This window comes from Pelophylax lessonae, assembly GCF_965119305.1.
Source record: "Pelophylax lessonae genome assembly, chromosome: 5".
NCBI classification, from domain to species: domain Eukaryota; kingdom Metazoa; phylum Chordata; class Amphibia; order Anura; family Ranidae; genus Pelophylax; species Pelophylax lessonae.
In genome coordinates this window covers 45,742,762-45,814,850 of record NC_138772.1, presented here as the reverse complement: position 1 = coordinate 45,814,850, position 72,089 = coordinate 45,742,762, and positions in this window count along the sequence as shown.

Sequence of the window (72,089 nt, the reverse complement as noted above, 5' to 3'; positions counted from 1 at the left end):
ATTTATCTATTGTTTTTTTTTTTTTAAATATTTTTGCTTGTTGCTCTTTATTATACAGGACCTGTCAGTTTTGTAAAAAACAACATAGTGCACAAATGCAGGGAGGAAGGGTAAGAGGAGCTTTTCTTTTCTTTTTTTTTTTTTTGCCATTACCTAATTATATGTATTTTAAAAATGTTGCTGTATAAGCCCCACCCATTTTTACTTTTTCTACTCTTTTTTAACCGCTTGCCAACCGCCGCACGACTATTTACATCAGCAGTCAGCCCCTGACAGGCAAAGCGACGTAGGGCTACGTCGCTAGCCTGTGAGGCTCTAGGGAGCGAACGCGCGCCGCCGGAGGTGCACCCGCGCAGTCACAGACCCCCCCGCGCGTGTGCCCAGCGGACCCGATGTCTGCCGGGCACTCACGATCTTCCGTTACACCGGAAGAAAGGCAGGCGGCTAATGTAAACAAAGCCGCCTGTCATTCTCCCCTGTGTAAGAATAGTGATCATACGGTTCTGCTATGTAGGACTGTTGATCACCGTTCTTACAGCTCAAGCTACAGCCAATCACAGTTAGAAGCACGCCCCCAGGGACACACTTAACCCCTCCTTCTCCAATAAAGTTAACCCCTTCACTGCCAGTGTCATTTTTACAGTAACAGTGCATATTTTTAGCACTGTTTACTGTAGTAATGTCACTGGTCCCCCCAAAAGTGTCAAAAATGTCAGTTAGGGGTCCAATTTGTCCGCCACAATGTCGCAGTCCCGCAAAAAAAATCGCAGATCGCCGCCATTACGCGTTAAAAAAAAAACAACAAAAATGACAAAAATCTTTCCCTTTGTTAGTAAACACAATAACTTTTGCGCAAACCAATCAACTTTTTGCGATTTTTTTTACCAAACATATGGTAAAAAAAAATTGGCCCAAAATGTTAAAAAATTTTGATTTTTACATTTTTTTGGGGGAAATTTCATATAAAAAATGTGAAAAATATTGTTATTTTTGCAAAATTGTTGCTCTTTTTTTGTTTATAGCGCATGATCAAAAAATTGCACAGGTGATCAAATACCACCAAAAGAAAGCTCTGTTTGTGGGAAAAAAAAGGTCATCAAATTCGTTTAGGTACAGCGTCGCACGACCACGCAATTGTTTGTTAAAGTCACGCAGTGCCGAATCGCAAAATAGGCCCTGGTCAGGAAGGGGGTAAAATCTTCCGGGGCTTAAGTGATTAATTTCTTTTTGTTTATTTTTTAAATGTAAAGTGTTTGTTACCTCAGCATTTAATATTTCTGATATGTGCCTGCTGTACCATGTACTTGTATGAGAAAAGTCTCCTATTCTTTGTATTGCTTCCTTTATGTGAAGTCCCCGCCAGTCCCTCTGCTTTCCTATTAAAAACTAACCACGCTAAGCAGAAGAGCAGTTCTCTAGCTATGCTGGGAACTCAGTCTGCACTCCTCCAATGATCAGACTTGTCCTGATTCCCCCCTCCACACAGACATTCACTTGGAAGATTCACTGAGAAGATTTGTGTGCTGCTCTTTCTCCCCCCGGCAGTTCTTATGCAGCTGAGAACAGAGGGTATGTGATCATTTAGAAAAAAGAGCAAAAGGGTATTTATGAAATTTTTTTATATCTATATTCAATTTTAAACTGAAATATGTTGTTTTACAAGGTGATCATTTACAAACACTTTAATTTCCTATTACCTCTTTCTCCATTTCTAATGAAAAGCGCAGAAGATGTTTAGTGAACGTATGGCATTTTTACATTGCTTGCTTTCAAGTAATTTTTGATGTGTATACTTTTTTATGTATTATATTAAAGAGACCCTGTCCTTTGGATCAACTATAGGGTTTAGGATAGGAATGCACTGATATCGATACCAAGCATTTGTGCGAGTATCAATACTCACCCAAATGCTCCCAATTCAGAAACTGATACTTTGCATTGGGATTTGCATCAATACAAAATGAATTGGCGCAAAACACTCTGTAAAGAATTGCATGCGAATTGAACAGGAATGTGGTGCAAATCCTGTCCGAATCAAATGCAATTTCCCCCACTGCTCCTGTGTTTGTGTGTGTGTGTGTGTGTGTGTGTGTGTGTAGAGTATCTCACAAAAGTGAGTACACCCCTCACATTTTTGTAAATATTTTATTATATCTTTTCATGTGACAACACTGAAGAAATGACACTTTGCTACAATGTAAAGTAGTGAGTGTACAGCTTGTATAACAGTGTAAATTTGCTGTCCCCTCAAAATAACTCAACACGGCCATTAATGACTAAACCGCTGGCAACAAAAGTAAGTACACCCATGAGTGAAAATGTCCAAATTGGGTCCAAAGGGTCAATATTTTGAGTGGCCACCATTATTTTCCAGCACTGCCTTAACCCTCTTGGGCATGGAGTTCACCAGAGCTTCAGAGGTTGCCACTGGAGTCCTCTTTCGTTCCTTCATGACGAAATCAAGGAGCTGGTGGATGTTAGAGACCTTGCGCTCCTCCCCCTCCTGTTTTGAGAATGCCCCACAGATGCTCAATAGGGTTTAGGTCTGGGGACATGCTTGGCCAGTCCATCACCTTTACCCTCAGCTTCTTAAACAAGGCAGTGGTCGTCTTGGAGGTGTGTTTAGGGTCGTTATCATGTTGGAATACTGCCCTGCGGCCAAGGGCAGACTGGCAACTTTCGGCCCAGGGGGCAAGTACAAACCAGAGGCCCATGGTGCAGTGACTCGGCCCCCCTCCCACTCTCCCTCTTCCCGTCCTCCTCCTGACCCCCATTCCAAACTAAAGCCCTGCTCCAGATACACTCTACTTACCGACTGAATCAGTGTTCCTGACCTGGCCAGCAGGGGATGTTTGAGGGGAGCTGGGACAGCTCAGTCCAGGCTTGCCGGGGGTGAAGAGTCTCCAGTGGGGCATGGAATCGGCATCTGCTCAGACACAGTTTACACCATCCATGCTGGGGGGGAGAGGCCTGCGCTCTGTCCTTGTCTTCAACTCATACTCAGTAGGCCAGTGGCAGGAACTTTTTACTTCTTTTCACTAGGAATCCGTTAGGCATGTCTGTGGCAGAAGCAGTGCAGCCTTTTTACGGAGCATCAGAGTGGCCCAGGGGGCAATTACCCCCCTGCCCCCTGGCCCAGTCCTCCCCTGCCTGCGGCTCAGTCTCTGAAGGGAGGGGATCATGCTCTGCTTCAGTATGTCACAGTACATGTTGGCATCCATGGTTCCCTCAATGAACTGTAGCTCCCCAGTGCCAGCAGTACTCATGCAGCCCCAGACCATGACACTCCAACCACCATGCTTCACTGTAGGCAAGACACACTTGTCTTTGTACTCCTCACCCGGTTGCCGCCACACACGATTGACATCATCTGAACCAAATAAGTTTATCTTGGTCTCATCAGACCACAGGACATGGTTCCAGTAATCCATGTCCTTAGTCTGCTTGTCTTCAGCAAACTGTTTGCGGGCTTTCTTTTGCATCATTTTTAGAAGAGGCTTCCTTCTGGGACGACAGCCATGCAGACCAATTTGATGCAGTGTGCGGCGTATGGTCTGAGCACTGACAGGCTGACCCCCCACCCCTTCAACCTCTGCAGCAATGCTGGCAGCACTCATACATCTATTTCCCAAACATAACCTCTGGATTTGACGCTGAGCATGTGTACTCAATTACTTTGGTCGATCATGGCTAGGCCTGTTCTAAATGGAACCTGTTCTGTTAAACTGTTGTATGGTCTTAGCCACCGTGCTGCAGCTCAGTTTAAGGGTCTTGGCAATCTTCTTATAGCCTAGGCCATCTTTATGTAGAGCAACAATTCTTTTTTCCAATACTCAGAGAGTTCTTTGCCATAAGGTGCCATGTTGAACTTCCAGTGACCAGTATCAGAGAGTGAGAGCGATAACACCAAATTTAACACACCTGCTCCCCATTCACACCTGAGACCTTTTAACACTAACAAATCACATGACAGGGAGGGAAAATTGCTAATTGGGCCCAATTTGCACATTTTCACTTAGAGGTGTACTCACTTTTGTTGCCAGCAGTTTAGACATTAATGGCTGTGTGTTGAGTTATTTTGAGGGGACAGCAAATTTACACTGTTATACGATCATTTTCTCTCATGGCCGAGTGTTCCTTTTTTGAAAATGAGTTTGAACGATTTTTCGTATAGTTTATGACCAGCATTAGTCTGCAGGGTTCAATATTAAGTTGACACGCCCTTTGTAGCTATAACAGCTTCAACTCTTCTGGGAAGGCTGTCCACAAGGTTTAGGAGTCAGGACTCTGTGCAGGCCAGTCAAGTTAACTCACTCATCCATATCTTTATGGACCATGCTTTGAGCACCGGTCTTAACTATTTGGTGGAGGGGGATTATGGTGTGGGGTTGTTTTTCAGGGGTTGGGCTTGGCCCCTTAGTTCCAGTGAAGGGATCTCTTAAGGCATCAGCAACTCCCCTTTATTTACAAGCTTACATTTGATTTTGAACAATATATAATCATTCCCTTTCTTACACCTGTCAGCCCACTGTTTATCTGAGGTTTGGGGTCCTAATATGTTTATCTAGTACCTCAAGGCCTGGACAGGACAGTCACAGGATTCTGTGATATGAGGGACATACAGCTTAAAATCAGCAAACATCATACTATATATATATATATATATATATATATATATATATTTATCTATTTTTTTGGGGTCAGAATATTTTTTTTTCTTGTTTTTCTCCTGTAAAACCTAGGTGTGTCTTATGGAGAGAAAAATACAATACCTTTCTTCTAAAGGCCCGTACACACGTACCGATCGTCGGCATACAAACGTCGGTGGACGAAGGATCTGCCGATTGTACGCGTGTTAGTATGGTGCCTCCGACAGATGTCTGCGCACAATCCGCGGACAAAAGTCTTTCTTGCAAACATGAAAATATTTGTATGCCGACACCAGAACGGACGATTGTTCGCCTGTCAGTACACAATTCTGCCGACACACAGCTACAAATCCCAACACGCATGATCAAACCAAATGAGTTCCCGGAAGAATTTTCTCTAGTAAACTCAACATTTTATTCAGAAAGAACTTTCGGCTCGCGGAAGTCCAAGAAATAGGTGAAATGCGGAGCACATGCTCATCTTGATAAATGTGAGAAGAAGGAAGATGCTGCTCATAATGCCATACTTTTCTAATAAAAAGGCATGTGTTCTGTTATGATGAAGATAATGTTTGTCTATTCTATCTGTTCTATCAAATTTTAGAATTAAATAATTTGAACTCTTCACCATTATTTTTGTATTTTCACACCAAAGATCTAACTATTGATATGACCCTTTATTCTTTTATGAATTAATGTCTAAAACATATTTTTCAGGTTATGCACAATATTAAACATGTTAACAAATTCAGATAGGCCATTTTTTATTTTCAATTTTCTTTATTTTTTGGATCTCAGCAAAAAAAAAACAAAGCAAACATCAATACTTTCCGTATAATAAACTAAACATAAAAAAGGTCCATTTGGACAAAATTAAACTAGAAACTGGCAAACAGGGGTAAAATAAATAATAGGGGGTTACACAAATTAAAGTTGCTGGTAACTGTAATCAGGTTGCCATGAGGGCAGGTTTGGATCCTGCTGGCCATATTGCCACTGGCCATGTGGCATTTGGCGAGGTGGTGGGTGTTGTGGAGGTGGAGGTGGAGGTGGAGGTGGAGGGCACGGGTGCTCCTGGCATGCGTGGCTGTGCTCAGTAAGTATGCCGTTTTCTGCGTTTTGCAGCACATCCAGAATAATTTTTCTGGCATACTGACACTGCCTGAGGTCCACCTTATCCAGGATTTTGGCAGTCATATTCCCGAAGGACTCATTGGCCTCCGGTTTCCGACGTAGGGCTATGGTGGCCTCCTGGATAAACTCGTCGGTGATGTCATCCACGTGCTTCCTCTTTTGCCTCCGTTTGGCAGGAGGAGGTGGTGGTGGAAAGAGTTCCGCAGGCTCCTCAGGCTCCACAGGCTCCCCAGGCTCCTGGCTGCAACCTGGCTCCTCCTCAGTGACACTTCCCTGTTGATGAAATGAACAATTGATTAGAATGTTATAGTGTATATAAAAATGCATGTTTGTTATATTATTGTGAACAAATAGCAGACTTTACATACAGTGGCATATCTAGGGTCTCCAGTGCCCTTGTTGAGGAGCTGTATTTGGCAACAACCCCCCCCCCCCCAAGATCAATGTAAAACTGTAACCCACCCCCCCCCAAAAAAAATTAAAGGGCATTAAAAGTTTCTAATTTGCCCCTTGTTTGCCCAGTGTAGAGCTCTCTAGTGGGCAATCATTGTCTCAGGTGTGAAAAAGAAAGAGAGGGTTGAGAGCTAGAGAGAGGGAGAGAAAGAGGGGGTGTGAGAGAGAGAGGAGGGGGTTGCAGAGAGAGAGGGGCCTGAACTTGCAGAGGACTTGATGTAGGGCATTGAGGGTGAAGCAGTGCAGGGAAACATGAATAAGGAAGCCACCTGCCTTGCTGACCCAGAGTGAGAGACCAGAGACATGGAAGCAAGGATGGATGGATCATTTGCAGGAGCTGTTAGTTTTGTATTAAAAAAGGTTGAGCCAGAGGAATGCTGAGGCTACAGCAGTGTTTGTTAGGACCAGAGGTGTGCTGGGGATGCAGCAGTGTTTGTAAGACCAGAGGTGTGCTGGGGATGCAGTGAGAGGCAGTCTCAGTCTCCTGGTCTTTTGGCTCAGCTGCTCTCAATGTTTTACACCTGCATGAAGCAGCTCTCAATGTTTTACACCTGCATGAAGCTGCTCTCAATGTTTTACACCTGCATGAAGCAGCTCTCAATGTTTTACACCTGCATGAATCCGCCTGCAAACTGGGGGTTCTGGGGTGTGCAGGCTGAGTGGATTGTTAAAATAAACAATAAAACAATGCCAATGTTTTTGTGACCCACCCCCCTTGGCCTGCGCCCCTGGCGGTTGCCTGTCATGCCAACCCCTTGCTATGCCCGTTTACCTAAAGGGTCAATTATGGTTTAGCTTATAATTTTGTTACATGATTACATTTTAGCAGACAATATATTGTGAAATGCCATACCTGAGTAAAACTCTCCTCCAGGAAATCCTCATCCTTGCTTGGATCTACAGACACTGAGCCCTCTGCCGAAGTAGAAGGCAGTGTTGAAATTGACGGCCTGGATTCCATGGTGTCTGCCAGGAACCGCATGTTATCAAAGTACCACAGCCGTGGTACATATACATTCCGTGCCCCTGCTCCAGACTGGGTGGACTCCTCTATTTTTTTTAACTCCCGCCTGTAGGCAGTGCGAATACTGTTTATTTTTTTGCGGATATAAGTAAAATTTGCCCCAGGACAGACGGGCTTGTAGAAGGCCACCAAATGTTCCATGGCCTGTTTTCTGAGTTTTCGATTTTTATAATCTGCGGACTTGACTTGCCACAAACAGGGCAGTTGCCTGAACTCATCAATAAAACTTATTAAAAAGTTGTGGGTGGTGAAATTGTCCACCATATTGCAGGACAGTATATGCCTGCAAGACACAAAACAACACAAAACATATTAAAATAGCATGTATTTTGGCACATAATAAAGATATTCCTAATAAAAGCTGTATAGGGCCCAAAACACACACTTTCTATTAAAAGAGTCGTACCTTTGTTTGTGGGGAAAAGTCGTGATTCGCCGCTCGATCGTGCTCCAACTCTCGATATGTCCGCTAGCGAATCGTCGGCCGAACGATCTGGCGTCCTTTAAATACAGCGCAGGCGTCAACTCCTCCTCCAGTGGCGGGCTTGTGCAGGGGTGTGTACGTGCCGAAGATCAGGCCTACATGCGACACTCACACCTGAGGCAGTGGAATAATCATTGTTTAATTAGGAACCATGTCTCAACAATCTGGGAGCTCAATTAGTGGGGGCCGAAGTGATTGGGCCACCCGAAAATCAAGGGCTACACCCATGTCAAAGCCAGAAATGGTGGAGATGGTCTCCATTTTAGAAAAAATGGATTACGATGGAAAGTTGGCAAATTACGATCGGCCCAATGCCAGGAAAGATGGCATCATGGACAAGGTGGTGGCCTGTTTGGTCAAAAAATTCGGTGTCGAGCGATCGAAAGATCAGATTCGGAAACGGTGGTCTGACCTCAAACACCGTGAGCAGGATCAGCTTTCCCAAATCCATCGGATTTTGAAAAAAAGTAAGTTTTATTTTTTCTTTATTTTTTTAATCATGCAATATGTTTTTTATAATTTTGTGTATGTTGTATTAACATGTCTAGATTATAATGTCTATGTAAAAAGTTAGATTACTCATTTTAGTTGTCATGTCGTGATTTGATCGATCTATTGTTGATGTTTTAGTATATGACATTAAAAGTCAGGAAGCCATAGTTAAAAATATATGTATTGTGTTGCAACGAACGTTCTTTCCTGCACGAATCTTCTCAGCAAACATTCCTATTAATCACAGATTATTATTCAAACCTTTAAATAGGAGAAAAACGTAAACTCCGTGCCAAACAATGGGAAAGGAGGAGGAGAGGTTTGGCAGCTCCATCGGCAGTTGTGGAAGAAGAGGAGGACATGGGCCCAGATGGTGGCACAGATTCGACTAAAGGTAATTGGTTCCTATGCACTGTCAAACATTAATGTACCATATTTTTCGTAGATAACCATGTACATGTCTTCATATTTGTTACTAAAAGAGCTATCAAGCAGGGCACCATGTCCTAACAAATGTACCTCTTGTGACTTTTATGATATGGCCAATGTTTTGTATTATGTAGATGAAGACATTATGCCTGAGGTGATTCTGGTGGAGCCTACAAGTGACCAGACACCAGAACAACAAGAAGGTTGGTAGTCACAGATTTTTGTGTAGTGGGATCATAGAAATATGTGTATTTGCAATGATTGTTTAACCTTATATTCTTGTATTCCCTTACAAATTTACATTGCAGATGTTGCGTCATGCCAGGATGTGGCATCCCCAGCCAGGTCTGAACCAATATCTCCTGGCAACTTGCCAAGCAGCATGGAAGCCACTTCAGAAACTGTGGAGGAACCAGGACCAAGTGTCCAAGAGCCAATTGTGTGCCCACGTAGGTTTTTTCAGAATGATTTTTATCAGTGTTATTTTTAGCCTCCAATTTACAACACTAGTTCCCTATGGGAGCCTCTTTATTTGAATGGAAGTCGCACCGTAAGTCGGATCAGGATGCTCTGACTTGCGGGGCCACTTGCGTTGTGAAGATTTTTGAGGGGGAACTACACCCAAAAATTGAACAACCCACCGTGGGTGTCCCCCCAAGTTCACAACCAGGCCTTTTGTGTGTGGTATTGAGTTTGAGGGTATGCCCACAACAAAAAGACAGCGTGGGTTACCCCCAAAACCCCTACCAGACCCTTATACAAGCATGCAGCTTGTCAGGCCAGGAAAGAGAACGAGCAAGCGGACCAAACACCCCCTGGACCACAGCAGGACACATGCCCTCAACATGGGGGGGTTTTGTTGCTTTGGGCCAGGGGGCCTCTGCACCGCACACCCAAAAGCACCTTACTCCCATGTAGAGGAGGACAAGAGCCTCATCCCCACAACCCTGTCTGGTGGTTTTGGGGGGTCATGCGGCCAGGGGGTTCCTAGGACTTTGGAAGCAACCTTTAACAAAGGGTGGCCCCCAGATCCCAGACCCCAATCACTATGTGAATGGGTATGGGGTACATAGTACCCCTACACATTAACCACATAAATGGAAGTGTATGTGAATAACGACAGGAGACGTTTATGAAATGTTCTTAAAGATCTTCATCCGGTCTTCTCCACTCTGCTCTTTGGATCTTCTCCTCTCCACTCTTCTGCTGTCCAATCTTCTGCTCTTATGTTGTCTGCTCTTTTGCCCTAGGCTCTTCTTCTTCCTCCTGTCCTCCTCCAATGCTGTTGCCGTGCATTCTGCCCGTCTCTGGTCTCTGCATCTTAATATATATACATTACAACCATGCCCTCACAATGACGTCATCATGCGTTCACACCCCTAATGAATATATAGTAAGCTCAGGAGACCGGCAGAATCATCAGCAACAGCATCGGAGGAGGACAGGAGGAAGAAGAAGAGCCTAGGGCAAAAGAGCATAAGAACAGGGTAGGTATTAACTCGAGAGGAATTTAAGATTACCTGGACACCAAATGTTTCTCTATTATTATGACCTCATGTAGGTGATTCACATTGACTCATTTTTTTTTAATTTTTACAGACCATGTTTTACATAGTTGCACATTAGCCAAATTGACCCGTGAGGCTCTCCAATGCTGCGCAGACCTGGAACAAATAAAGGAGACTGCAACGGCATTACAAATCAAAATGCGCAATTTTGTGGACATGATTGGCAAATTTTAAGCCACAATTTTACTAGGTTTTTAATGTTTGTATTGGGATGTTCCTGATGTTACAATTTTTTTTAGAATGTTTTAGGGCATTTTAATTACACTCAGATGTTAAAGAGTGTACCCAAGTTTGGGAAAAGCACTTTACAACACCCTAACCCTAACCCTAACCCTAACCCTAACCCTAACCCTAACCCTGTGAATGTTTGATACTAAAACGTTTTTACATTCAACAATGTGTGTTCAATTCTTTATTAGACTTTAGTTGGGGGGTCGAGGTCTAAAGCTGTGTAAAGAAGCACTAAATGTATGATGGCTGTCCTATTCCCATATTTACATGTTAATGAAAGCATTTTGGTCACTGCCATATGCGAGTTGCTGGAGGTGTCAATGAAATGTTAAAGATACCCCCAGTTTTAACGCATATCACAGTGCGATCTGACATTTCACACAGGATCGGATCACACAAGTTTGAACGATTGTGCGATCCTATCCTGATGTGGCTGAATAAATGCATCATGTGCGACTTTTGTGCGAGTGCAGTGCGAATTGAGCCATACAAACTGTATAGCTGATTTTCGCATGAACATCTGATCGCATGTAATAAAGGAGCAGTGCGCTACGATATTACATGCCATCAGATGTGCAGTGTGAATTGAGACATACACTTTGTATGGCTACATTCGCACTGAACACGCATACAAGTCGCACATGACCCTTTATTTCTGATGTATCTGGATTGGATCGCACAGTGCTTAACACTTGTGGAATACAATCCTGTGCAAAAAGTAAGTGGCGGGTCACCCTTATGCAATGCTGGAAGGCTGCAAAGTCGCAGACTTCCCGCATCGCATAAGTGTGACTCAACACTCAAGGTACTAGCAGTCCTAGGATTCAATATGGCATTGATATTGCCAGTAGCAATCAGTGTAGGGAGATCAGTGTAATCTATAGTGTATTGCTTGTTCGTTGCTCTAGTTCACTTTCCATTACCTATATATATAACACTTTGAGATGAACAATGATCAAGTTTCACATAACACTGACATATCCTAACATTGGTGGGCAGTGAGAAGGATGTCATAAATGAACACAACATAACAGGTGTAGGTACTTTGTTAATACCCTAATGTATTATATGAAATATATAGTATGGGCAACTTCTGGACAATGAACACCAATGTAAGGTGACATTAGATGAACCTTGGGTGTGACCTAGTTCTCAATGTGACAGGGTTTGTGTACATTTTGTGGGGTGCAGAAGGCCCTTGTATTTACACCACTGGCTAAAAAATAACACATGGCCATCATCACTTTGGATCAGCTGGTGAGAGACTACAGTCAAGAAACACACTGATGAATGTATTAACCCTTCCAAAGTCACACATATATAACACATGATTAACCCAAATAATTGTGTTTGGCATATGTGCCCAAATGATTATAATCCACAATACAGAATCATTGCAATTTTTGTTTAATGTGTTGAAAAATAATATATCTCTGACATTTATCTTGTGTGTCCAATCTTTAACAAGATTAATGGGTGTGTGACAGTGATTGCTGCCAGGACACAGCTCCTCTCCCCACGAAATAGTCCAGATATTCCTGGCGGATCTGACGGGCCCTGTGTGATGCCAATGCTGACCGTCCAACTTCCATTGACGTCATGGACTCCACTTGGTTAGAAGGTTGGGCCTCTCCACTTGTACCTGGCATAGCAGGGTCAGTATCCAGTTGCTGCAAGACATAATTTTGTGCATTCCTGCGTAGGAAGTTGTGCAAAATGCAGCAACACAAGACCACATTATCCACTTTGTACAGTGCCAGGTTTATGGACGTCAGGAATATCCGGAACCGGTTGGCCATTATCCCGAAGGCATTCTCCACAACTCTGCGAGCTCTGGACAACCGGTAGTTGTAAATCCTTTGGTCTGGGGTGAGGTTCCTCTGAGGGTAGGGCTTCATGAGATGCTCCCCAAGCGCAAAAGCCTCATCTGCGATAAACACAAAGCTCATACCCTCAACAGTTTGCTCCCTGGATGGCAGGTTCAGAGTGCCGTTCTTTAGACGACGAGCGAACTCCGTCTGATCAATAACTCCCCCATCCGAATTGCGGCCATTTTTGCCAATATCCAAAAAAATAAACTCATAGTTTGCATTAACTATGGCTAGCATGACTATACTAAAAAAACCTTTATAATTATAATAAAATGTGCCGGAATTCGGAGGGGGGACAATGCGGACGTGCTTCCCATCAATAGCACCCCCACAATTGGGAAAATTCCACTTCTCCAGAAATTGATCAGAAATCTCCAGCCATTGCTCTGCGTTTGAAGGAAACTGTGGGGAAAAAATAAAAAAAAAAAAAAAAAATAAAATTAGTGCTTGAGCACATCACATTATTAATTACACACACAGTTGTCTGTTAAATGCTTATGCAACTTGCTAAAAAAATATACAACAGGAAGGCAAAGGTTTGGATATGGGGATGTAACATCTACATACATTTCTTTTCAACCTCCTATTGTTCTTATATTGTAAAGGGCCATACACACTAGAAGATTCTCTGAAGACTTTTTCGTGCAGATTTAACTTTTCTATGTAGTGCAAGGGCCTACCAGATTGCATAGGATTTGAAAGTGTTTGTTGGACCTCATATTATTTGGTTTTGGTAAATCGGAAGGATAAATTGTTCTGACAATCTTCTAGTGTGTATGGCCCATTATACTCACCAGCTAGAGCTGAGATTTACAAACTACGGCCCTCCAGCTGTTGCAGAACTACACATCCCATGAGGCCTTGTAATTCTCTGACATTCACAGACATGACTAGGCATGATGGAAATTGAAGTTCGTGAACAACTGGTGGGCCATAGTTTGAAGACCTCTGAACTTGAGCTTTGGTATATGCTGACTTTGAGATTTAGCATGTGGGTGGGGGGATGGGTAAGTAAAACTGGGCATTTATACATCAATTAGGGCTTGTGGTCAGTGAAGGTTTTAACATCATTACATAAACATACAGAATCATAGGTGGGAATGGATGGACTGATGTATTTTAGATAAATCATTAACTAGGTACTAAAACATTGGCCAAGGAATAATTGTTTGAGGGAAAGCAATAAAATGACCCAAATTCAAAATACTGTTAACAGGCAATGCGTTTAGGGACACATAGGAGAGAATGGTGGGGTGGTTAGTGGGTAATTTTACAAATGGTTAAAGATAATCTACATCTTTACTACTATGTGCATGCGGACAGAGGGTAGTTTACAAATAATGGCCTGTGTCAATTGCTGTACATCCAAAAACATCATAATTCGGGTGAAACTAGTAATACATGTAATGTAATGTAAAAAATCAAACATACCTTGATATAGTCCTTCTGCAAGACCTTGATGATGGCAGAGCAGGTCTCAGGGATGATGACTCCAAGAGCTTGGGGGGAGATGCCTGTGGTGAACTTCAGATCCTGCAGGCTTCTCCCTGTTGCAAGATACCTCAACGTCGCAATTAACCTTTGCTCAGGAGTAATTGCAAGCCGCATACAAGTATCCTGCTTCAGAATATAGGGGGACACCAGGGCAAGAAGACGGTAAAAGATGGGATCCGTCATCCTCAAATAATTCCTGAAGTCATCAGGATTATTTTCCTGGAGCTCCCTCAGCAAGGACATATGAGAAAATTGATCACGGTTAAGCAACCAATTTTTCGTCCAGGAGGTCCGCTTCTTCTTCCTATTGCTCGTACGTCGTCTCAGAGCCAAAACTCCAACACTAACGACAGCAACGGACGAATTCACGGTCGCCATAATAAATTCTCGAACGATGTCTCGGAAAATAGCGAAATGTCGTCAACCAAACAAATGCTACCGAAATCAGCGCAAGATGCCCAGAAGGGTCACGGCCAAACACTCACTTCCTCTTTTGTAGCGGCGAACGTGCGTGGAACGTAGTGACGTCATTTTCTGTCGGAAGACAAATGTCCTGGGCAAGTTTGGAGCACTTTTCAACAGACAAACAACAAACACACCAGCCGCGAACATTTGTAGGACGTTCCGTCGGCCGACGATCGGTACGTGTGTACGGGGCTTTAGACTCTTTTGGCAAGGCCAATGATATAATGGGTGACTCCTGTGGTGGTGGAGTGGATGGTTCTTACTGCTGCACCGAACAGTGCTCAGTAATGACTAAAGGGCCATACACACTATAAGATTTTCTGAAGACTTTTTCCTTCAGATTTACCTTTTCTATGTAGTGCAAGGGCCTGCCAGATTGCATACAAATTGAAAGTGTTTAGGTTTGACCTCATATTATATGGTTTTGGTAAATCTAAAGGAAAAAGTCTTCAGAAAATCTTATAGTGTGTATGACCCATTAGGGATGCCATTTACTGCAGTAATCAAGTGAGTCCAGGCTACCATGTTGATCCATCCCCAGGGGATCAGTTCATGACACCCTGGACTCAGATGAAGTGGGTTGAATGATGGAGGCCATCCTTCAATCTGGAAGACCGTGGATATCTAGTAAGGCCCCTTTCACACAGGGGGATCGTTCAGATAAGCATTTCAGTTTTTTTGGCGGATCTGAACGGTCACCCCATGCATCTCTATGGGACATCGGATGTCATCCGATCCCTCAAATCTAGACGGATGGAAACCCTATTTTCCATCCGTCTAACGGATCGGATCGGATGAGAATGGACAAATGGTCCGTTCCCATCCGATTCCCCCATAGAGATGCATTGGGCCCTGACAGCTGTGCCTCCGCACACAGCACGGAGAACAGATGTCATCCTCCTGCTCAGCAGGGGATCGGCGGATCGATCCCCCACTGAGAAAAAAGGAGTCCGTCCGACGGACACTATGTGTGAAAGAGCCCTAAAAGAAAGAACTTAATACCAGAGTTTTAATAAACGGATATCATTGTGTATGGAATTACGCTAAGTGGATTTTGTTTTTCCTTCCAACGCAAGATATATCCCTACGTTCTCCTATGAGGGTGTCTGCATAATGGGGATTATATAGAGAGAATTGTGGACTTGCATGCTGGATATAATATACTTATGATAAAAGGCACAGTAGCTGGTTTATAACTTTACCAGCAACTCCATCTGGGGAGTCAGTTTGGGGTGATTGGTGTTATCTTAAGGCCCGTACACACGTAGCGAATGTCGGCCGTAAATATTCAGCCAACGTCCGATTGGCCGATTGTGGGCTTGTTAGTAGGATGCTTCCGACAACCGACTGCGACTTTTCGGCCGAACAAAATCTGGTGTGCAGACTATAAAATTTTTGTTGGCCGTCACCAGAACGGCCGATTGTTCGTCAGTCAGTACAGAATTCGGCCGACAAACAGCAGATGAGCAAGACTGGGCATGCTCAGAGAAGAAAAAACACACGGAAAGTTAACCATCACATGACATCACTTCTGCAGTCGGCTGTTGTTGGCTGACAAAATTTGTGTGCAGTCTTTAGCACTTTTCAACCGACAGGACAGCACCGGACAAAAGACGGCCGATCGTTCGGCCGGCATTCGGTACGTGTGTACGGGGCTTTAGCACTCGCCTGTCACAGAAGAGTTCATGCACTTTCCTACACTTTATTGGATTTTCTTTTGGGGACGTTTAGGAATAATAATGAATGGACATTATATATGATGAATTTTTTGGACTATTTTTTATAATATTTATTTATTTCATTGATTTTTTGCACTGATATGAATGGTTTGGTTTTTCATATATTTTTTTTTTTACATTGATTATCTATATATGATATATATTTTTTACTTTGAGATAATATTTCTTGCACTGTTTTTTTAAAACATTTTTATATCTTTTAAACATTTTTTTTTGATAGCTACCAACAACCAATAGGAATTGCACTTGCACTTTTATGGGGGATTTTTAGAATACTATAGTACTTAAGAGTAGATTTTTGCTGATTTACACCCCCCCCCCCCCCCATCCATGCACCTGGCTCCCAAATCTACACACAGGGCGCCAATGGTTTTTTTTTTTTTTTTGAAGCATGTAATTAGAGCCAGAGGCTCTAATAGGCTTCAGAAAAGGGTGGGCTCAGGGCGCAGAGCACTGCGCCCCGAGCCCACCCAGTTGTGTGAGAATAGCAAATGAATATTTGCTTTTGTCACACAGATCCTCCTCCTGACCAATCAGGAAGCGGGTCTTGAGACCCGTTTCCTGTTTGGCCGAAAGGAGAAGCCATGCTTTTGGCCAAGAAGGAGGAGGGAGGAGACAGGAGGGGGAAGCCGCTGCTGCCTGCCCTCCACATTTCCAGGGTGAGTGAGCCAGCAACAGGGGGGTGGTTATGGTGTGCCCGCTGGTGTGGTCCCAGGGGGGTATGGTGTGGTCCGTCTGCCGCCCCCTCCGGCCCATGGAGCACCAGCCGCCACTGAATGCAACAAAAGCTACTTTTTTGTTTTGCAAAAAGAGGATACCAGGCATGAATATTAAGAACAAGAAAAAAGTACCTGCAACCCAAAATTGTATAGAAATCCATTGGAAACTAGTGGCAAACTGAAGGGGATTTTCGTGGTACTGTTCCAAGACAATCAGACCGTGAGGCATACATATAAAAATATATATCAAAATTTTATTACATACAAAAATAAAAATTATAAAATTTTTTGTAGAATTGTCTTTTTTATTTTTGTATGTAATAAAATTTTGATATATATTTTTATACGTATGCCCCACGGTCTGATTATCTGTCTGGGAACAGTACCATGAAAATCCCCTTCAGTTTGCCCCTAGTTTCCATTGGATTTCAATGCTTTTTTGCTTTAATAAACTATTCATTCTTTTTTATTTAAGTTGCTGGAACCCTGCTTTAAATAAATGTTATAAAATACCAGATGATACACTTCTGTAATCTTTCTTTCCTCTAGCTTTCACCATGACGCAGTGAATGCACAATGTTTACTTATATCAGGGTAATAAAAAATACCATATGAATTGTTGAAGAAGAAGATCAAGAACCTGATCCATACCTCTGTTATTTTTATGAGTGGATATTTCCACTTTATGCGAGTAATGCTTTTAAAATCCAGAGTCAATACCGAGATGGATTCAATCTCTGGAATATTATGAGTCTTATAAGTCTTGTAAAATGAAGAATTTACATAATTCCTCTTTCAGTAGCAGCTGTGCCGCAGCAGTAAAATGGCCTTAACTTGTCGGCGGGTGAATTAAGTGTCCAGCCATTGGATAAACGAATCCTTGCATAGAATTATTAGGCAGAACACAGATAGGCAAGCTGCTTTTTGTTTATTTTTTGCCCAGGAAACATGAATGAACTTGGTATTTGAGGTACATTAGATGCGATGTTCTAAAAGTTAACTGCTGAAAGGTAGAAAGGACCAATAACAATATACTCTGCTCAAAAAATATAAGGGAACACTTTGAAAACACATCAGATCTAAATGGGGAAAAAATATCATGCTGGACATCTATACTGGTATGGACTGGGTAACTTGTTAGGAAGGAAAGGATGCCACATCGTTTGATGGAAATGAAAATGATCAACCTACAGAGGGCTGAATTCAAAGACACCCTGAAATGATGCAGCAGGTTAGTCCATTTTGCTGAAATTTCATTGCAGCAACTCAAAATGGTACTCATTAGTTTGTGTGGCCCCCATGTGCTTGCATGCATGCCTGACAACATCGGGGCATGCTCCTAATGAGGCGACGGATGATGCAACCTGGCGGTGTCGGATGGACCAAAACATAATGAAGCAGAGGTGTTCTTTTGGATTTAGGTCAGGTGAGTGTGGGGGCCATTCAATGCTATCAATTCCTTCATCCTCCAGGAACTGTCTGCATATTCTTGTAGGTAGGGTCTGAAAATGGGTCCAAGGATTTCATCCCGATACCTAATGGCAGTCAGGGTGTCATTGTCTAGCATGTAGGGTCTGTGCGTCCCTCCATGGATATGCCTCCCCAGACCATCACTAACCCACGATCAAACCGGTCATGCTGAACAATGTTACAGGCAGCGTAACGTTCTCCACGGCTTCTCCAGACCCTTTCACATCTGTCACATGTGCTCAGGTTGATCCTGCTCTCATCTGTGAACAGGGCACCAGTAGAGGACCTGACAATTCTGGTCTTAAATTGCAAATGCCAATCGAGCTCCACAGTGACGGGCAGTGTGCACAGGGCCCATAAGAGGTCATTGGGCCCTCAGGCCATCCTCATGAAGTCTGTTTCTGATTGTTTGGTCAGAGACATTCACACCAGTGGCCTGCTGGAGGTCATATTGTAGGGCTCTGGCAGTGCTCATCCTGTTCCTCCTTGCACAATGGAGCAGATACCGGTCCTGCTGATGGGTTAAGGACCTTCTACAGCCCTGTCCATCTCTCCTAGAGTAACTGCCTGTCTCCTGGAGTCTCCTCCATGCTCTTGAGACTGAGCTGGGAGACACAGAAAAGCTTCTGGCAATGGCACGTATTAATGGGCCATCCTGCAGGAGTTGGAATGCTTGTGCAACATCTATAGGGTCCAGGTATTGCCTCATGCTACCAGAAGTGATGCTTACCCTAGCCAAATGCAAAACTAGTGTAAAATATTTAGAAAAGATGAGTAGGAAAAAAATGCAGTGGCCTCCACCTGTAAAGCCATTCCTGTTTTGGAGGTGGTCTGATTGTTGCCCATCTAGTGCACCTGTTGCTAATATCATTAACACCAAAGCAGCTGAAACTGATTAACAACCCCCTCTGCTACTTAACTAACTAGATCACTATCCCAGGAGTTTTTTTTTTTTTACTTGATGCTGTACTCTGATTAAAAAGTGTTCCTTTAATTTTTTTGAGCAGTGTACTGTGCCAATACTTTTAGCTTGATTTTTTAGCGTGGGGACTAGACTCACACTACAAAAACTGTTAAAATGTATGTAAACTCAAAACCTACACTGATCAGCCATACTATTGTGACCACCCACCATACCATTATGACCACCCACCCAATACTGAGTGGGTCAAAGCATGGGCTCCACCAAACAAAGCATCACACCGCCTCCGCCAGCTTGCCTTCTTCTCATAGTGTGCTCAATTGCTATCTCTTCCCCAGGTAAGCAATGAACACACACTCGGCCATCCACATGATGTAGAAGAGAAAATGTGATTCACCAGACTAGGCCACTTCCTTCCATTGTGAAACGACAAACAAACACAAGGGCACACCGGCCTAGTGCATTATCCTTTAAACAGGTTTATTAAAATGATGAATTAAAAATACTCACAAACAAGTTCTTGATAAAGAGGCTCTGAAGAAGAGGCGCAGCCTCGAAACGCGTAAGCCTGTACAGCTTTTGGGGATGGTTCAATCGCGATCTCGATGCTGAGGATTTTATATTTTGTGTGATGCGCCTTTTATCAAGAACTCGTTTGTGAGTATTTTTAATTCATCATTTTAATAAACCTGTTTAAAGGATAATGCACTAGGCCGGTACGCCCTTGTGTTTGTTTGTCGTTTCACAGTGTTCCCAGACCACCCTGGTCTAGTGAGGGGCTGCAAGGCTGAAGCATTATAAGGTTGCCGAGTTATCTGTTCTCATCTACAAGTCAAGCTGGATAGAGGATTGCACCACTTAGAGCGCAGGGAATAGGTGCTGAGCACCGACAGTGTACCTACTCACTTTCTTCCATTGCTCCGTCATCCAATTCCGATGCAAATGTGTCCTTTGTAGGCACTTTTGGCTGAGGACATGGGGCACCATGGGCACTTCATAGATAGCCAACTGAAGGAACACACATCGGCTTGGTGTTGTAAGAAAAAGCTGTTACTGGCAGGATGTCCAGGTAATAAACTTTGCAACAGAATTACAAAAAAAGTTTTTCTCATGAAAACTATATAGTGAGGCATGATGCCAAACAAACTAAAAACAGATTTTTGGTGTGGATATGCTTTAAGGGACCTGAGGAATTGCAGCATAATTAGCTATAGCCCCTTATTGGTGCTCACATACAAATTTTATATGGGCTCACAAAAAATCATCCCAGTGCCCCCCCGTTGAGATAGCTTTCACTATACCAGCCTCACAATGTGATGGATGTGGATTCTGTGAAGAATTTGTAAAAGGCGCTCCAATAAATAGCAATTTTTAATATATTCCCCTGAGGAAGCACATTCATTCTGCGAAACATGTTAAGAAAATATTTTTAACATAATCCCAGATGAACTACGGGAGACAAAATTAAATGTATGTTTTATTTATTTATTTATTTTTTTAAATGTAACTTAGAATTACCATATGCTATATGAGGTCTAACGTATATTGAAAAAAAAAAAAAAGTATATATGAAGCAGTACTACCAGTTTGTATTAGAAAATTGAAAATTTGTTTGTTTTATGTATTTATATCAGTCGACTTAAATCAAAATAAAGAATTTCTAACTGTTATACTAATATAGCGTTGAATGGCAAAAAGTGAAACCATTATGGTCCTAAATGAGGCTAAGGCTGGGTTCGCAATGCCGCATGGGGTGGGTGCAAAAATGGGGTGGGTGCAGCCGTACTGGGTGCGAGGATGGCCAAAAAGTTAGAGGGGCTTTTAAACTAGGGAATGGGGGGGGAGGGTACAGATGTAGAATTAGCCAGTGGAAAGCAAGTTTCAGAGGGCAGAAATGGGGGCATTAGCGGTAGGGTGTTCGGAGCTCCTATACCCAGGGTGGGTACGGGGAAAAATCAAGAGAGCAGCCTAAAAACATCAAAATTACGAGGCTTATATACCAATGCCAGAAGCCTGGCCAACAAGATGGGAGAGCTGGAGCTGCTGATGTTTGAGGAGGACTTAGATTTAGTGGGGATAACTGAGACTTGGTTTGACAGCTCTCATGACTAGATGGCGACCATTCAGGGGTATTCCCTTTATCGCAGAGATAGAGAGGGTAAAAAAGGGGGAGGGGTATGTTTGTATATTAAGAACAGTATACAGGTAAATATGAGGGATGATATTAATAATGGAGCTATGGACGAGGCAGAATCCCTATGGGTAGAGCTTCAAAGGGAAGGCACGGTGGGGAAGGTAATATTGGGCGTATGCTATAGGCCCCCAAACCAGAGGGAGGAGGGTGAGGTGGACCTCATGTTACAGATAGGATTGGCAGCAAGGGTGGGAAATGTCATTATAATGGGGGACTTTAATTATCCTGATATAGACTGGGCAGAAGGAACCGCGCATTCAGCCAAGGCTCGACAGTTCCTAAATGTTTTGCAGGACAATTTCATGGGTCAGATGGTGAATGCACCGACAAGAAACAATGCGGTACTTGACCTACTGATTACCAACAATACAGACCTGCTCACGGATATAGAAATACGGGACAACTTAGGGAACAGTGACCATAGGTCAATTGGTTTCAGTATTAATTACAGTAATAGGAAACACAAGGGTAATATAAGGACACTGAATTTCAAAAGAGCCAATTTCCCTAAACTGCGCTCGCTGCTAGAAAATATCAAATGGGATAGAACCCTGGGAACAAATAACACGGAGGAAAAATGGGAGTGCTTCAAGAGCATACTTAACAAGGGGGTGGGCCAGTGCATTCCACAGGGAAATAAATTTAAAAGAGCAAAACTAAACCCTGGGTGGCTAAACTCCAACATAAAAATGTATATTAGAGCTAAAGAAAAGGCCTTCAAAAAATACAAGACTGAGGGGTCATTGGCAGCATTTAAGCACTACAAAGAGTGTAATAAGAAATGTAAAGATGAAATCAGGGCGGCTAAAATAGAACACGAGAGACATATAGCGGAGGAGAGTAAAAAGAACCCCAAGAAGTTCTTTAAGTATATAAACAGTAAGAAAGCGAGGCCAGAACACATTGGCCCCATAAAAGATGATAAAGGAAAAATGGCCACTGAGGACAGAGAAAAGGCGGAAGTGTTAAATAATTTCTTTTCTTCAGTCTTCACAAAGGAATCGGGGGGCTACACGAACCCAGCTTGTAAGGCCGAATTAAATAATACACCTCAGGAAGTGCCGCCATGGCTAACAGAGGAAAGACTTAGAACTAAACTAGAGAAACTTAACATAAATAAATCCCCTGGACCGGATGGCTTGCACCCAAGGGTTCTTAATGAGCTCAGCCAGGTGATTGCCAGACCATTATTCTTGATCTTTAAGGATAGTTTACAGACAGGTATGGTGCCAGCTGATTGGAAAAAAGCCAACGTGGTACCAATATTTAAAAAGGGGCCGAGATATATCCCGGGTAACTATAGGCCGGTCAGCCTAACATCAGTAGTCTGCAAAATTTTGGAGGGGATGATAAGGGACCACATACAAGACTTTAGTAATGAAAACGGTATTATAAGTAGTAATCAGCATGGATTCATGAAAAATCGTTCATGCCAAACCAATCTATTAACCTTCTACGATGAAGTGAGCTGCCACTTAGATAAAGGTAAGCCTGTGGATGTGGTGTATCTGGACTTTGCAAAGGCCTTTGACACCGTTCCCCACAAACGCTTACTGTACAAACTAAGGAAGGTAGGTATGGATCATAAGGTGAGTACCTGGATAGAGAACTGGCTCCAGGGGAGAGTCCAGAGGGTGGTGATTAATGGAAAGTACTCTGATTGGGCGGGTGTGGAAAGTGGGGTCCCCCAGGGTTCTGTCCTGGGACCAATCCTGTTTAATTTATTCATAAATGATCTAGAGGAGGGGATATCTAGTACAATCTCAGTATTTGCAGATGATACTAAATTAGGCATGCCAATATCTTCTATGCAGGATGTGGAAATCTTGCAAGCAGACCTGAACAAAATAACGGGGTGGGCAACTACATGGCAGATGAGATTTAATGTAGAAAAATGTAAAGTAATGCACTTGGGGGCCAGTAACCAGAAAGCAAGCTACTCACTAGGGGGGGGACCTCTGGGTGAGTCTAGGATGGAAAGGGACCTGGGGGTACTGGTAGACAACAGGCTTGGAAGTGGCATGCAATGCCAAGCCGCTGCAAGCAAAGCCAACAGAATACTGGGATGTATAAAAAAGGGGATTCACTCCAGAAATAAAGAGATTATTCTTCCACTCTACAAAACTCTGGTCCGGCCACATCTGGAGTATGCTGTCCAGTTCTGGGCACCGGTACTCAGGAAGGATGTGCTGGAACTGGAGAAAGTCCAGAGAAGGGCAACAAAAATAATTAGGGGAATGGAGGACATCAGCTATGAGGAAAGACTACAAGCACTGAACTTATTCTCTCTGGAGAAGAGACGATTGAGGGGGGATATGATATCAATGTACAAATACTGTACTGGCGACCCTAGCATAAGGAACAAACTATTCAGAGTAAGGGAATACAATAAGACACGTGGCCACTCACTAAAACTTGAGGAAAGGCGGTTTAACCTTAAAGTGCGTAAGGGGTTCTTCACTGTAAGAGCGGTAAGGATGTGGAATTCTCTTCCGCAAGCAGTCGTATCAGCGGGGAGCCTTGATAGTTTCAAAAAACTATTGGATGGACACCTTAAAGACCACAACATACAGGGGTATACAATGTACGGTTAAAAGCAAACACACACACACATCATAGGTTGAACTGGATGGACTTGTGTCTTTTTTCAGCCTCACTAACTATGTAACTATGTAACTATGTAACTATGCATGGAGTGGCTCACAGCAGGAGTCGGGTGCGTCCCAGTTCTCTGTTTCAAGTCCAATTTCAATTAGAATATTTATATAGGCGTTTAAAGTATATCTAAAGCTAAAAACAAAAAAGTACATATGGCAACTTGCTAGTCCTTAGATGTGGTGACTGCTTTCATTTTTCATTTTTCAGGCATTTTCTTTTTTTTTCTTTAAATCAGAAGAAAGTTTAATTTGAACACATTCAAGCATACATGTTCAATAAACACTCACAAAAAGAATACAAAGAGGTAGTGTACAAAACAGCAGAAAACAAATAGGCAATTACAGTGCCTTGCGAAAGTATTCGGCCCCCTTGAACTTTGCGACCTTTTGCCACATTTCAGGCTTCAAACATAAAGATATAAAACTGTAATTTTTTGTGAAGAGTCAACAACAAGTGGGACACAATCATGAAGTGGAACAAAATTTATTGGATATTTCAAACTTTTTTAACAAATAAAAAACTGAAAAATTGGGCGTGCAAAATTATTCAGCCCCTTTACTTTTAGTGCAGCAAACTCTCTCCAGAAGTTCAGTGAGGATCTCTGAATGATCCAATATTGACCTAAATGACTAATGATGATAAATAGAATCCACCTGTGTGTAATCAAGGCTCCGTATAAATGCACCTGCACTGTGATAGTCTCAGAGATCCGTTTAAAGCGCAGAGAGCATCATGAAGAACAAGGAACACACCAGGTAGGTCCGAGATACTGTTGTGGAGAAGTTTAAAGCTGGATTTGGATACAAAAAGATTTCCCAAGCTTTAAACATCCCAAGGAAAAAATTTCCATGTTGTCAGGGATGGAGACGCTCGCTTTACAGGCTGGTGTTTCAAAGTCCCAATTTGCCTTTACCATCTATATTGGGATGGGGGGGTGTTTCCCAGCTGGTCATTTTTTAGTTTGCTCCCTATGGCTTTCACATAGCCATTCGTTTTTCAATACCAGTCATGGCTGGGAGCAAGTTGGGGGAGGATTGGGCCATCTCAAAGCTCACCTGTTTGCCATCCATCCATTAGCATTCATGTACTCCCATGTTGGAGACACTTGTTTTGAGTAGTGTTAGGTAGTGTTAGGACTGCAGGATACACAGGGTGCCTTGGAGTGGCCTGCAGCTTATACATGCGTTTGCAAATGTGTGTTAACTAAACCCCTGTTTTTAACCTATTATGCTAGACAGGTTTATTTGGTTTGTCAGCAGACCGGTGGGTAAGTATAGCAAGCTAAGGGCTGGTTGGTTTCCACACACACACGCACCTTCTTTAATCCCCTTTTTCTCTTCAGTTCTGTTATATACAGGGATGGAGACGCTGAGCAGTGCTCGCCGGTGTCTCATGTAAAGTTCCAAAACTGCCCAAAAGTTTCCAGGCCCACTATACATTTACCTAGCACCTACCTGTAGGGTGCTACATTTTATATATATATATATATATATATATATATATATATATATATATATTAACCACTTTAGCCCCGGAGGATTTTGCTGCTTAATGACCAGGCCCTATTTTGCGATTCGGCACTGCCTTACTTTAACGGACAATTGCGCGGACATGCGACACTGTACCCCAAAAAAATTGACGTCCTTTTTTTACCCACAAATAGAGCTTTCTTTTGGTGGTATTTGATCACCTGTGCAATTTTTATTTTTTGCTCTATAAACAAAAAAAGAGCAACAATTATGAAAAAAAACAATATTTTTCACATTCTGTTTTATAACATTCCCAAAAGAAAAATTAAAAATCTAAATTCTTTAACATTTTAGGCCAATTTGTTTTCTGCTACATATTTTTGGTAAAAAAAAATAGCAATAAGCCTATTTTGATTGGTTTGCGCAAAAGTATTGCGTCTACTAACTACGGGAAAGATTTATGTCATTATTTTTTTTTTTTTACTAGTAATGGCGGCGATCTGCGATTTTTTTTGTGGGACTGCGACATTGCGGTGGACAGATCGGACCCCTAACTGACATTTTTGACACTTTTGGGGGTACCAGTGACATTACTACAGTAATCAGTGCTAAAAATATGCACTGTTACTGTAAGGGGGTTAATACTATTAGTGATCAAGGGGTTAAATGTAAGCCTAGGGGAGTAATTCTAACTGTCAGGGGGTGTGGCTTGTGAGATCATCACAGAGACATGTGATCCTATATAGCAGGATCACGTAGTCTCTGTGATCACTTCAGGGAGAAGGATGGGCGGCTGTGTTTATATCAGCCGTCCGTTCTTCTCTGTCAGCGGGGGGGGGAGATCGCGAGTGTCCGGTGTCCATCGGAACCGCCTGTCACACGTACTGGCTCCCCCGCTAGCGCTCTCGCCCCCTAGAGTCTCCTGAGAGGGCGACGTAGTAATAGGAGCGGTCGCCTGCTGCAGTAAATCTGCGGTGGGCAGTTGTCAAATGGTTAAATAGAATATTTCGCTGAATTCGAACCTAAAATGGGTCAGAAGATGCACAGGACCTCTGTACAATTCGCATCGGAGCTGCTCAGGAGATATGTGAACCGGCTCCATATAGAGTCTCCTGACATGCAAATTGGATGCGGCGAAACCCGAATCCAATTCACAATAGTGTGAACCCAGCCTAAAGGAAAAAAATTACTTTGTGCCTAATTTAAAGGAGATGTACAGCCAAAGCTCGTTTGGCTGTACATCTATAGAGCACAGGAGTGCTGTTTGTTCTGCACTCCTGTGACCCGTTTTCAGCAGAGGGCGGGCTGAAGTCTGCTCTCAGCTCACGTCACAGAAGTCGGTCCAAGCAACGCGTCCTCACGACCACAGAGTCGGAATCCGTCAGGTGCCTGGACTGACACCCAGCTCAGCTTGTCTGCGAGCCACCCCCTCCACAGCCCAGCGCTTCAGTGAACTAGGAGGGGGCAGAGCAGAGAGCTGCTGACTGACAGTCAGCAGCTCTCTGAGCTCATGGAGCTCTCAGAACTGAGCGATCGGCGGAGTTAAATCGCTCGGTTCTCAGTGAAGAGGCACCAGGGGACAGATGCAGCATCCACCTAGGTAAGTATAAAAGGGGAAAATAAAATAATCCCATACATCTCTTTTAATGAAGGTGAATGAAGAACGGGATACGTTAGCATTGTTGGATCTCTTTAGCATGCAATGTAAGCGCAATCCATTCACCTATGTAGTAAAGGGTACACTTACACTATATTGTCATAAGTATTGGGACGCCTGCCTTAACACGTACATGAACTTTAATGGCATCCCAGTCTTAGTCCATACAAAGTAAAGTCCATAGACATGAATGAGCGAGTTTGGGGTAAAGGAACTTGACTGGCCTACACAGAGTCCTGACCTCAACCTAATGGAACACCTTTGGGATAAATTAAAGTGGAGACTGCAAGCCAGACCTTCTTGTCCAACATCAGCGCCTGACCTCACAAATGTGCCTATGGAAGAATGGTTAAACATTCCCATAGATACACTCCTAAAACTTGTGGACAGCCTTGCCAGAAGAGTTGAAGCTGTTATATCTGCAAAGGGTGGGCCAACTCAATATTGAACCCTACAGATTAAGACTGGGATGCCATTAAAGTTCATTAGCGTGTAAAGGCAGGCGTCCCAATACTTTTGATAATTTAGTGTATATGTACAGTACATGATCCAGCGCAGCCAGACTGCCCTGTAGCTGGTCTGAAAGCAGTTAAATCAACTGATTATATCCCAGGTACACCAAAGGTGTGTAAATTCTTACAGTTTGCTTTCTTAAAGCAACAACAGCCTGAGTAGAAAAGCTTATCCCCTGCCAGCATACTCAGGCAGTGATCTCTCTGCAGAGGTCTGACATGTCCCCTGCTTAGCCAGACCTTTATCTCTTACATAGTTACATAATAGTTGAGGTTGAATAAAGACATCAGTCCATCCAGTTCAACCTGTACAGGTGTGTGTGTGTGTCGGTGACGTGATCATTTCCCATAACCCTGAATGTTGTGATCTGTGAGATGCTCGTACAAGAGTCTTTTAAATGTAACCATAGTCCCCGCAGCTACCACCAAATGTGGAAGAGAATTCCACATTCTGACCACTCTTACAGCGAAGAATCCCTTAAGCAGCTTAAGGTTAAACCACCTCACCTCTAATCTCATTGTATGGCCTCGTATCCTCTTACACTCCTTGAGACATAATAGTTTATTTCCTATGCTGGGATCACCATTGAGGTATTTGTAAATCGCTATCATGTCCCCTCTCAGGCGTCTCTTCTCCAGGGAGAATAAATTAAGCGCTTGTAATGGCTCCTCATAATTAAGGTCCTTCAATCCCCTAATTAGTTTAGTTTCCCTTTGGACTCTCTCCAGTTCCAGCACATCCTTTCTGAGGATTGGCGACCAGAACTGGACAGAACACTCCAGAGATGTATAAAGTGGCAGGATTATAGTTTTATCTCTGGAATATATCCCCTTCTTTATGCATGCTAATATCCTGCCGGCTTTGGCAGCTGCCATTGCATGCTATTGCTTAGTCTATCTTCTACTAGAACCCCTAGATCCTTCTACATCTGGGATTCCCCCGAGGTTCCCCCCTTAGAGCATAATTTACGTTTATGTTTTTAGCCCCCAAGTGCAATACCTTACATTTCTCCACATTAAACCTCATTTGCCATGTAGTTGCCCACTCTGTTATTTTGTTCAGGTCATTCTGTAAGATTTCTATATCTTGATGAGAAGTTATTGCCCTACATGTTTTTGTGTCATCTGTAAATACCGAGATTGAGCTAATGGTCCCATCCTCGATGTTATTAATGAATAAATTGAACAAGATTGGTCCCAGGACTGAGCCTTGGAGGACCCCACTTACCACTCCAGGCCAGTCTGAATATGCGTTATTTATCACCTCCCTTTGGACATACCCATGTAACCAGTTTTCTATCCTAGAGCAAACTATGAGGTCGATGCCTGCAGACCTTAGTTTGTATATTAAGCGTTTATGGGGAACAGTGTCAAATGCCTTAGCAAAATCCAGATACACCACATCCACAGGTCTCCCTCTATCTAGCTTACAGCTCACCTCCTTGTAAAATGTTAACAGATTGGTTTGGCAAGAACGTCCTTTTGTAAACCCTGATTACTGCTGATGATACTGTTGTCCTTAGCAAATTCTTGGATATAGTCCCTTATCATCCCTTCCAATAATTTACATACAATTGATGTCAGGCTGATCGGCCTCTTATTTCCTGGGATATGCCTTTGCCCTTTTTTGAATATTGGTATCACATTAGCTTTCCTCCAATCACCTGGTACAGTTCCTGTCAATATACTGTCTGCAAAGATTAGGAACAGTGGTCTAGATATACCCTTACTGAATTCCTTGAGTACTCTCGGGTGCAAGCCATCCGGTCCTGGTGATTTATTTGTGTTAATGTTATCAAATCTTTACTTGATTTCACCCTCTGTTAGCCACTGCAGCAAGTCCTGTGAGCCTGTCCAAGTCCTGTCCTCTGAAGACATCAACGTAGTGACGAAACGCGTAAGTTGGAATGCACGTCATGACGTCATGGGAGCCGGGTGTAACGCAAACCAGTAGTCACCGCTCTCCACTCCACAGCTCCGTCTGTGACTGCGTTTTTTTACAGTGGAATACTGTGCATTGGCATTGTTTTTATATGCAAAAATAAAACTTTTTTTAAATGATATTGCACTATTTGGATCTCTATTTTCTCACTATACCTGGCTGGACATGGGTAAAAGGAGGAGCGCAAACTGCCATTATAGCGAGTGGAGGTACTACACCTGGAGGGGGGCCCATCCTGGCCCTGGTGGCCAAACAAGCTTTACCTAGTCTTAATGCCATAAGGCATATAAGACCCACTTTTTCCGGTGAGTGAGCCATTCTTACTTACTACCCTACACGCTGATTTGAGAGCTCTAGCTCTGGCTCAGGCTCAGCAGAAGGTATGGCAGACCTCTGCAGACAGATCGCTGCTTCTACACAGAGAGTAGGTCATTTCCTGCAGCATGCTGGCAGGTGACAGGCTTTTCCAATTAGCATGTGGCTGCTTTGTTGATAAGACAAACTTTAAGGCTTTGCACACCTTTTATTTTGATGCATTTAGCCAATTTAAACAGTTGTCCATAGTGTCCATTTAGACTTTGAAGGGGACAGTACAGAGATAACAGACTGTAAAATGTGTGCCCAGTTTTAATGAGATACTTTGGAAGCTGTGTATATAATAACAATGATACTCCTTTTGATCACAATGTTTTTTTTTTTTTTTCGGTGGAAGGATTTTTGGGTGTAAATTAGGGATCGACCAAATATCGGCAAGGCTGATATATTGAGGGCCGATATGCACTTTCCAAGATATATCGGTATTGGCCCCAGAACTGGCCGATATTGCCGATATTTTTGTGACGTCAGTCTGCCTTCTTAGGCCGCCTCCCTCACCTTGGACAGCCTCCTCTGGAGTCGGGACTAGTCTTGCGGGAGTGTATCACAGCCATACACCCACCCACAGCAGCCTGGTGTCGGCCAGCCACCCATATCCACTGGCCCTGTACCAGCCAGCCAGCCACAGGCACTGTACCAGACAGCCAACCACAGGCCCTGTACCAGCCAGCCAGCCACAGGCCCTGTACCAGCCACCCACCCACAGGCCCTGTACCAGCCAGCCACCCACAGCCCCTGTGCCAGCCAGCCACCCACCACAGGGTGACAGACAGCCAGCCACCCACAGACAGGGTGCCAGACAGCCAGCCACCCACAGGCCCTATACCAGCCAGCCACAGGCACTGTACCAGCCAGCCACCCACTGGCCCTGTACCAGCCAACCACCCACAGCCCCTGTGCCAGTCACCCACCTACCACAGGGTGCCAGCCAGCCAAAACAGGGTGCCAGACAGCCAGCCACCCACCACAGGATGCCAGACAGCCAGCCATCCACCACAGGGTGCCAGCCAGGCAGCCACCCACCCACCACAGGGTGCCAGACAGCCACCCACCCACCCACCACAGGGTGCCAGCAAGCCAGCCATTAAGCATTAAACAAAAATTAACATGTTCAGTACCAGATTTGTGTCAAAAATTGTCTTTATTTATCAAAACTTTAAATGTACAAAATATCGTCCCATATTGGCCAATACCGATACATTGTGACCAAAATATCGGTATCGGCCCTGAAAAAACATATCGGTCTATCCCTAGTGTAAATTACTTTTTATTAATTTCTTGGCAAATCTTTCTGAAGTGTAGTTTTTTTTTTTTTTAATGGAATTATCTGATTAACTAAACAAGCATTTCATCTTCCTCTGTCAGGGACATTTCAGTAATAAAAGTTCTAGAAGTAAATGGTTATTCCATTTTCACAATCTATTTCATGCCAACAGCAATTATATAACAGCAGATAAATCAGTAAAATGTAATTGAGGACTGGAAATGTGAGGTTCAATAAGCAATAGCTGGGTAAACATTTTCCTGGTATTTTCCCTTTGTGTAACCCTTACACCAACACTAACTTTCTCTATAATCCTAACACTAATCCTTCATGTAACCCTTACACTAACCCACCATGTAACCCTTACACCAACACTTCCCCGCCATATAATTTTAACACTTATCCTTCCTGTAACCCTAACACTAACCCACTATGTAACCCTTACACCAACACTTCCCCACCCTATAATCCTAACACCAATCCTTCCTGTAACCCTAACACTAACCCACTATGTAACCCTTACATCAACACTAGGCCACCCTATAATCCTAACACTAATCCTTCCTGTAACCCTAACACTAACCCACCATGTAACCCTTACACCAACACTAGGCTGCCCTATAATCCTAACACTAATCCTTCCTGTAACCCAACACTAACCCACTATGTAACCCTTACACCAACACTAGGCCACCCTATAATCCTTACACTAATCCTTCCTGTAAACCTAACACTAACCCACCATGTAACCCTTATACCAACACTTCCCCGCCCTATAATCCTAACGCTAATCCTTCCTGTAACCCTAACACTAACCCACCATGTAACCCTTACACCAACACTAGGCCGCCCTATAATCCTAACACCAATCCTTCCTGTAACCCAGCACTAACCCACTATGTAACCCTTACACCAACACTAGGCTGCCTTATAATCCTAACACTAATCCCTCATGTAATCCTAACACTAACCCACCATTTGACCCTTACAGGAACACTAAGCCACCCTATAAACCTAACATTAATCCCTCCTGTAATTCTAACACTAACCCACCATGTAACCTTTACACCAACACTAGGCCGCCCTATAATCCTAACACTAATCCTTCCTGTAACCCAGCACTAACCCACTATGTAACCCTTACATCAACACTAGGCCACCCTATAATCCTAACACCAATCCTCCCTGTAAACCTAACATTAACCCACCATGTAACCCTTACACCAACACTAGGCTGCCTTATAATCCTAACACTAATCCCTCCTGTAATCCTAACACTAACCCACCCCACGTGACCCTTACAGGAACACTAAGCCACCCTATAATCCTAACACTAATCCCTCCTGTAATCCTAACACTAACCCACCATGTGACCCTTACAGGAACACTAAGCCAGCCTATAATCCTAACACTAATCCCTCCTGTAATTCTAACACTAACCCACCATGTAACCTTTACACCAACACTAGGCCACCCTATAATCCTAACACTAACCCACCATGTATACCTTACAACAACACTAAGCCGCCCTATAATCCTAACACTAATCCTTCCTGTAATTCTAACATTAACCCACCATGTAACCCTTACACCAACACTAGGCTGGCCTATAATCCTAACACTAATCCTTCCTGTAACCCTAATACTAACCCACCACCATGTAAGCTTTACACCAACACTAACTTTCCCTATAATCCTAACACTTATGTTTCCCATAACCCTAATGATAGTCCTCCATGTAACTCCCGCCCTCCTCCAGTGATACTGTGAGTTTGGTCATAGTGCATCATGATTAAAACCCAACTCTGGGCCATGAACCCTGCGCCCCAATGGCCCCTTCCTCCTTCCTCCCCACATGTATATTGTGCTTTTTTCATGCTTTCCACCAAAAGTCTTCAGGCCCGTCATTTGAAGTGCAAGGTTTTCTTAGATTTATTCCCAGTGGTGGGAGATCCTCAGGGATGCAGAGAGCATTGTTACACTGTGGGTACAAGGTGCTGTGTGGATGCCTCCTCAGGGGTGAGTCCATAATACCCTGCACTTACAATGTGTCCTCAGTCTTCTGGGTTGAAAAGTTCTCGGTGTCATTTAAACTGATAGACTGAGCACCCCTAGTGGTGGAATAGGGAACACAATGGGAACAGAAAAAAGGTGAGTATTGCAGCCTGAGAGGAGACATTTTATAATTTTAAAGCTCCAGTGGGGACCAATACTCCAGACTTGGGTTTTAACTAAAATTAGAAAACAGCACCTGCTTTGGGAAATGGGAAATTTACACCAACTTAAAGTGGTTGTAAAACTCAGACATGAAAAATTAGCAAAGCATATCTGTCACGTACCTGGTCGGTGAGCCTGACGTGTAGAGGAGGGCCTCTCATACAACTCCGGCTCGTGGAGTTGTATGAGAGGCAGCAGCCACAGGAGCATGGTGATGTAGGAGTGCCTGTAATCAGTCCAGTTGTTTGCCTGGCCGCAGTGAACAGGCTGGTAGAAGGCAGCTGGAAGCAAGACTTGCTGGGCTGACAGTTGTAGTAGGCCAGATGAGCAGGGTGCAGGGTCAGACAAGCCGGCTTCGATTATGGTCGGGCAGGATGAACATAGACGATGGATAGCAGAAAGGTCGGGTCACAAGCCAAGTCGGCATCAGGAGAGCAGCAGGGCAGGATCAGTACGCTGAAGCGAAATCCAGAAGACAAGCCAGGGTCAGGGTATGAAGCAGACAAGCACAGGTTAAGGATAAGCGGGATCGAGATAAGAGGTCCCACGGAGTCAGGAACTATACACAGAAGCTGCAGACCAAACAGCAATGAGTCCATGCAGGGAGTCAGTTTAAATAGCCAATATTAGTGACGGGCGCGTGCATTGATGCGCGAACGCGCGTTCGCCAATGCGCATGTGCGCATGCGCGAACGCCTATTCGCGCTCCCTAAACGATAAACAAGAACATCTGCTTGACCAGTTGCTGGTCTACGCATGCGCGTATGCACACGCCAAGGAACTCCATCTATCCTATGGACCAGACTAGACAAGACAAGATCCCTATAAAGTGTCTACTTGTCTCAATTCAAAGAATTAGGTGTCAATTCTGTCTGCTGCCTCGTTCCTCTGCTATCTGAACGAGTCACTTCTGGAAGGTTTTCCTGACACTGAGAGGTAAAAAGTGACAGGGGAGGGAGCTCCAGCACACACCCTATGATTGGGAGCCTCAGCTCTGTTACTTTGTGAGTGTGTGTGTGTGTGTGTGTGGGGGGGGGGGGGGGTTGACTCTTCCCTCCAATCAGCTCTCAACTCTCCTCAGTGTGTGCAACTTCAGCCCCCCCCCCCCCACACACACACTTTCTGAAAGCTTATAAAAACTGTGTAATTCTGCACTTTTGAATGGCTGTAGAGAAGAAAAAAAAGACAGCAGATAAACAGGTACAACTTATGTAGGAGAATTTGTTTCATCTCTGTGTATCACCTGAGCTCAATCACTTCACTGGGTATATGTAAAGCTCCATTCACACCAATTTCGGCAGAATACAAACCCCGAATTGCCACACAACGCAGGACGTGCTTTTTCGATCCCCGTTACTTTCAATGGCACCCCAACCACGGCGCGAATTTGCCGCCATTGTCGCCTGATGAATTAGGGTCCTTTCACACGATCCGCCTTCCGATGAGCTCTGTTCTCTGCTCAGCGGGGATCGATCCGCCGATCCCCGCTGAGCAGGCGGGTGACAGCTCCGTCTCCCCTCTGTATGCAGAGAGGGAGGTGTCAGATCCCCGCTGCTCTCTATGGGGAAGCGGATGAGAGCGGACTGCCTGTCCGCTCTCATCCGATCCCATCCGATCCCCTGGACGGATGGAAAATAGGGTTTTCATCCGTCCGGATTTCACGGACAGGATCGAATCGGATGCGGATAGCAGCGGGTGTCAGCAGACATGTCTCCGCTGACACCCGCTGCCCCATAGGGATGCATGGAGGATCCGATCAGATCCGACTAAAAAAAACTGACAGGCGGATCTGATCGGATTGTTCGTGTGAAAGGAGCCTTACAGTAAAATCGCGCAAACGGAATAATCCTGCGTTTTGCAGCGATTTGGGATCGATGGCAGAATTGCCGCGATTCCACCCGCGTTCCGGAACACCATGGTGCGAACAGAGCCTAAGGGTTTATAACCACGTTAACTCAATACAATACTCATATGTTATCCAGTAGTAAAATAGCTTATTTAAATCCTTTTTTGTATCTTTCCTGAGCAGGAGAGGAGATTAGAGTTTTTAATTACTCACCTGTCCTTTGCAGAGTTTCCTGTACATTTCTCTTGTTATTTCCCACTGAATTTCAATTAGCAATACAAGACATTACAGCAAATAATGAGGCAATCTAATGTTCACTAATTGATACTAATTGAGAGCTGTACGCTCAGGGAATGCAATTCCTTGTGTCTGGTCTATAAAACAATAAATAAACAGAATTTGGAACTCATTACAGAGAAACAGGAAACGCACAGTGCGAGGATTATCGGAGAATTTTACGCTTTAATTTGAGTTCTGTGTGATGAAAATCATTGATCACAAATAAGAAATTTACGGGCATAACATTAAATCAGATTTTTTTTTTTATGAATCCAGCTTTAACCTCTTCAGCCCCGGAAGGTTTTACCCCCTTAACCACTTTACCACCGGAGGATTTTGCTGTCTTACGTCCGGGCCACTTTTTGCGATTCGGCACTGTGCGAATTTAACTGACAATTGCGCGGTCGTGCGACGCTGTACCCAAACGAAATTTACGTCCTTTTTTCCCACAAACAGAGCTTTCTTTTGGTGGTATTTGATCACCTGTGTGATTTTTACTTTTTGCGCTATAAACAAAAAACTAAATGTGAAAAATATTTTTCACATTTTTTTATATGAAATCCCCCCCCCCCCCCCCAAAAAAAATGTAAAAATCTAAATTTTTTTAAATTTTTGGCCAATTTGTTTTCTCCTACATATGTTTGGTAAAAAAAAAAAAACGCAATAAGCGTATTTTGATTGGTTTGCGCAAAAGTTATTGCGTTTACTAACTAAGGGAACGATTTATGTCATTTTTGGTGTTTTTTTTTTAACGAGTAATGGTGGCGATCTGCGATTTTTTTTGCGGGACTGCGACATTGCGGCGAACAGATCGGACCCTTGACTGACATTTTTGACACTTTTGGGGGTACCAGTGACATTACCACAGTAATCAGTGCTATAAATATGCACTGTTGCTGTAAAAATGACACTGGCAGGGAAGGGGTTAACTTTTATTGGTGATCAAGCGGTTAATGTATGCCTGGTGCTTGCTAATGTGTGTGGGGGGGGGTGACTGAGTGACACAGGGACAGATCGCAGGTTCAGCTATGCTGAACACTGCGATCTGTCCCTGCCTGTCACTTAGGAGATCTGCCCGCTTGTGTTTACACAAGCGGGCGGATCTCCACACTCGATTCCCAGACGATCGGGGAAGAACAGCGGCGATCGCCGCCGCTCCTCCCCTGGCCCGACTCCCGCTGTGACTGAATACGGCGGGAGAGAGCCTCCGGCGGTGCGCGCGCGAGAGAGGGGTATGTCTGGTGAAGTAGGTCTACGTCGCCAGACGTTATGGAGCCACTTTGCCGCAGTAGAGCTCGAGTGAGCAGTGCGGAAGTGGTTAATGACCGGGCCATTTTTTGTGATTTGGTACTGCGTTATTTTAATGGAAAATTGCGCGGTTGCGCGACACTGTACCCAAATACAATTGATGTCCTTTTTTTCCCCACAAATAGAGCTTTATTTTGGTGGTATTTGATCACCTCTGTGGTTTTTAGATTTTGCGCTATAAACAAAAAAAGAGCGACAATTCTGAAAAAAAAAAAAAAAAACAATATTTTTCACATTCTGCTATATGACATTCCCCAAAAAATTTAAAAATCTAAATTTTTTAACATTGTAGGCCAATTTGTTTTCTGCTACATATTTTTGGTAAAAAACAAATTTCAATAAGCGTATTTTTATTGGTTTGCATAAAAGGTATCGCGTCTACTAACTATTGGAAAGATTTATGTCATTTTTATATTGGTTTTTACTATTAATGGCAGCGATCTGTGATTTTTAGCGGGACTGGGACATTGCAGCGGACAGATCGGACCCCTAACTAACATTTTTTTACACTTTTGGGGGGACCAATGACATTACTACAGTGATCAGTGCTAAAAATATGCACTGTTACTGTAATAATGGCACTGGCAGGGAAGGGGTTAATCCTGTGGGTGATCAAGGGGTTAAATGTGAGCCTAGGGGAGTGATTCTAACTGTAAGGGGGGAGGGGCTTGTGAAATGATCACAGAGACCTGCAATCCTACATAGCAGAATCACAGGCACTCTGTGATCATTCCAGAGAGAAGAACCTTCTCTCTCAGTGGGGAGCAATCGCGGGTGCCAGGCGGCATTCCCAATAAAAATGTTTTAAAAATGTTATTTCTTTATCAGTTTAGGCCAATTTGTATTCTGCTAAATATTTTTGGTAAAAAAAATCCCAAAAAGCGTACAATAATTGGTTTGTGCAAAAGTTATAGCATTTACAAACTACGGGATAGATCTTTGGACTTTTTATTTATTTTTATTAGTAATGGCGGCGATCTGAGATTTTTAGCGGGACTGCAACATTGCAGTGGACAGATCGGACCCCTAACTGACATTTTTGACACTTTTTGGGGACCAGTGACACTAATACAATAATCAGTGCTAAATAATATGCACTGTTTCTGTATAAATGACACAGGCAGGGAAGGGGTTAATACTGGGGGTGATCAAAGTGGTTAAATGTATGCCTGTGTGCTTACTGACTGTGAGGGGCTCTGTGACAAGCACAGAGAGATCGCTTAGCTTAGCTGAAACTCCTGATCTCTCTCTGCCTGTGTGACAGAAGACTCGCCTGCTTTGTTTACATAAGCAGGCAGGTCTTCTCTCGGTTTTTCGGACGATCGCGGGAGGGCAGCGGCAATTGCCCTGGCTCCTCCTGCGGCCCGCCTCCCACTGTGTCTAAACCACATGCACTCAGTTACGTAGTACTACGTGACTGGATGCAGCCGACCCGCCCTGCCGCAGTAAAAAGGCGGCGGGCGGTCGGCAAGTTGTTAAAGTGTTACTAAACCCAGGAGCCTGCATTCACTATATCTGCTCTCCCACAGTACACAGAACATGGAAATGCAATTATTTTAACTGCTTACCGACCCCGTAAGATCACGGTTCTCTGTGTTGATTCCACAAGTCCCTCCCCCGTACAATTAGAAAAAACTCCCCTAGGCTCACAATTAACCCTTTGATCACCACTGGGTTAACCCCTTCCCTGCCAGTGTCATTATTACAGTAACAGAGTATATTTTTAGCACGGATTACTGTGGTAATGTCACTGGTCCCCCCAAAAGTGTCAAAAATGTCAGTTAGGGGTTTCGATCTGTCCACCGCAATGTCGCAGTCCCGCTAAAAATCGCAGATCGCCGCCATTACTAGTAAAAAAAAGCCCAAAAAAATGACATAAATCTATTCCCTGGTTTGTAGATGCGACAACTTTTGAGCAAATCAATCAAAATACGCCTATTGCAATTTTTTTCAAATTGTACAAATTGACCTAAAAGGATAAAAAATTTGATATATTAATTTTTTTTTTGGGGGGGGGGAGGGGGGGGATGTTCTATTTTTTTTTTTCAGAATTTTCGCTCTTTTTTTGTTTATAGCGCAAAAAATAAAAACCGCACAGGTGATCAAATACCACCAAAAGAAACTTTGGTACAGCATCGCACGACCAAGCAATTTTCCTTTAAAATAACGCAGTGCTGAATCACAAAAATGACCAGGTCATGACTAATGTAACGGAATCCGATGACCCACACTGTACTTGTGGTCTTCCGTCAGTATACGGCTTCCTCACAGTCATGAACATAGATATCAAATCCCAGCCGCTGTCATACAAAGCTAGCCTGACACGGGGTTTGTATACTGGAAACAACTAACTCCTTTATTGAAAAAGAAACAGACTTTTATACACTTGAGAAGTATGTCAGTTCATTACATGAATAGATAATGAGGTACAGCTGACTCATGGTTAATCCCAATTAACATACTAATTAACTCATTACACTTAAGCCAGCCTGGAAGAACAGACTGCTGGCACCAAAGCTAAAACAAGATACAAATACACATATCATAGTGTAAATACTGAGAACCCACCTCAAACAATAGGTGAGCAAATCAGCATCATTTACAATGCGTGGATGACAGGTGTTTGAGCTGATGACATGCATCTGTTACAAGTCTGACCAACTGAAGCAGTCCAAACCATCAATTTATCTGTCACATAGTTTTTTCACTCTTAGTGACGGTGCGTACTGATATGGCACTTTTCCACTGCAAGTACCGGCTCGTACCGGCTCGGCTCTACTCGGCCCTGCTTGGCCCGGTTTTCTTTTCCACTGCTGGTACCGCATGGTACGGTGTTGGAACGGTTCGGTACGGTATGGTTTGCTTTTCCACTAAAGTAGTACTAAAGTTAAGTGGGTGGGATAACAACGGGGTGGGTGGGATTCTCTGACCAATCAGTGGCTAGTAGTGACTGCATGCAAAGGATTGTGGGATATGGTACCTGTTTGGTACCTGTTGGAACCACAATCGAGTAGGTACTGTTTTTTCAGAGCCGTACCGTACCGTTCGGTTCAAAGCAGTGGAAAAGCAAACCTATACCGTACCGAACCGTTCCGACCCTATACCATGTGGTACCAGCAGTAGAAAAGCACAAAAGCGTGCCGAACCGGTACGGTTCCATGCAGTGGAAAAGCGCCATTACATATTTCCCCCCCCCCAAAGGTAGACGAACCAGGTACCAGACCTCCAATCGGTCTGTGCCTGAGTTAGTCGGGTAACAAGTCCCAAAGAGTCAATCCCTCATGGCAGCTTCCTTGACAAAGTTAAGCCTCGTACACACGCAACGATTATCGGCCGACCGATCGGCCGACTTTTGTCCAGTGTTGTTGTGTTGGTTGAAATGTGCTCTAGACTGCACACGAATTTTCTTGGCCAACAAAAAACAACTTCAGAAGTGATGTCATGTGCTGGTTTACTTTCTGTGTGTTTTTTTCTTCTCTGAGCATGCCCAGTCTTGCTCATCAGATTTTTGTCTGCCGAAATCTGTACTGACTGTCGGCCGTTCTGTTGATGGCCAACAAAAATTTTATAGCCTGCACACCAGATTTTTTTCGGCCGAAAAGTCGGAGTCGGTTGTTGGAAGCATCATACTAACAGGCCGACAATCGGCCGATTGGACGTTGGCCGAAAATTCACGGCCAACAATTGTTGCGTGTGTACGAGGCATTACACATAGTTTGTAAGTTTGTCCTGGCAAGACGCATTGGAGCTCTGGTAGCCAATTAGTCTGTGAAAGTCTGCTTTGGGCAGGCCAGACTGGGCTTCTTGGTCACCCTGTGTCCCTAATAGACACAGGGTGACTTACACATAAGAAGTGCCTAGGGGGTTAAGAGAGTTATTTCACAACCTCTCTAAGGTAAGCTGTGTTTCACGGGCCCCCCAATTCATGCTCCCAACTTTGTGGGAACAGTTTGGGGATGGCCCCTTCCTGTTCCAACATGACTGCGCACCAGTGCACAAAGCAAGGTCCATAAAGACATGACCTCAACACGACAGAACACAAGACATAGATGAGCAAGTTTGGGGTAGAAGAACTTGACTGGCCTGGTACAGAGTCCTGACTTCAACCTGAAAGAACACCTTTGAGATGAATTAGAGCGCAGACTGCGAGCCAGGCCTTTTTCTCCAACATCAGTGCCTGACCTCACAAATGCACTTCTGGAAGAATGGTCAAACATTCCCATAGACACACTCCTAAACCTTGTGGACAGCCTTCCCAGAAGAGTTGAAGCTGTTATAGCTACAAAGGGTGGGCCAACTCAATATTGAACCCTATGGACTAAGACTGGGATGCCATTAAAGTTCATGTGCGTGTAAGGGCAGGCGTCCCAATACTTTTGACAATGTAGTGTAATTTCCTCTGTTTTAACTCAAGACAGAAAGTGAAGAAATAGCCTAACAGGAGTTTAAACATTTCCCTCTCTATCCAAAACTGAAAAAGAAAGTTTGGGCTTCAGATGTTATGGAGTCCGTGGTTATTGCTGATAACTAGAGCAGCCAAAAAACATGAGGCGCATTTATAAACGTTAATGTTTTATTCAAGCCATTTGAAAGTAAGCCACAAAGATGTGTTATATTGTAGAGAAAATGCACTTTTCAGGTTATAATTGATTGCTATTTGATCTCGGCTGTACTGCAGGTAAACGGAAAGGAGACTTCTGTTCATTTCATCCCCCCATTGACTATGGAATACAAGCAGGCTTTATACTTTGTTAGATAATAGTTCAGCTCCAAGCCTGGCGCTTCTTAATTTATGTGCAGGATATTGAAGAGCTTTAGGGAGATTTGGATACTCTTATTGTTCTCTGCAAATGAAAGAGCGATTTCAATACAGGAACTAAGAATGTATAAAGCCACTTTGGTTACACAGGTTTTTTTAATTACTCCAGAAAGTTAATGGTTCATATAAAGCAGACCTAAATCTAAAGAATATGTCAACCCAACATTTCATATTCCTGATGTGAGCCTGCTGTACCATGTGCTTGTATGTGAATGTATCCTATTCTCTTTGTATTGCTTCCTTTGTGTGAAATCCCTGGTGTTCCTGCCAGTCCCTCTGCTTTCCTATTAAAAACTGACCACACTAAAGCAGGAGAGCACCGCGTGATCAGTTTTCTTTTTTTTAATCAGATTTTATTTTGACAAAAAAAAAAAAAACACACACAAAAAAAAAAAGAATCAATTTAACCACTTTAAGACCAGAAGATTTTGCTGCTTAATGACCAGGCCCTATTTTGCGATTCGGCACTGCGTTACTTTAATGGACATTTGCGCCGTCGTGCGACGCTGTAACCAAATAAAATTGACTTTTTTTCCCACAAGTAGAGCTTTCTTTTGTTGGTATTTGATCACCTGTGCGATCTTTATTTTTTGCGCTATAAACAAAAAAAGAGCGTCAATTTTGAAAAAAAACCCAATATTTTTCACATTCTGCTATATAACATTCTCAAAAAAATCTAAATTTTTTTAACATTTTAAGCCAATTTGTTTTCTGCTACATATTTTTGGTAAAAAAAAAATCGCAATAAGCGTATTTTGGTTGGTTTACGCAAAAGTTATTGCATTTACTAACGGGAAATATTTATGTCATTTTTATTGTTTTTTGTTTTTTTTACTACTAATGGCGGCGATCTGCGATATTTTGCAGGACTGCGACATTGGGGCAGACAGATCGGACCCCTAACTGACATTTTTGACACTTTTTGGGGTACCAGTGACATTACTACAGTAAAAATAAAAAATATGCACTGTTACTGTAATAATGCCATTGGCAGGGAAGGGGTTAATATTATTGGTGATCAAGGGGTTAAATTTAAGTCTAGGGGAGTGATCCTAGCTGTGGGGGGTTGGGCTTGTGAGATGACCATAGAGACATGGGATCCTATATAGCAGGATCACATGATCTCTGTAATCATCTCAGAGAGAAGAACGGTCGGCTGTGTTTACATCAGCCGTCTGTCCTTCTCTGTCAGCGGGGAGAGATCGCCGGTCACACGCACTGGCTTCCCCGCTGACGAGCGGGGGCGAGAGCGCACCGCCGGCTGGTCCCCTAGCTCCTCCCAGTACGGGGTTTTGCCTGGGAGAGCCAGCCTGCCGCAGTATATCTGTGGCGGCTGGTCGTCAAGTGGTTAACAGATAGGACATTAGCATCAACGGTACTTTTAGTTCGCTATCATCTAGCCTTCCAAAAGTATTCAAAAGAGAAAAAAAAAAGATATCCCAGAGCAACAGCTACGCTATAATATTTGACAAAATTTTTCTATAGGAGGCGTGCCTGTCCAGGGGAGGAGAAACGTTTTTCTCTATCGCTCATTGACAGACGTAGTCTTCTTGATTCTCAAGAGCTGGGTTATGTTGTCTCCGCAGGAGTAGGACTAGGCAGAAAGACAAAACGTTCTGGCTCCACCTTAGGGGCAGTCCCTGAGGGTATATCCTCCCTCTCTCTGCTACAGGGAATCAGTTTTTTTCTGTCTAGTAGGGTTCTGGGGTTGATGGTGGCTTCCTTCGAAGCAGTCCCATTTGCCCAGTCCCATACCCGAATTCTTCAGCAAGAGATTCTTCTCAGATGGAATCGGAATCCGGAATCCCTGGACAATCAGATCTGATTGAGCAAACAGACCAGAGAGTCTCTGGTCTGGTGGCTTCGGTCTCCGATGCTCAGCCAGGGAAAGTCATTTCTGCCAATATATTGGACGATAGTGACCACGGATGCCAGTCTATCCGGATGGGGAGGAATTCTCGGTCAGTTATCTGTCCAGGGACTTTGGTCCCTGGAAGAATCCAGGTGGCCGATAAATGTATTGGAACTGAGAGCGATCAGACTTTGTCTGATTCACTGGACCGAGCAGCTCCAGGGCAGCCCGGTTCGGATCCAGTCGGACAATGCCACGGCCGTGGCTTATGTCAATCACCAGGGGGGCACCAAGAGTGTCCGAGCGGCCAAAGAAGTGGCTTGCATTCTTCGCTGGGCGTAACGATTTGTTCCAGCTATCTCTGCGGTGTTCATTCCGGGGGTGGAGAATTGGCAGGCAGATTATCTCAGCCGTCAGACTCTGGATCAGGGGGAATGGTCCCTCCATCCAGAAGTTTTCCACCAGTTGTGCCTACGGTGGGGCACCCCGGATGTGGATCTGTTGGCATCACGATTCAACAGGAAAGTACAGAGATTCGTGGCTCGCTCCCGCGATCCTCTAGCAGAGACCGCAGACGCACTGATCGCCCCGTGGGGGCAATACCAGCTAATGTATGCCTTCCCTCCTCTCGCGTTACTGCCAAGACTTCTTCGCAGGATAGAGGAGGAAGGAATTCCAGTAATTCTGGTAGCTCCGGACTGGCCTCGTCGAGCTTGGTACGCCGACGTGGTCAGACTGGTGGCGGACGTCCCGTGGAGACTTCCTCTCAGGGAGGACCTACTGTCTCAGGGACCGATCTTCCATCCTGCTTTACGATCGCTGGCTTTAACGGCCTGGCTATTGAGACCCAGGTGCTGAAGGACAAAGGTTTGTCAGCTTCAGTTATTCCTACTCTAGTTGAAGCAAGGAAAGCGACTTCCAGAAAGATTTATCATCGCACATGGAAGTCCTACATTGCATGGTGTGAACCTCTGGGGTTCCGTCCACGGTCTTATTCGGTTAGTCGAATATTAGCTTTTCTGCAACAAGGGGTTGAGCAGAAACTGGCCTTGAGTACTATCAAGGGTCAGGTCTCAGCATTAGCTATCTTCTTTCAGAAGCCTTTGGCTACTCATTCCTTGGTGCGGAATTTCATCCAGGGGGTGCGACATCTGGCTCCGCCAGTGCGCGCGCCGTTACCACCCTGGGATCTTAATTTAGTATTGTCGGTTCTTCAGAAACCTCCCTTTGAAGATATTAGGGAGATTCCTCTACCTACGTTGTCCCAGAAGGTGGCCTTCTTGGTGGCTATTACTTCTGCACGCAGGGTGTCAGAACTGGCCACATTATCTTGTCGTTCCCCATATCTGGTGGTTCATAGAGATAAGGTGGTTCTTCGTCTGAATCCATCCTTCCTACCAAAAGTGGTTTCAGAATTTCATCTGAATGAAGAAATTGTATTACCTTCCCTGTGTCCTAAGCCCAGTCATCCTCGGGAGTTTGCTTTACACTCCTTGGATGTGGTCCGGGCGATCAGGGTATACTTAAAAACGACAGACTCGTTTCGCAAGACGGATTCACTTTTTGTGATCCCGGATGGACCCAAAAAGGGGTTGCCTGCATCTGCCGTGACCATTTCCAAATGGATCAGACAGACGGTGGTACAGGCTTATTCCCTGTTAAGGCGCACTCCACTCGGGCGCTTAGTGCGTCATGGGCCTTTCGCCATCAGGCGTCAGTGGTCCAGGTGTGCAAGGCGGCTACCTGGTCGTCGGTGCATACCTTTACAAAACATTATAAAGTTGATGTAATGGCATCATCTGATGCCGTGTTTGGCCGCAAGGTTTTGCAGGCCGCCATTTGAGGAGACCAGTGGTCTGCCTCGAGGGTTTTTTTCCGTTGGAAAATTTTCTTTTGAGTCTCATTCTTTATTTATAATGAGCCTTTAAAACTTCTAGTTTGGCACCGGTTGGGCCTTCTAGATTGGATTTTGATTTTTGTCAATCCCACCCCTCATTTGTGGCACTGCTTCTGGATGTCCCAGCTCTTGAGAATCAAGAAGACTACGTCTGTCAATGAGCGATAGAGAAAAATGGATTTTTGTAAGATCTTACCGTAAAATCCTTTTCTCTTAAGCTCATTGACAGACGTAGTACCCGCCCCTCTATCATTGAGTTGGGTTGGGTTAAATTCTCTGTTACTGCTTTAGAACAGAACTGATTCCCTGTAGCAGAGAGAGGGAGGATATACCCTCAGGGACTGCCCCTAAGGTGGAGCCAGAACGTTTTGTCTTTCTGCCTAGTCCTACTCCTGCGGAGACAACATAACCCAGCTCTTGAGAATCAAGAAGACTACGTCTGTCAATGAGCTTAAGAGAAAAGGATTTTACGGTAAGATCTTACAAAAATCAATTTTTTCAAACTTCCGAAAAGCATTACATTGAGCATAGGTATATTTCTCAAACAGTACAATTGTCCATTTCCTGGACCCAGTCCCAGAGGGTAGCAAGATTGAGTGAAACCCATTGAGAGGCTGTTAACTTGGGGGCCAAGAACAGCATTCTCACAATGGCCATTGCGTCATCATATTCCAGATTATTGAAATCTATATACCCAAGGAGATATAAGATGGGATCTGGAACTAGCATAGTATCATATACAGAGTTTCTCACATGTATCACATACTGCCAATACCAATGAGTATTGGTCAGTTTTGTAGCTGCTGTGCCGAGATCTCAGCCTGCTCTCCTCCAATGATCAGACTTGTCCTAACACCCCACCCCTGAACAGCTATTCTCTGGGAAGATTAGTGTGCTGCTGTTTTTCCTCCTCCTCCCTGCCAATCCTGCACCTGCATTAAAAAAAAGTATGTTTATGTTTTATATATATATATATATAGATATATATATATACAGAGAGAGAGATACACAGTGTCTCACAAAAGTGAGTACACCCCTCACGTTTAATGTAAATATTTTATTATATCTTTTCATGTGACAACAACGAAGAAATGACACTTTGCTACAATGTAAAGTAGTAAGTGTACAGCTTGTATAACAGTGTAAATTTGCTGTCCCCTCAAAATAACTCAACACACAGCGATTAATGTCTAAACCACTGGCAACAAAAGTGAGTACACCCCTAAGTGAAAATGTCCAATTGAGCCCAAAGTGTCAATATTTTGTGTGGTCACCATTATCTTCCAGCACTGCCTTAACCCTCTTGGGCATAAAGTTAAAAAAAAAAATAAATAAATAAATAAAGTTCACCAGAGCTTCACAGGTTGCCACTGGAGTCCTCTTCCGCTCCTCCATGAAGAGATCACAGAGCTGGTGGATGTTAGAGACCTTGTGCTCCTCCACATTCCATTTGAGGATGCCCCACAGATGCTTAATAGTGTTTAGGTCTGAAGACATGCTTGGGCGGTTCATCACCTTTACCCTCAGCTTCTTTAGGAAGGCAGTGGTCGTCTTGGAGATGTCTTTGGGGTCGTTATCATGTTGGAATACTGTCCTGCAGCCCAGTCTCTGAAGGGGGGGGGGGATCATGCACTGCTTCAGTATGTCACAGTACATGTTGGCATTCATGGTTCCCTCAATGAACTGTAGCTCCCCAGTGCCAGCAGCACTCATGCAGCCCCAGACCATGACCCTCCCACCACCATGCTTGACTGTAGGCAAGACAAACTTGTCTTTGTACTTCTCACCTGGTTGACGCCACACACGCTTGAAACCATCTGAACCAAATACATTTACTCTGGTCTCATCAGACCACAGGACATGGTTCCAGTAATCCATGTCCTTAGTCTGCTTGTCTTCAGCAAACTGTTTGCAGGCTTTCTTGTGCATCATCTTTAGAAAAGGCTTCCTTCTGGGATGACAGCCATGCAGACCAATTGATGCAGTGTGCGGCGTATGGTCTGAACACTGACAGGCTGACGCCCCACCCCTTCAACCTCTGCAGCAATGCTGGCAGCACTCAATATGTCTATTTCCCAAAGACAACCTCTGGATATGACGCTGAGCACGTGCACTCAACTTCTTTGGTCGACCATGACAAGGCCTGTTCTGAGTGGAACCTATCCTGTTAAACCGCTGTATGGTCTTGGCCACTGTGCTGCAGCTCAGTTTCAGGGTCTTGGCAATCTTCTTATAGCCTGGGCCATCCTTATGTAAAGCAACAATTCTTTATTTCAGAGTTCTTTGCCATTAGGTGCCATGTTTAAGTTCCAGTGACCAGTATGAGAGAGACATTTACACAGATAATCAGGGTACTGATCATCAATGCCCTAAATAGCACTGGCCATCAGTGCTGCTTATCAGTGCCCATCAGTGCTGCCTCATCAGTGCCCACCAGTGCCGCCCATCAGTACAACCTATCAGTGCCAAACAGTGCAGCCTCATCAGGGCACATCAGTGAAGTAGAAAAATTACTTATTTGCAAAATTTTATAACAGAAGAAAAACTTATTTTTTTCAAAATGTTTGGTCTTTTATCATTTGTTTAGCAAACAAAGAGGTAAAGTGTTGCATGACTGAGTAATTGTCATTCAAAATGTGACAGCTCTGAAAGCTGAAAATTGGCCTGGACATGAAGGGGGTGAAAGTTTCCAGTATTGAAGTGTTTAAAAAAAAACTATAATGCTTTGTGAATCCTCCTTCAATGCTGCACCGTGAATTAAAATGTATTTAATCAAAGAAAGATTTTATACTCTTAGTGAAAAAAAATATAGATATCAGCTTAAAGATGTAAAATTAAAAAAATAAAACTGACTGAAACCCATTATAGACTCCATGCAAAGAGATAAATGAAAAGCTTTTTTTTTTTTTTTTTAATTGCCTTGATTGTCATCCATTTTTTCAATGCTTACTTTTTTTTTGATGTTTAATGCCCTCACTTTATATCTGGATAGTCTACACTTCGCTGTTGCTTTTGAGTAGATTCAAGGCTGAGCATTGCGGAATGATAACCTCAGCCCACATAATGTCACAGCCATTAGTTAGAAGAACAATAAAGCGTTCAAAGACAAGCAAATACAATAGCATTCAATTGACAGAGGAAAATTCTACTTTGTTAAAAAGTTGAAATGTATGATTTGTAAACAAGATGCTTTTTTTTTTCATTTAAAGCCCAATTCAAGTTAGAATACAAAGTATGCCAAAATATTTAATACTGAATGCTTGGAGACATTTAAAAGCTCCTTGGCGATGCCGAATATCTATTGAATAGACTGCAGAGAAGAGAGCAACCATTGCTGATTGTAAAGCCGTAGTGATGACTCGGCAGGAGGTATGTTGGACCATACGGAGACCATACGGCGATGACCCCCATACATTGTTCTGACGTTCTCCCATCTTGTCACCACTACTAAAGCAATGCTTGCCCTCTTCTTGCTCTTTTCTCTACATACTAGAACAGGGTTTCTCAACCAGGGTTCTGTGGAACTCTTGGGTTCCTCTAGGTTGCTAGGGGTTCCTTGAGCAACGGGCAATTTCTGCCTCTCCCAGATAAGTTTCCAATGACACCATTGTTCCTTTTAGCTATCTGTAAGGGGTTAATTCTTCCCATTGATGACAAGAGTAAGGAGCATTCTTCCCACTGACTGTCATACTAATGTGTCATGAGTAGGGTTGAGCGAACACGGACTGTATTATTCGTGTTCGTACCGAATAATTGGATTTTTGTTACCCGAACACGGACCCGAAAACTTTACTGTATGTTCGGGTAAAAATACGTGTTCGGTCATTTTATTTCCGGGTTTTGCATGCATTGGCGCGCTTTTCATGGCGGGCTTTCAACAGCCAATCAACAAGCGTTTAACTGGTGTGCCTAAGCCATCCCAGCCATGCCTACAAATGTATTAGTAGCTGTGATTGGCCGTCTGAAGCATGTGACCAAGTCTTTATAAGTTCGAGGCAGCGCCGCTGCGGCGTCATTCTGCTGTGTACTAGTTCAGGGACAGAGCACACATACAGGCTGGCTGCTGATTAGGGACAGACAGGCAGGCAAAACTCATTTGTGTCTGGATAGAATTGAGGGACAGGTCGGAGTGTGTTAGGCAGGGCGAGTTGTAGGCATTTTAGGGCGAGGCTGCTGCTGATTTTTAGGGTCAGTGTGTTTTACAAACTACAATTGATATTGCTGTGTGGGGTGGGGTTTGCAGTCACCCGATCTACTATCATCATCTTATCAATCCTTTTAGGGAGAGAGTCTGCTGATTTTTAGGGTCAGTGTGTTCTACAAACTACAATCGATATAATTGCTGTGTGGGGTGGGGTTTGCAGTCACCCGATCTACGATCATCATCTCATCAATCCTTTTAGGGAGAGAGTCTGCTGATTTTTAGGGTCAGTGTGTTCTACAAACTACAATCGATATTGCTGTGTGGGGTGGGGTTTGCAGTCACCTGATCTACGATCATCATCTTATCAATCCTTTTAGGGAGAGAGTCTGCTGATTTTTAGGGTCAGTGTGTTCTACAAACTACAATCGATATTGCTGTGTGGGGTGGGGTTTGCAGTCACCCGATCTACGATCATCATCTTATCAATCCTTTTAGGGAGAGAGTCTGCTAATTTTTAGGGTCAGACAGTGTGTTCTACAAACTACAATCGATATTGCTGTGTGGGGTGGGATAGGAGATAGGCAGGTGTCAGTGGTCCACATCCATTTTGCTGTGTGTGGGCTGCTGTGAACACAATCTTTTTGGGGTGCAGTGAACACAATCTTTTTGGGGTGCAGTGAACACAATCTTTTTTGCCCACTGAGGAGGAGGAGGGAGAAAAGTATTTTTCTATCAGTCACTGTGTGCAGCATTTTTCCTACAGTTGTGCTGTGCTGACTGATCATACACTGCTGTGTTCAGTTCACATGTGCTATTATTGAGTGGTTTCAAAAATCATACACTTTTTTTCTATTCCACTATTCAATATACAGCCTTGGGTTAAAAAAAATTAAATTGTGGCCTGAAGCAGAGCTGAATGATATTTGGGGTTTTTGGGGTTCATCTCATACTTCTGAAGATTTGAGGGTGCTGCCTGTTCCAAACTCCTCCTACTCCTCATCCAGCCTTTTAGGGGTACAAACAATAGTAATTGGGGCCTAGTGTGCTTCTGTACGTGTGAGATACATACACTTTTTTTGATCATATTTCCTATTCCGCTATTCAATAAAAACCTTTGGGGATCAATTAAATTGCGGGATAGTCTGTGTTGGTACGTGTGAGATCCACCTTTCCAAGTTTTTGGGGTTCATCTCATACTTCTTAAGATTTGAGGGTGCTGCCTGTTCCAAACTCCTCCTACTCCTCATCCAGCCTTTTAGGGGTACAAACAATAGTAATTGGGGCCTAGTGTGCTTCTGTACGTGTGAGATACATACACTTTTTTTGATCATATTTCCTATTCCGCTATTCAATAAAAACCTTTGGGGATCAATTAAATTGCGGGATAGTTTGTGTTGGTACGTGTGAGATCCACCTTTCCAAGTTTTTGGGGTTCATCTCATACTTCTGAAGATTTGAGGGTGCTGCCTGTTCCAAACTCCTCCTAGTCCTCATCCAGCCTTTTAGGGGTACAAACAATAGTAATTGGGGCCTAGTGTGCTTCTGTACATGTGAGATACATACACTTTTTTTGATCATATTTCCTATTCCGCTATTCAATAAAAACCTTTTGGGATCAATTAAATTGCGGGATAGTTTGTGTTGGTACGTGTGAGATCCACCTTTCCAAGTTTTTGGGGTTCATCTCATACTTCTGAAGATTTGAGGGTGCTGCCTGTTCCAAACTCCTCCTACTCCTCATCCTGCCTTTAGGGGTACAAACAATAGTAATTGGGGCCTAGTGTGCTTCTGTACGTGTGAGATACATACACTTTTTTTGATCATATTTCCTATTCCGCTATTCAATAAAAACCTTTGGGGATCAATTAAATTGCGGGATAGTTTGTGTTGATACGTGTGAGATCCATCTTTCCAAGTTTTTGGGGTTCATCTCATACTTCTGAAGATTTGAGGGTGCTGCCTGTTCCAAACTCCTCCTACTCCTCATCCTGCCTTTAGGGGTATAAACAATAGTAATTGGGGCCTAGTGTGCTTCTGTACGTGTGAGATACATACACTCTTCTTGATCATATTTCCTATTCCGCTATTCAATAAAATCCTTTGGGGATCAATTAAATTGTGGGATAGTTTGTGTTGGTACGTGTGAGATCCACCTTTCCAAGTTTTTGGGGTTCATCTCATACTTCTGAAGATTTGAGGGTGCTGCCTGTTCCAAACTCCTCCTACTCCTCATCCAGCCTTTTAGGGGTACAAACAATAGTAATTGGGGCCTAGTGTGCTTCTGTACGTGTGAGATACATACACTTTTTTTGATCATATTTCCTATTCCGCTATTCAATAAAAACCTTTGGGGATCAATTAAATTGCGGGATAGTTTGTGTTGGTACGTGTGAGATCCACCTTTCCAAGTTTTTGGGGTTCATCTCATACTTCTGAAGATTTGAGGGTGCTGCCTCTTCCAAACTCCTCCTACTCCTCATCCAGCCTTTTAGGGGTACAAACAATAGTAATTGGGGCCTAGTGTGCTCCTGTACGTGTGAGATACATACACTTTTTTTGATCATATTTCCTATTCCGCTATTCAATAAAAACCTTTGGGGATCAATTAAATTGCGGGATAGTTTGTGTTGCTACGTGTGAGATCCACCTTTCCAAGTTTTTGGGGTTCATCTCATACTTCTGAAGATTTGAGGGTGCTGCCTGTTCCAAACTCCTCCTACTCCTCATCCTGCCTTTAGGGGTACAAACAATAGTAATTGGGGCCTAGTGTGCTTCTGTACGTGTGAGATACATACACTTTTTTTGATCATATTTTCAATTCTGCTATTCAATAAAAACCTTTGGGGATCAATTAAATTGCGGGATAGTTTGTGTTGGTACGTGTGAGATCCACCTTTCCAAGTTTTTGGGGTTCATCTCATACTTCTGAAGATTTGAGGGTGCTGCCTGTTCCAAACTCCTCCTAGTCCTCATCCTGCCTTTAGGGGTACAAACAATAGTAATTGGGGCCTAGTGTGCTTCTGTATGTGTGAGATACATACACTTTTTTTGATCATATTTCCTTTTCCGCTATTCAATAAAAACCTTTGGGGATCAATTAAATTGCGGGATAGTTTGTGTTGGTACGTGTGAGATGCACCTTTCCAAGTTTTTGGGGTTCATCTCATACTTCTGAAGATTTGAGGGTGCTGCCTGTTCCAAACTCCTCCTACTCCTCATCCAGCCTTTTAGGGGTACAAACAATAGTAATTGGGGCCTAGTGTGCTTCTGTACGTGTGAGATACATACACTTTTTTTGATCATATTTCCTATTCCGCTATTCAATAAAAACCTTTGGGGATCAATTAAATTGCAGGATAGTTTGTGTTGGTACGTGTGAGATCCACCTTTCCAAGTTTTTGGGGTTCATCTCATACTTCTGAAGATTTGAGGGTGCTGCCTGTTCCAAACTCCTCCTACTCCTCATCCTGCCTTTAGGGGTACAAACAATAGTAATTGGGGCCTAGTGTGCTTCTGTACGTGTGAGATACATACACTTTTTTTGATCATATTTCCTATTCCGCTATTCAATAAAAACCTTTGGGGATCAATTAAATTGCGGGATAGTTTGTGTTGGTACGTGTGAGATCCACCTTTCCAAGTTTTTGGGGTTCATCTCATACTTCTGAAGATTTGAGGGTGCTGCCTGTTCCAAACTCCTCCTACTCCTCATCCTGCCTTTAGGGGTACAAACAATAGTAATTGGGGCCTAGTGTGCTTCTGTACGTGTGAGATACATACACTTTTTTTGATCATATTTCCTATTCCGCTATTCAATAAAAACCTTTGGGGATCAATTAAATTGCGGGATAGTTTGTGTTGGTACGTGTGAGATCCACCTTTCCAAGTTTTTGGGGTTCATCTCATACTTCTGAAGATTTGAGGGTGCTGCCTGTTCCAAACTCCTCCTACTCCTCATCCTGCCTTTAGGGGTATAAACAATAGTAATTGGGGCCTAGTGTGCTTCTGTACGTGTGAGATACATACACTCTTTTTGATCATATTTACTATTCCGCTATTCAATAAAATCCTTTGGGGATCAATTAAATTGTGGGATAGTTTGTGTTGGTACGTGTGAGATCCACCTTTCCAAGTTTTTGGGGTTCATCTCATACTTCTGAAGATTTGAGGGTGCTGCCTCTTCCAAACTCCTCCTACTCCTCATCCAGCCTTTTAGGGGTACAAACAATAGTAATTGGGGCCTAGTGTGCTCCTGTACGTGTGAGATACATACACTTTTTTTGATCATATTTCCTATTCCGCTATTCAATAAAAACCTTTGGGGATCAATTAAATTGCGGGATAGTTTGTGTTGCTACGTGTGAGATCCACCTTTCCAAGTTTTTGGGGTTCATCTCATACTTCTGAAGATTTGAGGGTGCTGCCTGTTCCAAACTCCTCCTACTCCTCATCCTGCCTTTAGGGGTACAAACAATAGTAATTGGGGCCTAGTGTGCTTCTGTACGTGTGAGATACATACACTTTTTTTGATCATATTTTCAATTCTGCTATTCAATAAAAACCTTTGGGGATCAATTAAATTGCGGGATAGTTTGTGTTGGTACGTGTGAGATCCACCTTTCCAAGTTTTTGGGGTTCATCTCATACTTCTGAAGATTTGAGGGTGCTGCCTGTTCCAAACTCCTCCTAGTCCTCATCCTGCCTTTAGGGGTACAAACAATAGTAATTGGGGCCTAGTGTGCTTCTGTATGTGTGAGATACATACACTTTTTTTGATCATATTTCCTTTTCCGCTATTCAATAAAAACCTTTGGGGATCAATTAAATTGCGGGATAGTTTGTGTTGGTACGTGTGAGATGCACCTTTCCAAGTTTTTGGGGTTCATCTCATACTTCTGAAGATTTGAGGGTGCTGCCTGTTCCAAACTCCTCCTACTCCTCATCCAGCCTTTTAGGGGTACAAACAATAGTAATTGGGGCCTAGTGTGCTTCTGTACGTGTGAGATACATACACTTTTTTTGATCATATTTCCTATTCCGCTATTCAATAAAAACCTTTGGGGATCAATTAAATTGCAGGATAGTTTGTGTTGGTACGTGTGAGATCCACCTTTCCAAGTTTTTGGGGTTCATCTCATACTTCTGAAGATTTGAGGGTGCTGCCTGTTCCAAACTCCTCCTACTCCTCATCCTGCCTTTAGGGGTACAAACAATAGTAATTGGGGCCTAGTGTGCTTCTGTACGTGTGAGATACATACACTTTTTTTGATCATATTTCCTATTCCGCTATTCAATAAAAACCTTTGGGGATCAATTAAATTGCGGGATAGTTTGTGTTGGTACGTGTGAGATCCACCTTTCCAAGTTTTTGGGGTTCATCTCATACTTCTGAAGATTTGAGGGTGCTGCCTGTTCCAAACTCCTCCTACTCCTCATCCTGCCTTTAGGGGTACAAACAATAGTAATTGGGGCCTAGTGTGCTTCTGTACGTGTGAGATACATACACTTTTTTTGATCATATTTCCTATTCCGCTATTCAATAAAAACCTTTGGGGATCAATTAAATTGCGGGATAGTTTGTGTTGGTACGTGTGAGATCCACCTTTCCAAGTTTTTGGGGTTCATCTCATACTTCTGAAGATTTGAGGGTGCTGCCTGTTCCAAACTCCTCCTACTCCTCATCCTGCCTTTAGGGGTATAAACAATAGTAATTGGGGCCTAGTGTGCTTCTGTACGTGTGAGATACATACACTCTTTTTGATCATATTTACTATTCCGCTATTCAATAAAATCCTTTGGGGATCAATTAAATTGTGGGATAGTTTGTGTTGGTACGTGTGAGATCCACCTTTCCAAGTTTTTGGGGTTCATCTCATACTTCTGAAGATTTGAGGGTGCTGCCTGTTCTAAACTCCTCCTACTCCTCATCCAGCCTTTTAGGGGTACAAACAATAGTAATTGGGGCCTAGTGTGCTTCTGTACGTGTGAGATACATATACTTTTTTTGATCATATTTCCTATTCCGCTATTCAATAAAAACCTTTGGGGATCAATTAAATTGCGGGATAGTTTGTGTTGGTACGTGTGAGATCCACCTTTCCAAGTTTTTGGGGTTCATCTCATACTTCTGAAGATTTGAGGGTGCTGCCTGTTCCAAACTCCTCCTACTCCTCATCCAGCCTTTTAGGGGTACAAACAATAGTAATTGGGGCCTAGTGTGCTCCTGTACGTGTGAGATACATACACTTTTTTTGATCATATTTCCTATTCCGCTATTCAATAAAAACCTTTGGGGATCAATTAAATTGCGGGATAGTTTGTGTTGGTACGTGTGAGATCCACCTTTCCAAGTTTTTGGGGTTCATCTCATACTTCTGAAGATTTGAGGGTGCTGCCTGTTCCAAACTCCTCCTAGTCCTCATCCTGCCTTTAGGGGTACAAACAATAGTAATTGGGGCCTAGTGTGCTTCTGTATGTGTGAGATACATACACTTTTTTTGATCATATTTCCTTTTCCGCTATTCAATAAAAATCTTTGGGGATCAATTAAATTGCGGGATAGTTTGTGTTGGTACGTGTGAGATGCACCTTTCCAAGTTTTTGGGGTTCATCTCATACTTCTGAAGATTTGAGGGTGCTGCCTGTTCCAAACTCCTCCTACTCCTCATCCAGCCTTTTGGGGGTACAAACAATAGTAATTGGGGCCTAGTGTGCTTCTGTACGTGTGAGATACATACACTTTTTTTGATCATATTTCCTATTCCGCTATTCAATAAAAACCTTTGGGGATCAATTAAATTGCAGGATAGTTTGTGTTGGTACGTGTGAGATCCACCTTTCCAAGTTTTTGGGGTTCATCTCATACTTCTGAAGATTTGAGGGTGCTGCCTGTTCCAAACTCCTCCTACTCCTCATCCTGCCTTTAGGGGTACAAACAATAGTAATTGGGGCCTAGTGTGCTTCTGTACGTGTGAGATACATACACTTTTTTTGATCATATTTCCTATTCCGCTATTCAATAAAAACCTTTGGGGATCAATTAAATTGCGGGATAGTTTGTGTTGGTACGTGTGAGATCCACCTTTCCAAGTTTTTGGGGTTCATCTCATACTTCTGAAGATTTGAGGGTGCTGCCTGTTCCAAACTCCTCCTACTCCTCATCCTGCCTTTAGGGGTACAAACAATAGTCATTGGGGCCTAGTGTGCTTCTGTACGTGTGAGATACATACACTTTTTTTGATCATATTTCCTATTCCGCTATTCAATAAAAACCTTTGGGGATCAATTAAATTGCGGGATAGTCTGTGTTGGTACGTGTGAGATCCACCTTTCCAAGTTTTTGGGGTTCATCTCATACTTCTGAATATTTGAGGGTGCTGCCTGTTCCAAACTCCTCCTACTCCTCATCCTGCCTTCAGGGGTACAAACAATAGTAATTGGGGCCTAGTTTGCTTCTGTACGTGTGAGATACATACACTTTTTTTGATCATATTTCCTATTCCGCTATTCAATAAAAACCTTTGGGGATCAATTAAATTGCGGGATAGTTTGTGTTGGTACGTGTGAGATCCACCTTTCCAAGTTTTTGGGGTTCATCTCATACTTCTGAAGATTTGAGGGTGCTGCCTGTTCCAAACTCCTCCTACTCCTCATCCTGCCTTTAGGGGTACAAACAATAGTAATTGGGGCCTAGTGTGCTTCTGTACGTGTGAGATACATACACTTTTTTTGATCATATTTCCTATTCCGCTATTCAATAAAAACCTTTGGGGATCAATTAAATTGCAGGATAGTTTGTGTTGGTACGTGTGAGATCCACCTTTCCAAGTTTTTGGGGTTCATCTCATACTTCTGAAGATTTGAGGGTGCTGCCTGTTCCAAACTCCTCCTACTCCTCATCCTGCCTTTAGGGGTACAAACAATAGTAATTGGGGCCTAGTGTGCTTCTGTACGTGTGAGATACATACACTTTTTTTGATCATATTTCCTATTCCGCTATTCAATAAAAACCTTTGGGGATCAATTAAATTGCGGGATAGTTTGTGTTGGTACGTGTGAGATCCACCTTTCCAAGTTTTTGGGGTTCATCTCATACTTCTGAAGATTTGAGGGTGCTGCCTGTTCCAAACTCCTCCTACTCCTCATCCTGCCTTTAGGGGTACAAACAATAGTAATTGGGGCCTAGTGTGCTTCTGTACGTGTGAGATACATACACTTTTTTTGATCATATTTCCTATTCCGCTATTCAATAAAAACCTTTGGGGATCAATTAAATTGCGGGATAGTCTGTGTTGGTACGTGTGAGATCCACCTTTCCAAGTTTTTGGGGTTCATCTCATACTTCTGAATATTTGAGGGTGCTGCCTGTTCCAAACTCCTCCTACTCCTCATCCTGCCTTTAGGGGTACAAACAATAGTAATTGGGGCCTAGTGTGCTTCTGTACGTGTGAGATACATACACTTTTTTTGATCATATTTCCTATTCCGCTATTCAATAAAAACCTTTGGGGATCAATTAAATTGCGGGATAGTTTGTGTTGGTACGTGTGAGATCCACCTTTCCAAGTTTTTGGGGTTCATCTCATACTTCTGAAGATTTGAGGGTGCTGCCTGTTCCAAACTCCTCCTAGTCCTCATCCTGCCTTTAGGGGTACAAACAATAGTAATTGGGGCCTAGTGTGCTTCTGTATGTGTGAGATACATACACTTTTTTTGATCATATTTCCTTTTCCGCTATTCAATAAAAATCTTTGGGGATCAATTAAATTGCGGGATAGTTTGTGTTGGTACGTGTGAGATGCACCTTTCCAAGTTTTTGGGGTTCATCTCATACTTCTGAAGATTTGAGGGTGCTGCCTGTTCCAAACTCCTCCTACTCCTCATCCAGCCTTTTGGGGGTACAAACAATAGTAATTGGGGCCTAGTGTGCTTCTGTACGTGTGAGATACATACACTTTTTTTGATCATATTTCCTATTCCGCTATTCAATAAAAACCTTTGGGGATCAATTAAATTGCAGGATAGTTTGTGTTGGTACGTGTGAGATCCACCTTTCCAAGTTTTTGGGGTTCATCTCATACTTCTGAAGATTTGAGGGTGCTGCCTGTTCCAAACTCCTCCTACTCCTCATCCTGCCTTTAGGGGTACAAACAATAGTAATTGGGGCCTAGTGTGCTTCTGTACGTGTGAGATACATACACTTTTTTTGATCATATTTCCTATTCCGCTATTCAATAAAAACCTTTGGGGATCAATTAAATTGCGGGATAGTTTGTGTTGGTACGTGTGAGATCCACCTTTCCAAGTTTTTGGGGTTCATCTCATACTTCTGAAGATTTGAGGGTGCTGCCTGTTCCAAACTCCTCCTACTCCTCATCCTGCCTTTAGGGGTACAAACAATAGTCATTGGGGCCTAGTGTGCTTCTGTACGTGTGAGATACATACACTTTTTTTGATCATATTTCCTATTCCGCTATTCAATAAAAACCTTTGGGGATCAATTAAATTGCGGGATAGTCTGTGTTGGTACGTGTGAGATCCACCTTTCCAAGTTTTTGGGGTTCATCTCATACTTCTGAATATTTGAGGGTGCTGCCTGTTCCAAACTCCTCCTACTCCTCATCCTGCCTTCAGGGGTACAAACAATAGTAATTGGGGCCTAGTTTGCTTCTGTACGTGTGAGATACATACACTTTTTTTGATCATATTTCCTATTCCGCTATTCAATAAAAACCTTTGGGGATCAATTAAATTGCGGGATAGTTTGTGTTGGTACGTGTGAGATCCACCTTTCCAAGTTTTTGGGGTTCATCTCATACTTCTGAAGATTTGAGGGTGCTGCCTGTTCCAAACTCCTCCTACTCCTCATCCTGCCTTTAGGGGTACAAACAATAGTAATTGGGGCCTAGTGTGCTTCTGTACGTGTGAGATACATACACTTTTTTTGATCATATTTCCTATTCCGCTATTCAATAAAAACCTTTGGGGATCAATTAAATTGCAGGATAGTTTGTGTTGGTACGTGTGAGATCCACCTTTCCAAGTTTTTGGGGTTCATCTCATACTTCTGAAGATTTGAGGGTGCTGCCTGTTCCAAACTCCTCCTACTCCTCATCCTGCCTTTAGGGGTACAAACAATAGTAATTGGGGCCTAGTGTGCTTCTGTACGTGTGAGATACATACACTTTTTTTGATCATATTTCCTATTCCGCTATTCAATAAAAACCTTTGGGGATCAATTAAATTGCGGGATAGTTTGTGTTGGTACGTGTGAGATCCACCTTTCCAAGTTTTTGGGGTTCATCTCATACTTCTGAAGATTTGAGGGTGCTGCCTGTTCCAAACTCCTCCTACTCCTCATCCTGCCTTTAGGGGTACAAACAATAGTCATTGGGGCCTAGTGTGCTTCTGTACGTGTGAGATACATACACTTTTTTTGATCATATTTCCTATTCCGCTATTCAATAAAAACCTTTGGGGATCAATTAAATTGCGGGATAGTCTGTGTTGGTACGTGTGAGATCCACCTTTCCAAGTTTTTGGGGTTCATCTCATACTTCTGAATATTTGAGGGTGCTGCCTGTTCCAAACTCCTCCTACTCCTCATCCTGCCTTCAGGGGTACAAACAATAGTAATTGGGGCCTAGTTTGCTTCTGTACGTGTGAGATACATACACTTTTTTTGATCATATTTCCTATTCCGCTATTCAATAAAAACCTTTGGGGATCAATTAAATTGCGGGATAGTTTGTGTTGGTACGTGTGAGATCCACCTTTCCAAGTTTTTGGGGTTCATCTCATACTTCTGAAGATTTGAGGGTGCTGCCTGTTCCAAACTCCTCCTACTCCTCATCCTGCCTTTAGGGGTACAAACAATAGTAATTGGGGCCTAGTGTGCTTCTGTACGTGTGAGATACATACACTTTTTTTGATCATATTTCCTATTCCGCTATTCAATAAAAACCTTTGGGGATCAATTAAATTGCGGAATAGTTTGTGTTGGTACGTGTGAGATCCACCTTTCCAAGTTTTTGGGGTTCATCTCATACTTCTGAAGATTTGAGGGTGCTGCCTGTTCCAAACTCCTCCTACTCCTCATCCTGCCTTTAGGGGTACAAACAATAGTAATTGGGGCCTAGTGTGCTTCTGTACGTGTGAGATACATACACTTTTTTTGATCATATTTCCTATTCCGCTATTCAATAAAAACCTTTGGGGATCAATTAAATTGCGGGATAGTCTGTGTTGGTACGTGTGAGATCCACCTTTCCAAGTTTTTGGGGTTCATCTCATACTTCTGAAGATTTGAGGGTGCTGCCTGTTCCAAACTCCTCCTACTCCTCATCCAGCCTTTTAGGGGTACAAACAATAGTAATTGGGGCCTAGTGTGCTTCTGTACGTGTGAGATACATACACTTTTTTTGATCATATTTCCTATTCCGCTATTCAATAAAAACCTTTGGGGATCAATTAAATTGCAGGATAGTTTGTGTTGGTACGTGTGAGATCCACCTTTCCAAGTTTTTGGGGTTCATCTCATACTTCTGAAGATTTGAGGGTGCTGCCTGTTCCAAACTCCTCCTACTCCTCATCCTGCCTTTAGGGGTACAAACAATAGTAATTGGGGCCTAGTGTGCTTCTGTACGTGTGAGATACATACACTTTTTTTGATCATATTTCCTATTCCGCTATTCAATAAAAAACTTTGGGGATCAATTAAATTGCGGGATAGTTTGTGTTGGTACGTGTGAGATCCACCTTTCCAAGTTTTTGGGGTTCATCTCATACTTCTGAAGATTTGAGGGTGCTGCCTGTTCCAAACTCCTCCTACTCCTCATCCTGCCTTTAGGGGTATAAACAATAGTAATTGGGGCCTAGTGTGCTTCTGTACGTGTGAGATACATACACTCTTCTTGATCATATTTCCTATTCCGCTATTCAATAAAATCCTTTGGGGATCAATTAAATTGTGGGATAGTTTGTGTTGGTACGTGTGAGATCCACCTTTCCAAGTTTTTGGGGTTCATCTCATACTTCTGAAGATTTGAGGGTGCTGCCTGTTCCAAACTCCTCCTACTCCTCATCCAGCCTTTTAGGGGTACAAACAATAGTAATTGGGGCCTATTGTGCTTCTGTATGTGTGAGATACATACACTTTTTTTGATCATATTTCCTATTCCGCTATTCAATAAAAACCTTTGGGGATCAATTAAATTGCGGGATAGTTTGTGTTGGTACGTGTGAGATCCACCTTTCCAAGTTTTTGGGGTTCATCTCATACTTCTGAAGATTTGAGGGTGCTGCCTGTTCCAAACTCCTCCTACTCCTCATCCAGCCTTTTAGGGGTACAAACAATAGTAATTGGGGCCTAGTTTGCTCCTGTACGTGTGAGATACATACACTTTTTTTGATCATATTTCCTATTCCGCTATTCAATAAAAACCTTTGGGGATCAATTAAATTGCGGGATAGTTTGTGTTGGTACGTGTGAGATCCACCTTTCCAAGTTTTTGGGGTTCATCTCATACTTCTGAAGATTTGAGGGTGCTGCCTGTTCCAAACTCCTCCTACTCCTCATCCTGCCTTTAGGGGTACAAACAATAGTAATTGGGGCCTAGTGTGCTTCTGTACTTGTGAGATACATACACTTTTTTTGATCATATTTTCAATTCTGCTATTCAATAAAAACCTTTGGGGATCAATTAAATTGCGGGATAGTTTGTGTTGGTACGTGTGAGATCCACCTTTCCAAGTTTTTGGGGTTCATCTCATACTTCTGAAGATTTGAGGGTGCTGCCTGTTCCAAACTCCTCCTAGTCCTCATCCTGCCTTTAGGGGTACAAACAATAGTAATTGGGGCCTAGTGTGCTTCTGTATGTGTGAGATACATACACTTTTTTTGATCATATTTCCTTTTCCGCTATTCAATAAAAACCTTTGGGGATCAATTAAATTGCGGGATAGTTTGTGTTGGTGTTTGTGAGATGCACCTTTCCAAGTTTTTGGGGTTCATCTCATACTTCTGAAGATTTGAGGGTGCTGCCTGTTCCAAACTCCTCCTACTCCTCATCCAGCCTTTTAGGGGTACAAACAATAGTAATTGGGGCCTAGTGTGCTTCTGTACGTGTGAGATACATACACTTTTTTTGATCATATTTCCTATTCCGCTATTCAATAAAAACCTTTGGGGATCAATTAAATTGCAGGATAGTTTGTGTTGGTACGTGTGAGATCCACCTTTCCAAGTTTTTGGGGTTCATCTCATACTTCTGAAGATTTGAGGGTGCTGCCTGTTCCAAACTCCTCCTACTCCTCATCCTGCCTTTAGGGGTACAAACAATAGTAATTGGGGCCTAGTGTGCTTCTGTACGTGTGAGATACATACACTTTTTTTGATCATATTTCCTATTCCGCTATTCAATAAAAACCTTTGGGGATCAATTAAATTGCGGGATAGTTTGTGTTGGTACGTGTGAGATCCACCTTTCCAAGTTTTTGGGGTTCATCTCATACTTCTGAAGATTTGAGGGTGCTGCCTGTTCCAAACTCCTCCTACTCCTCATCCTGCCTTTAGGGGTACAAACAATAGTAATTGGGGCCTAGTGTGCTTCTGTACGTGTGAGATACATACACTTTTTTTGATCATATTTCCTATTCCGCTATTCAATAAAAACCTTTGGGGATCAATTAAATTGCGGGATAGTTTGTGTTGGTACGTGTGAGATCCACCTTTCCAAGTTTTTGGGGTTCATCTCATACTTCTGAAGATTTGAGGGTGCTGCCTGTTCCAAACTCCTCCTACTCCTCATCCTGCCTTTAGGGGTATAAACAATAGTAATTGGGGCCTAGTGTGCTTCTGTACGTGTGAGATACATACACTCTTTTTGATCATATTTCCTATTCCGCTATTCAATAAAATCCTTTGGGGATCAATTAAATTGTGGGATAGTTTGTGTTGGTACGTGTGAGATCCACCTTTCCAAGTTTTTGGGGTTCATCTCATACTTCTGAAGATTTGAGGGTGCTGCCTGTTCCAAACTCCTCCTAGTCCTCATCCAGCCTTTTAGGGGTACAAACAATAGTAATTGGGGCCTAGTGTGCTTCTGTACGTGTGAGATACATACACTTTTTTTGATCATATTTCCTATTCCGCTATTCAATAAAAACCTTTGGGGATCAATTAAATTGCGGGATAGTTTGTGTTGGTACGTGTGAGATCCACCTTTCCAAGTTTTTGGGGTTCATCTCATACTTCTGAAGATTTGAGGGTGCTGCCTGTTCCAAACTCCTCCTACTCCTCATCCAGCCTTTTAGGGGTACAAACAATAGTAATTGGGGCCTAGTGTGCTTCTGTACGTGTGAGATACATACACTTTTTTTGATCATATTTCCTATTCCGCTATTCAATAAAAACCTTTGGGGATCAATTAAATTGCAGGATAGTTTGTGTTGGTACGTGTGAGATCCACCTTTCCAAGTTTTTGGGGTTCATCTCATACTTCTGAAGATTTGAGGGTGCTGCCTGTTCCAAACTCCTCCTAGTCCTCATCCTGCCTTTAGGGGTACAAACAATAGTAATTGGGGCCTAGTGTGCTTCTGTATGTGTGAGATACATACACTTTTTTTGATCATATTTCCTTTTCCGCTATTCAATAAAAACCTTTGGGGATCAATTAAATTGCGGGATAGTTTGTGATGGTACGTGTGAGATGCACCTTTCCAAGTTTTTGGGGTTCATCTCATACTTCTGAAGATTTGAGGGTGCTGCCTGTTCCAAACTCCTCCTACTCCTCATCCTGCCTTTAGGGGTACAAACAATAGTAATTGGGGCCTAGTGTGCTTCTGTACGTGTGAGATACATACACTTTTTTTGATCATATTTCCTTTTCCGCTATTCAATAAAAACCTTTGGGGATCAATTAAATTGCGGGATAGTTTGTGTTGGTACGTGTGAGATCCACCTTTCCAAGTTTTTGGGGTTCATCTCATACTTCTGAAGATTTGAGGGTGCTGCCTGTTCCAAACTCCTCCTACTCCTCATCCTGCCTTTAGGGGTACAAACAATAGTCATTGGGGCCTAGTGTGCTTCTGTACGTGTGAGATACATACACTTTTTTTGATCATATTTCCTATTCCGCTATTCAATAAAAACCTTTGGGGATCAATTAAATTGCGGGATAGTTTGTGTTGGTACGTGTGAGATCCACCTTTCCAAGTTTTTGGGGTTCATCTCATACTTCTGAAGATTTGAGGGTGCTGCCTGTTCCAAACTCCTCCTACTCCTCATCCTGCCTTCAGGGGTACAAACAATAGTAATTGGGGCCTAGTTTGCTTCTGTACGTGTGAGATACATACACTTTTTTTGATCATATTTCCTATTCCGCTATTCAATAAAAACCTTTGGGGATCAATTAAATTGCGGGATAGTTTGTGTTGGTACGTGTGAGATCCACCTTTCCAAGTTTTTGGGGTTCATCTCATACTTCTGAAGATTTGAGGGTGCTGCCTGTTCCAAACTCCTCCTACTCCTCATCCTGCCTTTAGGGGTACAAACAATAGTAATTGGGGCCTAGTGTGCTTCTGTACGTGTGAGATACATACACTTTTTTTGATCATATTTCCTATTCCGCTATTCAATAAAAACCTTTGGGGATCAATTAAATTGCAGGATAGTTTGTGTTGGTACGTGTGAGATCCACCTTTCCAAGTTTTTGGGGTTCATCTCATACTTCTGAAGATTTGAGGGTGCTGCCTGTTCCAAACTCCTCCTACTCCTCATCCTGCCTTTAGGGGTACAAACAATAGTAATTGGGGCCTAGTGTGCTTCTGTACGTGTGAGATACATACACTTTTTTTGATCATATTTCCTATTCCGCTATTCAATAAAAACCTTTGGGGATCAATTAAATTGCGGGATAGTTTGTGTTGGTACGTGTGAGATCCACCTTTCCAAGTTTTTGGGGTTCATCTCATACTTCTGAAGATTTGAGGGTGCTGCCTGTTCCAAACTCCTCCTACTCCTCATCCTGCCTTTAGGGGTACAAACAATAGTCATTGGGGCCTAGTGTGCTTCTGTACGTGTGAGATACATACACTTTTTTTGATCATATTTCCTATTCCGCTATTCAATAAAAACCTTTGGGGATCAATTAAATTGCGGGATAGTCTGTGTTGGTACGTGTGAGATCCACCTTTCCAAGTTTTTGGGGTTCATCTCATACTTCTGAATATTTGAGGGTGCTGCCTGTTCCAAACTCCTCCTACTCCTCATCCTGCCTTCAGGGGTACAAACAATAGTAATTGGGGCCTAGTTTGCTTCTGTACGTGTGAGATACATACACTTTTTTTGATCATATTTCCTATTCCGCTATTCAATAAAAACCTTTGGGGATCAATTAAATTGCGGGATAGTTTGTGTTGGTACGTGTGAGATCCACCTTTCCAAGTTTTTGGGGTTCATCTCATACTTCTGAAGATTTGAGGGTGCTGCCTGTTCCAAACTCCTCCTACTCCTCATCCTGCCTTTAGGGGTACAAACAATAGTAATTGGGGCCTAGTGTGCTTCTGTACGTGTGAGATACATACACTTTTTTTGATCATATTTCCTATTCCGCTATTCAATAAAAACCTTTGGGGATCAATTAAATTGCGGAATAGTTTGTGTTGGTACGTGTGAGATCCACCTTTCCAAGTTTTTGGGGTTCATCTCATACTTCTGAAGATTTGAGGGTGCTGCCTGTTCCAAACTCCTCCTACTCCTCATCCTGCCTTTAGGGGTACAAACAATAGTAATTGGGGCCTAGTGTGCTTCTGTACGTGTGAGATACATACACTTTTTTTGATCATATTTCCTATTCCGCTATTCAATAAAAACCTTTGGGGATCAATTAAATTGCGGGATAGTCTGTGTTGGTACGTGTGAGATCCACCTTTCCAAGTTTTTGGGGTTCATCTCATACTTCTGAAGATTTGAGGGTGCTGCCTGTTCCAAACTCCTCCTACTCCTCATCCAGCCTTTTAGGGGTACAAACAATAGTAATTGGGGCCTAGTGTGCTTCTGTACGTGTGAGATACATACACTTTTTTTGATCATATTTCCTATTCCGCTATTCAATAAAAACCTTTGGGGATCAATTAAATTGCAGGATAGTTTGTGTTGGTACGTGTGAGATCCACCTTTCCAAGTTTTTGGGGTTCATCTCATACTTCTGAAGATTTGAGGGTGCTGCCTGTTCCAAACTCCTCCTACTCCTCATCCTGCCTTTAGGGGTACAAACAATAGTAATTGGGGCCTAGTGTGCTTCTGTACGTGTGAGATACATACACTTTTTTTGATCATATTTCCTATTCCGCTATTCAATAAAAAACTTTGGGGATCAATTAAATTGCGGGATAGTTTGTGTTGGTACGTGTGAGATCCACCTTTCCAAGTTTTTGGGGTTCATCTCATACTTCTGAAGATTTGAGGGTGCTGCCTGTTCCAAACTCCTCCTACTCCTCATCCTGCCTTTAGGGGTATAAACAATAGTAATTGGGGCCTAGTGTGCTTCTGTACGTGTGAGATACATACACTCTTCTTGATCATATTTCCTATTCCGCTATTCAATAAAATCCTTTGGGGATCAATTAAATTGTGGGATAGTTTGTGTTGGTACGTGTGAGATCCACCTTTCCAAGTTTTTGGGGTTCATCTCATACTTCTGAAGATTTGAGGGTGCTGCCTGTTCCAAACTCCTCCTACTCCTCATCCAGCCTTTTAGGGGTACAAACAATAGTAATTGGGGCCTATTGTGCTTCTGTATGTGTGAGATACATACACTTTTTTTGATCATATTTCCTATTCCGCTATTCAATAAAAACCTTTGGGGATCAATTAAATTGCGGGATAGTTTGTGTTGGTACGTGTGAGATCCACCTTTCCAAGTTTTTGGGGTTCATCTCATACTTCTGAAGATTTGAGGGTGCTGCCTGTTCCAAACTCCTCCTACTCCTCATCCAGCCTTTTAGGGGTACAAACAATAGTAATTGGGGCCTAGTTTGCTCCTGTACGTGTGAGATACATACACTTTTTTTGATCATATTTCCTATTCCGCTATTCAATAAAAACCTTTGGGGATCAATTAAATTGCGGGATAGTTTGTGTTGGTACGTGTGAGATCCACCTTTCCAAGTTTTTGGGGTTCATCTCATACTTCTGAAGATTTGAGGGTGCTGCCTGTTCCAAACTCCTCCTACTCCTCATCCTGCCTTTAGGGGTACAAACAATAGTAATTGGGGCCTAGTGTGCTTCTGTACTTGTGAGATACATACACTTTTTTTGATCATATTTTCAATTCTGCTATTCAATAAAAACCTTTGGGGATCAATTAAATTGCGGGATAGTTTGTGTTGGTACGTGTGAGATCCACCTTTCCAAGTTTTTGGGGTTCATCTCATACTTCTGAAGATTTGAGGGTGCTGCCTGTTCCAAACTCCTCCTAGTCCTCATCCTGCCTTTAGGGGTACAAACAATAGTAATTGGGGCCTAGTGTGCTTCTGTATGTGTGAGATACATACACTTTTTTTGATCATATTTCCTTTTCCGCTATTCAATAAAAACCTTTGGGGATCAATTAAATTGCGGGATAGTTTGTGTTGGTGTTTGTGAGATGCACCTTTCCAAGTTTTTGGGGTTCATCTCATACTTCTGAAGATTTGAGGGTGCTGCCTGTTCCAAACTCCTCCTACTCCTCATCCAGCCTTTTAGGGGTACAAACAATAGTAATTGGGGCCTAGTGTGCTTCTGTACGTGTGAGATACATACACTTTTTTTGATCATATTTCCTATTCCGCTATTCAATAAAAACCTTTGGGGATCAATTAAATTGCAGGATAGTTTGTGTTGGTACGTGTGAGATCCACCTTTCCAAGTTTTTGGGGTTCATCTCATACTTCTGAAGATTTGAGGGTGCTGCCTGTTCCAAACTCCTCCTACTCCTCATCCTGCCTTTAGGGGTACAAACAATAGTAATTGGGGCCTAGTGTGCTTCTGTACGTGTGAGATACATACACTTTTTTTGATCATATTTCCTATTCCGCTATTCAATAAAAACCTTTGGGGATCAATTAAATTGCGGGATAGTTTGTGTTGGTACGTGTGAGATCCACCTTTCCAAGTTTTTGGGGTTCATCTCATACTTCTGAAGATTTGAGGGTGCTGCCTGTTCCAAACTCCTCCTACTCCTCATCCTGCCTTTAGGGGTACAAACAATAGTAATTGGGGCCTAGTGTGCTTCTGTACGTGTGAGATACATACACTTTTTTTGATCATATTTCCTATTCCGCTATTCAATAAAAACCTTTGGGGATCAATTAAATTGCGGGATAGTTTGTGTTGGTACGTGTGAGATCCACCTTTCCAAGTTTTTGGGGTTCATCTCATACTTCTGAAGATTTGAGGGTGCTGCCTGTTCCAAACTCCTCCTACTCCTCATCCTGCCTTTAGGGGTATAAACAATAGTAATTGGGGCCTAGTGTGCTTCTGTACGTGTGAGATACATACACTCTTTTTGATCATATTTCCTATTCCGCTATTCAATAAAATCCTTTGGGGATCAATTAAATTGTGGGATAGTTTGTGTTGGTACGTGTGAGATCCACCTTTCCAAGTTTTTGGGGTTCATCTCATACTTCTGAAGATTTGAGGGTGCTGCCTGTTCCAAACTCCTCCTAGTCCTCATCCAGCCTTTTAGGGGTACAAACAATAGTAATTGGGGCCTAGTGTGCTTCTGTACGTGTGAGATACATACACTTTTTTTGATCATATTTCCTATTCCGCTATTCAATAAAAACCTTTGGGGATCAATTAAATTGCGGGATAGTTTGTGTTGGTACGTGTGAGATCCACCTTTCCAAGTTTTTGGGGTTCATCTCATACTTCTGAAGATTTGAGGGTGCTGCCTGTTCCAAACTCCTCCTACTCCTCATCCAGCCTTTTAGGGGTACAAACAATAGTAATTGGGGCCTAGTGTGCTTCTGTACGTGTGAGATACATACACTTTTTTTGATCATATTTCCTATTCCGCTATTCAATAAAAACCTTTGGGGATCAATTAAATTGCAGGATAGTTTGTGTTGGTACGTGTGAGATCCACCTTTCCAAGTTTTTGGGGTTCATCTCATACTTCTGAAGATTTGAGGGTGCTGCCTGTTCCAAACTCCTCCTAGTCCTCATCCTGCCTTTAGGGGTACAAACAATAGTAATTGGGGCCTAGTGTGCTTCTGTATGTGTGAGATACATACACTTTTTTTGATCATATTTCCTTTTCCGCTATTCAATAAAAACCTTTGGGGATCAATTAAATTGCGGGATAGTTTGTGATGGTACGTGTGAGATGCACCTTTCCAAGTTTTTGGGGTTCATCTCATACTTCTGAAGATTTGAGGGTGCTGCCTGTTCCAAACTCCTCCTACTCCTCATCCAGCCTTTTAGGGGTACAAACAATAGTAATTGGGGCCTAGTGTGCTTCTGTACGTGTGAGATACATACACTTTTTTTGATCATATTTCCTATTCCGCTATTCAATAAAAACCTTTGGGGATCAATTAAATTGCAGGATAGTTTGTGTTGGTACGTGTGAGATCCACCTTTCCAAGTTTTTGGGGTTCATCTCATACTTCTGAAGATTTGAGGGTGCTGCCTGTTCCAAACTCCTCCTACTCCTCATCCTGCCTTTAGGGGTACAAACAATAGTAATTGGGGCCTAGTGTGCTTCTGTACGTGTGAGATACATACACTTTTTTTGATCATATTTCCTATTCCGCTATTCAATAAAAACCTTTGGGGATCAATTAAATTGCGGGATAGTTTGTGTTGGTACGTGTGAGATCCACCTTTCCAAGTTTTTGGGGTTCATCTCATACTTCTGAAGATTTGAGGGTGCTGCCTGTTCCAAACTCCTCCTACTCCTCATCCTGCCTTTAGGGGTACAAACAATAGTCATTGGGGCCTAGTGTGCTTCTGTACGTGTGAGATACATACACTTTTTTTGATCATATTTCCTATTCCGCTATTCAATAAAAACCTTTGGGGATCAATTAAATTGCGGGATAGTTTGTGTTGGTACGTGTGAGATCCACCTTTCCAAGTTTTTGGGGTTCATCTCATACTTCTGAAGATTTGAGGGTGCTGCCTGTTCCAAACTCCTCCTACTCCTCATCCTGCCTTTAGGGGTATAAACAATAGTAATTGGGGCCTAGTGTGCTTCTGTACGTGTGAGATACATACACTCTTTTTGATCATATTTCCTATTCCGCTATTCAATAAAATCCTTTGGGGATCAATTAAATTGTGGGATAGTTTGTGTTGGTACGTGTGAGATCCACCTTTCCAAGTTTTTGGGGTTCATCTCATACTTCTGAAGATTTGAGGGTGCTGCCTGTTCCAAACTCCTCCTAGTCCTCATCCAGCCTTTTAGGGGTACAAACAATAGTAATTGGGGCCTAGTGTGCTTCTGTACGTGTGAGATACATACACTTTTTTTGATCATATTTCCTATTCCGCTATTCAATAAAAACCTTTGGGGATCAATTAAATTGCGGGATAGTTTGTGTTGGTACGTGTGAGATCCACCTTTCCAAGTTTTTGGGGTTCATCTCATACTTCTGAAGATTTGAGGGTGCTGCCTGTTCCAAACTCCTCCTACTCCTCATCCAGCCTTTTAGGGGTACAAACAATAGTAATTGGGGCCTAGTGTGCTTCTGTACGTGTGAGATACATACACTTTTTTTGATCATATTTCCTATTCCGCTATTCAATAAAAACCTTTGGGGATCAATTAAATTGCAGGATAGTTTGTGTTGGTACGTGTGAGATCCACCTTTCCAAGTTTTTGGGGTTCATCTCATACTTCTGAAGATTTGAGGGTGCTGCCTGTTCCAAACTCCTCCTACTCCTCATCCAGCCTTTTAGGGGTACAAACAATAGTAATTGGGGCCTAGTGTGCTTCTGTACGTGTGAGATACATACACTTTTTTTGATCATATTTCCTATTCCGCTATTCAATAAAAACCTTTGGGGATCAATTAAATTGCAGGATAGTTTGTGTTGGTACGTGTGAGATCCACCTTTCCAAGTTTTTGGGGTTCATCTCATACTTCTGAAGATTTGAGGGTGCTGCCTGTTCCAAACTCCTCCTACTCCTCATCCTGCCTTTAGGGGTACAAACAATAGTAATTGGGGCCTAGTGTGCTTCTGTACGTGTGAGATACATACACTTTTTTTGATCATATTTCCTATTCCGCTATTCAATAAAAACCTTTGGGGATCAATTAAATTGCGGGATAGTTTGTGTTGGTACGTGTGAGATCCACCTTTCCAAGTTTTTGGGGTTCATCTCATACTTCTGAAGATTTGAGGGTGCTGCCTGTTCCAAACTCCTCCTACTCCTCATCCTGCCTTTAGGGGTACAAACAATAGTCATTGGGGCCTAGTGTGCTTCTGTACGTGTGAGATACATACACTTTTTTTGATCA